Genomic DNA, 52,322 nt, shown 5'->3' with positions numbered 1-52,322 from the left:
GTTGTGGGCATTTGTCAAAATTTATGACCTAAATTTATGACCTAAATTTTGAGCCTTTGTCCCTTTGAGGATAAGGTAGTATAGGGGAAAATACAGTCCTGAAATGTTTATATTTTCGCTCTTGCTATATCTGTGAAATAAATGTTGTTGTTCAGTCATTTCTGTGTCTGATTCTTTGGGCCCCACTTGAGGTTTTCTTGATGTAAATAATGGAGTGATTTGCCATGTCCTTCTCAGTTCATTTTTTTGTTGAGAAACTGAGGCAAACAAGGTTAAGTGACTTGCCCAGGGTGACACAGCCAGTAAGTATCTCCAGGTAAGTAAGCCTCTGGTCAGTAAGCCTTAGGGCTGTATTTGAATTCATGAAGATGAGTTTCACTAGGTATTAAGCAGTTAAATAGAACTGGGGTGCTGGTTACTGGCTTCTAATAAATGAAGGGAATACAGCTTATAAGGGCTTCAAGCTCATGAGAGTAGAGAAATACCCTAACCCCTCAGGATGTCCCTCTAGAACTCTGAGGGGGGTGATTTAGCAGGCCTGGCCCTGAAAGAATAGTTCCGGAGTGTATGTGTTACAGTGGTATCAACATAAACATTAGTGTTTAACAGAATAAGGAGAAAAATCCCAGTTTCTCAGGTAATCATCTAAGGTGTCACTCATAGCAAAGATATGTCAACAGTGCATACAATAGACACAGCACAGTGTAAACTGTTGCTTGGCAGGCTGCTTCAGTGACTACAGGTCTAAATTACATACAGGATATATGGCATACACAGGTCATGGCAGTACACGCATATCCAAATAACGCAAGAAAATGAACACTACATCAATTCAGAAGTAAAGCAATAATAATATCAGTAAGCCTGTACAGAACAACAAAATATGCAAAAACAGCAAAGTATGCATAAACATGGCAGCTAGGTGGTATGGTGGATGGAGTGCCAGGCCTGGAATCAAGAAGACTCATCCTCATGAGTTTAAATCTGGCCTCAGACACTTACTAGCTATGTGACCCTGGGCAAGTCACTTAACCCTCTTTGCCTCAGTTTCCTCATCTGTAAAATGAGATGGAGAAACAAATGGCAAACCACTCTGGTATCTTTGCCAAGAAAACCCCAAGTGGGGTCATGAAATATAGGACATGATTGAAAAAACAACTGAACGAAAACACAAAAGAATACACATATAGGTGGCCAAATTATGCAGTCACAGTAATAGGCTAACACATCTGCGATACACAAAAGCAAATAAATATAATTTTCTAAAGAATGTTTCTATTTTTTTTAGGCAATTGGGGTTAAGTGACTTGCCCAGGGTCACACAGCTAGTAAGTGTCAAGTGTTTGGTCTGAGGCCGGATTTGAACTCAGGTCCTCCTGACTTCAGGGCCAGTGCTCTATCCACTGGGCCACCTAGCTGCTCCTCCTATTTCATGTTTGTACACAATTGTTTTCACGTTGTCTTCCACATTAGATGTGCACTCCTCAAGAGTAAGGACTGTCTTTTGCCTTTCTTTTTATCCTCAGCCTTTAGCTCAGTGACTGGCACATACTAGGTGTTTATTGTAGTAAAGTGTTTATTAATTGACTGACAATGCTTTATTTTCTCCAGGAGCACAGAGACTTCTCTGGAATTGGGGGCATAGAATAATGTGCTAAATTAACCCAAGTTAGTGGGTGTGACATGAAGGAAGAGCCAGCAAAGGAGGCAGAGATGGAGTAATCAGACAGGTAACTGAAAAAAAAAAAAACTAAGAGAGATCAAAGTCATGAAAACCTAGAGAGAAGAGAGTATTGGGGAGAAGAGGCTCATTGACAGTGCCAAAGATTGCAGAGAGGTCAAGATGGTGAAGAATTGAGAAAAGGCGATTAGGAGATCATTAGTAATTTAGTAAAATCTAATTGAGCAGATAAAAAAAGATCTTAATTTTCTTTGCATAAATCCGTTCTTGAGAATCAGTACTGCCTAACAGAATAATTCAGGGCACCTTGAATTCTTGGCAGAGAGTACTGGTCCACTTGTATCCTTTTGTTCCAAATCCAATGTTATACACACATATGTATGTTCTTCTTTGGTACCACTGCTACAGGTGATGTATGTGGGCTGTTAGACTTTGTGACGCTGCCATTGACTTGCAGATTCTTGAGGTGGTCTCTGAAGTCATCCATTGCAGCTGAAGGAATTTTCCTAAATCATTTCTGGAATTGTCAGAGTTCAGTGAGCTGGATCCTGTGGGTTGCTCCTCAGGCCCATCCCACATCCCACTCATGCAATGAAAACATGCTTACTTTCTTGCTGAGCTTTTGAATTAACAATTCCTTCCATTCTTTTGGTATTGGGGAGTCACCAAAGTAAAATTTCTTGGGATGAGGTCCTAGAACCAGTGCTATTACAATGTTCACTGCTACCATTTGCCTCTACCACATTAAATGGGAGGTCAAGGAATGAAGCTTGTTCATAGTATCTTCTGATATCTTGACCTAAAGCCCTTGTCCCATTTGGATATAAGGGGAAGTTGGACATGGGCAGCCAGGTTACTATCATAGCAGGGGACTACAATAGGCCCTCTATTGGGAGATCCCTCTTCCTATCAGTGGGAGCGGGGAGCAGTTTAGAGGGCAGATCACTGAGAGAAAGGGCATTTATCATCTGGCGAGAGTCTATACAAGTGAAGGCCTTTTTAGCAACATTTATTCCAGTTATTGTGGTTGGGACCAAATAGAAACCCTTGCAGCCATGCCATGTAGTTAATACTAAATAATATAGGGTAGTAGTGGTGGTGGTGGTGGTGGTGGTGATTATGTAGATGAAGGAGGCTGGAGTACTTTACCCTTATCACAACCCTCTATGGGTCATGAGAAAGTCAGATGACACTTGGTAGCTTTCAGTGGACTACAAGGAAGTGAACACAGTTATTATGCCCAACACTATAGCCTTTCTTGACTTCATTAATTTGGTGGACTAAGTAGTCTAGGCCTAGGGTAGGTGGTATAGGATTACCAACCTTGGAAATGCTTTTTTCTCAATGAAAAAAATTCTTTTTTCATTGTGGCTGAGACTAGTTAGGAACAATTTTCTTTTACCTGAGAAGGAATCCAGCATGCAATCATTATCTTTCCCCAGGGCTACCTAAACTCTTCGGCATACTACCACAATCTGGTGGGCAGAGACCTGAAAGAAGCTTCCCTTCTTGAGGGCACTGATATACAACACTGCATTTATGATATAATATTGACTGGCTGAATGCCTAGGCCATAGATCAGATGGTAGCCATATGAAGGACAAGTTCTGGGAAATCAACACTAAAAAAATCCAGGGTCCAGCTCTCTTGGCTCTGCTAACACAATGGACCCACACTTATGAGGACTTGGCTCCTGAGGGATGCCATATGGCTTATTTTACTGTTGGTTTTTCTTACTATCATAGAGGAATATGCAACTGGACTTTAGCAGTCGTGAACTGGGTAGCAGGAGATATCTGGAAGATAGGGCTCCTGTCAGATTCTCCCAGTGTGACATGTTTTATGCAAAAAAGGCTTCTGACATCTTAGCCACTTTACTGCAGTACGACCCTGATCTACGATGGGCATGTGACTACGGAAGAAATGTCATCATTGTGCTGTGGGCCTGATGGTCCTGGTACTGCGCCTATTCATCAATGCTGCCTTATATCAGAAGGTGCATTGTAGACTGCAAAAAGTTGGCATCACCCACCACAGGACCCAGAACTCTGAGACGCAGAAGTTGGTCCTGTGAAAAGGACACTCAAAGCCTGGAATTTCTAATCTTCCTTCTTGTCGTAGTAGTTTGCTTGCAAATTTTGAAAGCTTCACTTTTTCTCCTTTCTTTTTCCTCCAACATTGCCTATGCCAGACTCCTAGCATCTCTGAGATTATGGTTGGTCAGTAATGGGGAAGATCTCTAGAAGTGCAATATTATTTACCAGAATTCCCTGACACGGGGACAGGACTAGGTTTTCCTAAGATTTCATCTCATGCAAGTGAGATTAATTTCTCGGTCTTTGAGATTTGATTGCCCAAGGGATTAAGGCTTGGGCATGGAAATGGTTTCCTGGTTACCTAAGGGTATAAAAGAGGCCCGCCCATGTGGGTTTGAAACTCTTCAAACTTGGAGGATGTCCCAAGGCCACGTGAGTCACTATACTCTGTACTGAAGACCAGACATATTTTGGTATGGAGGTGGGGGGTGGGGTACATCTCTTTAAGCTAAGTATTATGTCCTTTCCATGCCGTGGCTAAATTAAGTAAGCACATTTTTGTAAACTATTAAATGACTTATGAGGGTTTCATTTCATTCTGGTAGTGGACTTAAGCTGCCAAATTGCCAATTCTAATCCAATTCATACACCCTTTTCCTATGTGGATTTTGACAGTTTTTTTTTAAAATTCAAATGCATTGGTAATTTATAGAACACAAAAGTAATGTATTCTTCTGTTCTTTTTCCACTATAAACTATTCTATAATCCCCCTTACTCTTCTACTGTGTGCTTGACTACTTTTGCAATATCCTTAGTTTCATAACCAAATATTTGTAGTCTCCTACACATTGGTGGAGCAGCATGGAATGCCAGACCTGGAGGCAGGAAGACTTGTTGTCCTCAGTTCAAATCTAGCCTCAGACATTTATTAGCTGTGTGACCCTGGACAAGTCACTTAACCCTGTCTGCCTCAGTTTCCTCATCTATAAAATGTGCTGGAGAAGCAAATGGCAAACCACTACAGTATCTTTGCCAGGAATACCCCAAAGGGGGTCACGAACAGTCAGAAACGAGTAAACAACAATAACCTGCGCATTAGCACCCGATGATCAATGATACATTTAAAATGCAACAGCCATATTTTCAAAATGTTGATCCATAATGACAATATTCAACTGATGACAATATGAAATTGAACTAGTCATGCAGTCTAATAATCAATTGGTATATACCAAGGAAGAATAAAATAAATATGAAAATATGGAGTAATAAAAATGGCATTCCATTTGCACATTGACAGGCAAGAAAATACGTGTTCCAGTTAGCACCATCAACTAAAGGTATTTATATGGAAATGTAACACAAGGTTACAAAAAGAGTGAGTGCAGTGGAGACAATTACATAGAGAGGAAAAAAATTTTTAAATGGAACCAAAACAAATGAAATTAATACATAGAAACCAGATTTAAAACATCCAGCTGGAAAACTTAAGTAAGAGAGAAAAAGAAAATAAAATATAATGCAAAGGAAATAAGAATATATGTCAAAGAAATGCACGTCAAAATTATAAACAAATGTTTCAAGTAATAGCAAAACCAATGAGTTAAATTGAATTCTAACTCAAAGAATTAAAAGAACAAAATGACAACGCAAAAAAGTTAAATAAAAACTTTTTCAAAATTAAAAAAATAGATATTTCTAAGGCTTGTCATAGTAATGCAGGGGGAAAATCTACTTGAAACAATAGAAAGAAAGAATTAAAGCAGAATTTAAATTCCCAAATAGAGAAAAAAAGATGAAAAATTTGTCCCCAAAAGAGCCTGCATCTGTTACAAACGTTAAGGTTGGAGGTGTTTAGTGTGGCAAGGTAACCGTTACTTCCTCTCTCTGGCCCCCATCCTTATTTAGCTGGAGCCACACTTTCCCAACTCTTCTCTTTAGGCATGAGTTTCTCTAGGGCCCACCCGCTCACCACTCCCCAGAGGAGCGTTTTCTTTAAATTTTCCTCTGGAATGAGACAATAGGAAGGAGATATGCCTGAGTGTACTGAGGTAAAGTGTCTCTGAGAGAAAGGACTATCTCTCTACTTACCAAGCCTCTTTTTTTGCTAATACTCTCTCATCTCATTCTTTGTTCAGGGCAATTCATGTATATCTGGATAAATTTTTAAGCTCTTTTAGGCAATTTAATAATGTACTTTCATTTTTAAACAATTAAAATAAATTATTTAGTTCTGCACATATTTATAATCTGTCTCTCTACAAAATCTTTCCCCTTACCCTCAAACAATGAAAAAACCTGGACAAACAAAAACCCTCATCATAAACAAGCATGGTTCAGCAAAATGAACTCCCACACTGGGCTTTCCCAAAAATGTATGCTTCTCTTTCACTCTCTCTTTCTTTCTCTCTATGTCTCCCCCCCCCCCTTCATTTTAACTTTTCCTCTCTGGCAGGAGTTGAGTGGCACATTTCATCTTTAGTCTTCTAGGATCATTGGTTATTACATTTATCAGAGTTCTAAACAGTTTCAATTTTTTTCTCTAAATAATGTTTTTGTCGTTGTATAAATTGTTCTCTTAGTTCTCTGTTCACTTTACTCTGCATCAGTTCATAAAGAACTTTCCAGTTTCCTTGGAACTATAATTTCTGTAATTTCTTATAACACAATAGTGTTTTATTACATTTATATGCCACAATTTGTTTAACTGTTCTCCAATAGGATACCCTCTTGGTTTTCTTTTCTTTTTTCTTTTTTGCTTGCTACAAAAAAAAGCTACTATAAATACTTTTGTATGTATAGATCCTTTTCTTCTGTCTTTGATCTTTTTGGAATATAGGCCTCCTTCCCTTCCTTTGTCCCTCCCCCATCATGGTAATAGAAACTGTGCCTGGTCCTAGGAGCTTTGCTCATTTTTAGCCCATGGTCAAGCTGTAGTTGAAGCCATTGGACATAGAAGCTCTATACAGTGTAAGGATGGGCAGTGGCAGCCTCCCTTGCCTCTACCCCCATGCCAATCCTGATTTCTCCCAATTGCACCATCCACTAATTCCCAGGGCTCCTTGTCAGCCTTACTTTTTTCTCCCTCTCTGACGTCATACCCTCCCAAAAGGTACCTCTTGCTCTCCTTGCTTAGGGAAGAAAGGGGCTGAGCTTCCAATGTCAAAACCATTGCTCTCCAAGGACACAAACTTTGCTGAGCCCTTGGTTATAGATACTTGCAAGTAAATAAAATGTCTATGTAACTATATATCTATCTACAAAATAAATTCAAGGTAGGAAAGGCATCATGTAGGAGGTAGTATCTAGACTGTACTTTCAAGGAAGCTAGAGATTCTAAGCAGCAGAATTTTGGAGACAGTACAATCCAGGCATGGGGGAACAGCTTATGAAAAGGCACCAAGTTGGGAAAGGGAACATTTTGTGTGAGGACCAAGTTTAAGAACATGTGTGTGAGGCCCATTTAAGAATGATGAGAATAAATCTGGAAAAGTGGCCTAGGACCAAACTATGTGGAGGACTTTAAAAGGCAGTCTATCTTCACTCATAGAGGAAATAGAGAGTCACTAGAGATTTGTGAGCAAAACATAATTTGGCCAAATTTGTGTGTTAGGGATATTACTTTGGCGGTTGTGTAAAGGAGAGACATTTGAAGTAGAACAATTAGGAATCTTTTGAAATAGTGGAGGAGACAGGTGGTAAGGGCCTGAATTAAGGGGGTGACTCTGTGAGTAGAGAAAAGGGGACATGTAAGAGAATTTTTCTGGAGGTAAAATCATCAGATCTTGGCAAATGATTAGATATGGTGGATAAGGGAGAATGAAAGGTCAAGAATGACTCTCTGATTATGAATGTGGCAGCCAGAAGAATGGTGGTATTCTCAACAGAATTTGGGAAGTTCAGAAACAGAGAGATTTGGGGAGGAAGGAGTAAGTGGTCTTTTGGACAGGTTGAATTTCAAGTGCCAATAGATCTTCCAGATGGAAATGTACAATAGCTGGTTGGCAATGAGGAAATGGATAGAGTTCAGAAGAGATTAAGGCTGGCTAGATAGGTTTGACAATTCTTTGCATAGAAATGATAATTGAATTCTTAGGAGCTGAAATGATCTCTGAGAGAGGTGTAGAAAAGAGAAGAAAAGGGATCCCAGGGTAGAACTTTGGGAGTACGTGTACATTCAGGGTCTGGGATGCGATGATGATCAAGTAAAGGAGACTAAGGAGAAGTCAGTTAGGAATAGAACCAAGAGAAAAGTAACATAGAAAGCCAGAGAGGAGAGAATATCCAGGAGGACAATGTCCAATGCAATAGAGAGGTATGAAGACTGAGAAAAGACCTTGAGATTTAGTGAGAGATTATTGGTTGTTTAAACCAGACTGCATTTATGTCTAGCTTCCTGACCCTCTGCATGGAATCCTTCAGCCTATAAGTGGACTTGGGGGCAGAAGTGGCTTTTCAAACCCCATAAAAGCTTTCTGTCAAGGAGATAAGAAGAAAGTTTCTGTTCTTCCCTCTATGACTCTCCTTAACTTATAACCGTGACTCCCTCACTCAAGGACCCACCACCATCTGTCAGGTCATGAAGCCAAGCCCTGGAGTCCCGCATGGATTTCCCTTGGAAGAAGCCCAGCTCCTGCAGTGGCCTCAGCAACAGCAGTCCCCACAAGAGGCTTAGAGCCTAAACATCCAATCCCAAGCAAGGGTTGGCCCTGTCCATATAAGTTAAAATAACACACTGACTGTTTATAAGAGAAAATACTCAGTAAAATCATTGGGATGATTCCCAATGGCAGCATATCTAATCTCCCTTGGCTGCCTTTCTGGGCCTTAGGCTTCTGGTCTATTTTTATCTCTCTCACATTGATTTATAAGCCATAAATCTAAAAGACCCTGTCCCCCAAACTCCCCCCCCCCCAATCCCTGCCACTTCCTCCAGTGCCCAGTCCTACCATCAGGCTAACTGTTCAGAATTAGCATCAGTCATGGTTGTCTAAATTGACAGGCAGGGAAACTGAGGCACAGCATGCCCTAGTGACTTGCCCAGCTTCCCACAGAGAAGCAAGCAATGCAGCTGTGAGTGAGTCCCAGGAATTGAGCCAGCATTTTAACCATTAGATTACATAGCTACAGCCAGGAGAAGTGGCCCCAACTTCCACAAATTTGAACTCTGCACTAAAAGGGCTACATATCCCTTAACTCTGAGCCAAACAGTGAGGAGGGGGTATTTAGGACCTGTTCCTGCATGGATATGATTCTTGTAAGAGGCTTTCTGAAGTGGTAATCTGTAGTCATAAAGTCTTCTTGCTTCTCATTCACCACCTTCTCCACATCCATGGCAGCTCTGGACTGAGTCTCTGGAGAAGTGTGGGAGGGGGATGAAATCGATGGGCTTTGTTCAGTCCAAGGCAGCTGAGGCGTTTGCCTAGCCAGAGACACTCCTATACCCATGCTCAGCTCAGCACGCAGCGTTTCTCTAGTCCCTGGACTACGTGCCTTGGAGACGGAAGTAGGGGAGGGAGGGATTGGGTTTGAGTTGCAAACCTTCACTTTCTAGGTGCCTCAAGGGACCTACATATTTCCTATGTAGAGTTCAGTCTGTTTGCAATTAAGCCTCTCTTCTTTGCTTATTTCCGGAGAGATTAAAAATAGCAAAATCAGCTTAATCTAGGGCTGTCTGAGATAAACAAGGCCACTGTTTCCAACAGAATGAGACTATCAAGCTGTCCCTCCCTCCTGGATGGTTCACACACTGTGTGGATGGGCCATTTAAGTTTTCCTTAATGAATGGATTGGAAGTTGCAATCAAATTCTTAGCTCTTAAGATGTTGCTTCTGGACTGGAAAAGGGCTTCTTCTCTTTTTCAGCTTCCAGTCAAGACGGTGTAGAGCCTGAAACCCCTTTTCCTACCTTCTAACAATTGCTGAAAACTCACCTCCTTCATGCAACTTTCCCAGACAACCCCGATGTGAATTCAGTCACATCACTCATCTTTGTTCATGTATAGCACAGGCAGAACTCACCAGCAGTAGAATATGTGCTTCCCGTTGTTTTTTTTTTCTCCAGTAGCATGAATATACTTCATTGTCGTCCATACTCTCTATCTCAGCTCCATTTGTGACTCAAAGCATCTGTCAACAGGATAGTCAGGTTCAGGAGTGTAATCTGCGACCGTGGCAGGGAGAAGAATGAGCTAGTGGCAAAGAAGTTGAATGAGACCTAGCAGAGCATCCTAGCCAAATAACCTAACCGTCTACAGATACCAAAATAGCTGATAATGCTATGGCACCCTACAGTTCATTAAGTTTCTTCCTCAAAATAATGTAAAGTAGGTGGTATAATTACTAACATCTCCATTTCCACAGAATCTCTGAGTTGAAAGGGGCTTCACAAGATGGTAGAATTCACTCTACAACATACCTAGTAGATGACCAACTAGCCTTTCCTTGAAGATATTCAGCAAGGAGGAATCGACTTCCAAGGTAGTCCATTCCGTTTCTGGAGAGCTCTATCATTATGAAGATTTCCCTTACATCAAGCCCAAATCAGTCTCATTAGAACATCATCTTATATTTGTCATTTTTCAACTTTCATCAGTTACTCCTAGTTGTGGCCAAGCAAAACAAGTCTAATCTTGCTTCCACGTGACAGCCCTTCAGAGACTTGAAGACATTATGCCCCACTAGGTCTTTTCTTCTCTGAGCCAAACATCCCCAGATTCTTCCATGGATCCCTATACAGCAAGATCTAAAGGCCTTTTAGTACCTTGGTTGCCTTCTTCTGAATGCTCTCCAACTTCTCAATGTCCTTCCTAAAATGTGATGCCCAGAACTGAACATAGTAATCTAAATATAGTCAGATGTGAGCTGAGTATAGTGGGACTGTCATTCTTCTGGTCCTAGGCATTATGTCTTTTATCAGTGTAGACTGAGTTCACATTAGTTGTTTTGGTGACAAAACACTGTTGACTCACATTGAGCTAACACATTTGTTAAATCTCCTAGATCTTTTTCAGATACATCTCTATCTAGTTATACTTCCCACATCTTGGACTTCTTAAGTTGATTTTTTAAAGCCATGTCTAACACTTCACATTTATCCCTGTTAAATTTCACCTTGCTAGATTTGACTTGTCCATATATCTTTGGATACTAACTTTGTCAACCAATGTGTTTGAAATCCTTTCTAGCTTTGTGTTATCTGCCAAAAAAAAAAAGCATATCACTTCTGGTTGTCATGAATGTTAAAAAGCACAAGCCAAACAGATTCTAGAGAAGTTCTAGACTTCCAAGATGACTCCAAATAATTAGTGACTATACTAGCCATTCAACCAATTCTAGATTCACCTAATTGTTCTATTGTCTAACTCACATCTCATGGTCCAGTCCAGGAGAAGAACATGAGAGACTGTCAAATGCTTTGTAAGCTATATCTATGGCAGAGGTTCCTGACGTTTTTTGTATCATGGAGACCTTTGGTAGTCTTGTGAAGCCTATGGACCCTTCCTCAGAATAATATCTGTTGCCTACATTCATAATGGGAGGAAATGTTGTATTTCAGTTAGACAGTAGTGAAAATGAAGATATAACTTTTTTATCCAAGTCCACAGACCCCCTGAAATCTATGCATGAACCACAGGTTAAGAAACCTTGATCTAATAACCTTACCAAAAAAAGGAAATTAAATTTAGACTGGTATGAGCTATTCTTGATGAGTGCATGTTGTAGTGGCAGTCTCGGGGACCACTTATTTTTCTAGTTGCTCATTAGAACACCCCTTCTAGTAATACAGTCTAGAATTCTTCCAGGTATTGGAGTCAAGCCCTTTTCAGGGCTGCTCATCTACCTTTGTTGTCCGCCTGGCACTCAGCTTGTACCTGGGGCTCCAAGAAGCTTTAGCATGTGCAGCAGCCACATCATCATAAAAGTATCTTAGTAGATGGGCTAAACCAGGTTGAGGGTAACCAACAGACACCTCAAAACTGTCAGTGAGTTAGAGGGGTGTCTACCCCAAACATGTGAAGACTTCTGCCTGCAGAATGGGTGAATGAGAACAGTTGGTTCCAATGGCCATGAAAGCAGCTGAAGCAGGTGCTGTGGAATGCTTAGAGCTTGGTCAGACATTGAAGACACCAAGGTCATCCCCTGCATCCCAGGCAGTGCTGTCAGTGGTCCTGACTTTTTTCTTACCACTGGACTTCGATGAGTCTGGAAGAGAGAGTAAGGCTGATGACTTTGTACAACTCTGCCTTACTTAACATGCAAATTCACATGCAAATCAAGATATCACCCTGGGATGTCATTGGTCCTCTTTGAAAGTGAAAGGCAAATAACACATCTCTACCATCTTTCAAAGATCATTAACGATAAGTCAGCAGTTATATCTGCCAATTCTTTCAGTACCATGGGATATAGCTCATCTGGACTTGGTGACAAACTCGTTAATGGCAGTGAAGTGCTCTCCTATTAATTCTCCTACTAACAGTTTACCTTAGGAGCTGTTTTTGATCAACCTATAACAGTCTAAAAGGGGGCCATCTCCAGTCATCCTGATCTACATCTTGCTACTGAACCCAGATGACTCCAGAGGAGAAAGTGAGGCTGGTGACCTGGCACAGCCCTCATTCACTTAGATGCAATTCAATTGCAAGTCATGGCATCATTTTCCTGATGTCATGGTCCTCTCTGAGAACGAAGGACTAACCACAACAGTCCAAAAAATAACTTTCTTTTATAGAAGCAAAATAAATGTTGAGCAGCTCTACCTTTTCTGCTTTCTGTTCTGGTAGTTGTTCATTATCTACCCCCATCTGCCCCCAAACAGTAAGCACATCCCTCCTATGATTCCCTTTGTTTCTTATAATCTAGTTTTTTTTTTGGGGGGGGGCTAGGCAATGGGGTTAAGTGACTTGCCCAGGGTCACACAGCTAGTAAGTGTTATGTGTCTGAGGCCAGGTTTGAACTCAGGTCCTCCTGAATCCAGAGCTGGTGCTCTATCCACTGCGCCACCTAGCTGCCCCTCATAATCTAGTTTTTAAAAACCAACCAACTGAAAAACCTTTTTTGTTGTTGTTACTTCTGTTTTTGACACCATTGATATTAACCTCTGGCTCTCTTGTTGAATGAAGAGAAATATATATCTCACAGGTATTATATACCTAATCTCACTGAATATCGTTTTAGCCCATACTTCAGTTTTATGCAAATCAGACTTGGGTGAAAAGAATAGCCTATATTTGAAACAACTAGAGTAATGGAGTATTTGGAGTATAGGTGGGCAAGTAATTTTCTCATTTAATTTGAGTGTTGGCATAAATATGATGCTGTGAAAGATACTGTATTAACTAAATAAAAACCAAAGTAAAAGTCTTTGCCTTTTAGGGGCTTACAAATCCATACTATGGTACTTGTTAGAGCAACTATCTATAATGGGTTCTTGATCTTTCTATAGACCACAATTCAAACCAGGGCATAGGGATTATAGGTCAGATAGCCTCAAAGGGAAGTCTGGGAGGGTATAGTGATTTAAGCATTACTCTATCACCCATGATGGTGATTTCAGTAGGCAGAGAATTTGAGTTAGACTAAGGAATGGTTAGATAATAAACTTGGTATAGTCAGTATGAGCTAATAAGAAACTTCTCCCAGGAATTGCCCTAAGGGCCAGGCTTTTCATTAATAATCATCTAGTCGGGAGAGACCTCCTGAGAAGAATATAAGGGTTACCCAACCTACCTCGAAGCTAGGTGGTGTGGTGGATAAAGTGCAGGGCCTGGAGTTGGGAAGACTCATCTTCCTGAGTTCAAATCTGGCCTCAGATGCATACTAGCTGTGTGACCCTGGGCAAGTCACTTAACCCTGTTTGCCTCAGTTTCCTTATCTGTAAAATGAGCTAGACGAGGAAATGGCAAAGCACTCCAGTAATCTCTGCCAAGAAAACCCCAAATGGGATCACAAAAAGTCAAACATAACTGAACAACAATGCACAATTTACTCCTCTCAGGCGTCTCAGACCTGGTAAAATTCCTAACTTCATTTAGGCTGCCTCAACTTGGGGTGACTGAGGAACACAGAGCCCATGCTGGCGGAGTGACAGGAATACTGGGATAGCAATGCTCTCCATGTCTTCTCATATCTCTTCTTCAGAACCATACCTTTTGCATATCAGGAAAGAAAGTTAGTTACTTGCATACCTATACTTCAAATACTCCATTACTCTAGGTATGATACTCACCTGAAAAAACGGACAGAGTAGGACAGGAGGTGGTGCAAATGCTTTGCATTTCAGAGAGGGAAGTAGTCAGGATGACAAGACGCCCCCCCCCACCCCAGGTGCTGAGATGGCCTGGTTCAGGTGCCTGGTGTCTAGATGAACAAGAAATTTGGGTTTGTGGATTAAATCCTATAAATGAAGACTAGCAAGGATGTCCCAGCCAAGGACGAGTGGAGGGAGGTGGAATGGGACACAGCACATATCCTAATGAATCTGTAAGGAGAGGGTCTAGAAGCCTACAAGAGGGAATGTCCTAAGGCTACTCCTTACAATAAGATGAGATAATATTTTAAAGATCTTTGTAAACCTTCAAAGCGCTACATAAATCCTAGCCATTATTATGGTTGTTGTTTATTGTTATTATTATGATGATGATGATGATAGAAACAAATAGCCAGGAAATGAAAGCAGAGAGGAAGAATGAGACAAACTCAGTCTGTTGTTAGGCTGAGAGGCTTCCCCCACAACTCCCCATGGAGTTAGGGCTATCAATGCTGAGCCTGAAGAACCATGACACTTTGATAATAAGGTGGACAGGCAGCACAGGGTAAGTGGGTAAAAGATGGAAGCAGGGCATCATGGAACACCCTCATAAGTACTGTGGTGAGGGAACTGGGTAGTCCAACTTTGGCAGGTTGGGTCTAGCCAGGTTGCTGTGTAACCCTTAGTTGCCATTACTAAGTTAACCAATAAGATAGGCACCAGACCAGGTATCAGAGTAGGGATAATAGCCACCAAGAAATTAGATCAGTTACAATTTAAATTCCCATGGCAGCCAGGTAAGAAGATTCTCCACTAGCTTCTTTGACCATTGTATGATGCTGCAAATCAGGTCAATCTAACTGAGAACAAGGTTAAGTGCCTGGAAAAACTAAGGATGGATTTGTTGCACTGGGTGATATAACTAATTACCTTAATGGGGCCCAACAGGGGGATCCTATTCTCTATCAGAGGGACTTTCCAGTGCTCTATTTACCATATCATAAAAGAAGTATCTTCAAGCAAAATGGACCCACTTCTTCAGAGAAGGTAAAATTCAACTCCAGAAGCCTCTGCATATAAATGGAAACAGATAACTTGGTTTGATGTCGAAATATTTTGCCAAAAAATTACTCAGACAAGCTAGAGTACTGAGAAAATCAGTTAGGAAAAAAAGTAATTGAAGAAATGTATTGTAACGTAATTGAACGTGTTGGAAACCAAGCTGTATACTCTCTCTTGCTGGACAGACTTCCTCCTACAACCAATGGCTCTACTGAATACTAGGGCCATTTCCCTCAGTGGGTGTTTCCTTCTCAATGAATGGTTCAGGGATGAGGATCTTCATGGAAGATTGATGCTTAATAGACACATGGTTAGATCACAGACATAGCAGCTAGTAGGAATCAATAAAGAGCATACACTAAAGAGATGACTTAAAGGCCTTTGGATACCTGATTATCCAATAGGGGGATATCTCCTGAGAAATATATAAGGGCTACCCTACCTACACCTCATTGTCTTCTCAGATCTGATAAAACCCCAAGATCCATGCAAGCTATCTCCATCTGAGATCATAAGGGTGAATAAGAAAATTGTGGGGAGCTGTGCTCTTGTCATGAATCTTTTAACTAAGCCAAGCCCTCCCTTCCCCCACTTTGTTCAACCATGCAGCCTACTGTGGTGAGCTAAGAGGGCAATCTCTTGAGCATGTGCCAGAGAGACCCTGGCAAGACCCTGGGCTGGTGGCTTTAGTAGAGTGCCACCTAGCAAGCAAGTTATATGCTCTGATGTTGTCTCTGGGCACTGATCCCTGATTGTCAGCTCTCCAGACCTGGCTTATTGCACTAGTCTTTGCCCTCTGCTCCAGAGCACTGTGGCTTTGGGGAGTGCTCGTCTTGAGCTTGCCTCCTCATCATCTGATTTCTGACCACCAGCAGATGGAGTCTCAGAAATCAACAGCCACTTGACCATATGCCAGGAAGGGAGCCACAGTCCACCTGCAGCAGCTTTTTGCTCCCTGCACCCCATATGGTGGAAGGGAAGTCTCTCTCAGGAGACTCTCCTCCCATGCTGTATCTTCCTGTACCAAAGCAGGCTCCCTCCTAGGCAAAACCCACCTCTTGCCTGGCTTCTTTCACTGCTGTTCCTTTGCATTCCCCTGAAATTCAGAGCAGGGGGGAAGGGCAGAGTGATTTTTCTTCAGGACCCCAAATTACCATCACCATGGGCGTTGGTGTAAATAATAATTTGAAGATAAGAGGACACAGTCTGAGCCCCGGGTACAAATGCAATATAGTGTAAAATATAAACAAGATAGAGCAGGCCATAGTTTCTTTTGGCAGTCAATGGGGTATCTTGGGAAGATGAAAGGTTGGACTGTTTTCTCCCTGCTGTATCTCTCTGTACTAGATTGGTTTCCATCTTTGGCAGAGGCCAAATCTACCCCCACCCCCAACTGCCCAGGAAGCCTCCTTTTGTCCTTCAGTTTTAGCATTTGGAATCAGTTAGGAAACCTTCTGAATTCTGTTTGGGTGTGAATGACTTTTCCATTAGTCTTTAGGGAGTGAGGGAAAGGTAAACAATACTACCTGTCCTTTGCTTATACAGAACAGGTATTGATCCATAACCCTTGGTGAGTGGAAGGTAAGCTATCATAGTACCTTCTAGAGGAGACATTAAAAGGAGAAGTGGAGGATAAAATCTCAGTAGAGAGGTGGCTAGGTGGCACAATGAATAGAGCACCGACTCTGGAGTCAGGAAGACCTGAGTTCAAATCCAGCCTCAGATACTTGACACTTCCTAGCTGTGTGACCCTGGGTAAGTCATTTAAACCTGATTGCCTCACCAAAAAAAAAAAATCTGAATAGAAGTCTTTGGCAATATTAACAAATAACAATATTAGCTACTTTCCATATTTAGCAATGCAAATAAGCAACAAGTATTTATGAAATGTCTGCTATGAGCAAGGCACAAAGAAAGATCTGACATAGACTCTATTCTTAAGGAGGATACAACTTTGAATTTAATGGGGTGCGGGGTGTGTGGTTATAGGTTGTGGAGAGATGATAAGAGTACCAAAGATGACAATTACCAAAAAAAACCCTAACACATAGGGGAGAGTGAGGTGTGTACCTATTCGAAGTCCAGGCAAAGTGAGAAGTTTGAGGGCAGAGAAATCAGTTGTACCTGGGAGGATCAAGAGAACGCAGTAACGTATTGTTATTTTAAGAGGCAGTGTGGCACAGTAGAAATGGAGGCAGGAGACCTGGATTTGAATCCTGGCTCTAACATTTGCAAGCTGTGTAACCATGGGCACCTCATTCAATTTTCCTGAAGGTCAGTTTTCATATTTTTAAAATGAGAATAATAATACTTATAGTGCCCACCCTATTAGGTGGTTATGAAGAATATTTTGCAAATGTTAAAGTACTAGGTAAATGTAAATTATTATTATTATTGCCATTAATAATATGGTAAGAAACCCAACTCCTCTGTTGGAGTAGGTTTCTTATTGATTATTCAGGACTCCCTTTAACTGTGATTATACATGGAAAATTCTTCAAGTGAATATAGCTACAATCCAGAAAAGTATCATCTTGAACTTGACTGGTCACTGTTTTAAGGAACATGAAGACAGTAAAACTTGCCCCTTTAGGACCCTTTGGTATGAGCCTTTATTCAGTGGATAGTGGGCAGGACTTACAATACTAGCCAGCTAATACTGACCGGCCTTATGTGAATAGTAAAATATAGGGATTGTCTTTTCCATTGAAATTTCTTGAGGGTCCAGCTGCATCAACAACATTTACTCTTTTATGCTTTTTCCTGCATAACAATGCCAAAAAATAGGTGTAACCCCATAAAGTGAATTAACTAGAATTGACCAGCATTTTGTTGACTGGTGCTTCTAAGCCCAAAATTTCCACTTTGAGGAATCCTTGCCTTTAGTAATCCTCTGAAGCGTTTTGTTTTTTTCAGAAAATTCGTAATTTTATTGATTTGTTCTGCTTTTATGCTTCATTTCTAAATATATCCCATCTCCCTCCCTTGCTCCAAAAAGTCATCCTTTGTAACAAAGGAAAACCATCTGACAATATGCAATATTTCATGCCCATAGTCTCTTACTTCTTCAAAGAAGGGAAAGAATTGTATTTTTCCATCTCTCCCAGGACAACCTTGGTCTTTATACTTACGTAACATTCAGTTTGGTTGTTATTTCCATTTATATTGTTGTAGCCATGGTGTTTATTGTGTTCCTGGTTCTGCTTATATCACTCTGCATCAGTTCATATGTTTTCCTAGTCTTCTCTGAATTCTCTGAAGCACATTTTTTTTTATAAAATGAGAAGAAGAATGTGAGGCAATTGAGGTATTACAAAAAGAATATTGGGTTAGAAGACACTATATATATGTGTATATCTATCTATCTATCTATCTATCTATCTATCTATCTATCTATCTATCTATCTATCTATCTAATCTATCTCCTAAGCACAGTTTGGAGAAGTGGGAACAGATCATAGGATCGTAGAGTTAAAGTGGTGTCCCATACCCTTACCTCCATAATGAGAGAGAGCCCAGAGTCTGCAGTGGAGACCCAACCAAAGGTGTGAACTGGGTGTGAACAAGGCCTAGGTAGCTCTAGTGAATCAGCCAACCAATGAATAGCATTTTTACTAGGTGTGAAAAAGTGCTTGGTCAATTTGGAAAGATAGGAGGCAGCTGGATAAATGAAATGACACTTCATAGGAAGTCTATTGGGATTGACTGAGGAAACTTAGTCACACCCTGTGGGTCTTGTATAAAATAGCAGACCCATTCAGAACCAAGGAGATTCCAGCATTGTGTGAAGAGATCTCATTTACTAAGATAAGGTCAAAATGGATACATGACCTATATATAAAGAAAGATTTTACAAGAAAATTAGAAGACCGTGGAACATATTACTTATCAGACTTATGGATAGGCAAATAATTTATGAATAAATAAGAGATAGAGAGCAAAATTAGGTGTAAAATAAATCATTTTGAATGCATTAAATTAAAAAGGTTTTGTACAAATAAAACCAATGTAGCCAAGATCAGAAGGAAACCTGAAAACTGGGGGAAAAAATTTGTAGACAGTTTACCAGATAAAGGTCTCATATCAAAAATATACAAAGAACTTTGTCAAATCTATAAGAATGCAAGTCATTCTCCAATTGATAAATGGTCCCTTCTGAGTTAATATGCTATCTCTTCTGCATGTGTAATGTAGGGACCTAGTTATTTTCTTTTTTTTTTTACCATTAGAATGTGAGTTCAATCTGCCCCCCATTCCCTAACTTTCCTGACTCTCTTTGTGTGTTGTCTCCTTCTTTAGATTGTAAATTTGTTGAGGGCAGGGACTTTTTTTTTATTCATTGTATCCACAATGCTTAGCACAGTGCTTATGATAGGTATTAAATAGATATTTAGTGGATTGGATTGAAGGCAAGGACTGTTTTTTGCCTTTGTTTGTATCCTCAGGCATTAGCAGTGTCTGACACATAATAATCACTTAATAATATTTGTGTCTAATGGTAGCCATCTCTGGGACAGGGAAGGGGAAAGGAAGAAAAAAAGGGGGTGGGAATTACATGATTAATTGTATATTTAACAGGAACAGCAAGTTGTGCATAATAGATTTGCAGTCTTGTGTGTAATCATCTCTTTTTTATTATATTATATTGTAGAAATGCTTGTTTTAGTCCATAAATTAAAAATGAGTTTTTTTTTAAAGAAGAAAAGAAAATAAGGGCAGGTGGGTGGTGCCAGGATAGTGGAAAGAGTCAGGAAGACTCATTTTCCTGAATTCAAATCTGAACTCAGATACTTACTATCTGTGTGATTCTGGGCAAGTCACTTAACCCTGTTTGCCTTAGTTTCTTTGTCTGTAAAATGAGTTGGAAAAGGAAATGACAAACCTTGCCAAGTATCTTTGCTGAGAAAACCCCAAATGGGGTCACAGAGAATAACACGAGACTGAAATAACTAAATGACAATCACAAAAGCACTTAATTAACACTCGATGACTGAGTACTAACGCACACTGTTTGGACAAATCACTTAATTTTTCAGTGCTCTGGGCAACTCCCTAAGATTCACATAAGACTATAAATTGTAGAGTAGGTGCCAATCTACATTGGTAGAGTGAGTTCCCTACATGGATAAAACCACAGAATCAGTCCAAAAAATGTGCAAAAAAGGGTCAAATTTGAGTGAGCCACCATTCCTTTCAGTCAGTAGGCATAAGTTCATGACGCAGCTGAATTGTGTCTATTTGTTGTGACCATTTGTTACATTTGAACATTGAGTGTTTAAATTTAAATTTAAACAGTTTTTATGTGGTTGTTTAAAATCCCGTAATATCTGCTATATATCTCAGCATCACTCATCTTGTTAAGTAAAATGTAATAATCTAGCTTCCAAAAAACTTCAGCTTTTAAAACATTGAAATAACTCGAGATATGTTATAATCATTTGAGATTTTCAATCATTAAGGTTACTTGTCTCAAATTGTTTATCTTCAAATCATATCCTTTCATGATGGATAAAATATATTACTGATTTGAAGAGAAAATTTACTGGAGCACTTAAAAATAGAATGAGCAAAGACAATAGACATAGTTTAAGGAGTAGAAATGAAGAAACACAAGGAAAAAGATCGAAAACCCAGAAAATATGGAGAGGAAAGAATATTGCTTACTTTTTATGAATACTTTAGCTACAGATAGAATTAAACCTAATCAACTGAAATTATACTTTGAAAGCACATATGCAGAATATTTTGGCAAGGAAACAGAATTTTCCCTGACAAAATTAGATGTTTTTAATAAGCAAAACAAAACTTTCTCTAAAAAATATGTTTATAACATTAAGAAGATTGCTTGCATCATGTAAGGTTGTTTACATAATTGCTAAGTATATAAAAAGCTTCATTTGATGAGGGAAAATGTATTGATATGATTAAAAAGTTGCTTGGTAGATCATATGAAAAACAACTCTGGAGGGTTCTTCTTGCAGATACAGTAATATATAAATATTACTTGGTTCACTTTGTGAACAGTCTCACCATTCTCTTTTTCACTGCGAGTTGAAAAATCGGCAGATGTAGTTAAAGATGCTTATTTGATTACATATATATGTGTGTTTTTGAAGGTGATGTTGGAGTAGGTCTGTCACTTTGCAATCCTGTTGATGGCCATGCTCCAACAAGAGAAATTTTCTATATAAATTGATGGATTTTTAAAATAAAAGTGATATAATTGGGGAGAATTGTGTTGGACTCTACAAGGACTCAACTCAGTCAGTGTTTGGATGAAATCTAGGTCTATAAGCCTTAGTTTAAATTTAAACATAGCCCTTTGTGCAATTTGGAAACACTGCATGCTTCACAATTACTTATATTGAAAAAAAAATTAGTGAGGAGCTACACACAGTTTTCCAGGTTGCTTTAAGCTTAAAAAAAAAAAGCAGCTCCTTCAAATAAAGTCTATTTGCAAAACTGTATGAAAATATAGAGGAAGGGAACAAAACATGGGCTTTCTTGTGCCAAAGAACTTTGAAGAGTGCTTGAACTAAATAAGAAATTACTGTTTCTCTTAATGATAATAATAAAGATAATGCAAATGCATTTTACAATAAAAATGTCTTCCCTAAATCTGGATGTTTTTGAAAAACCGAATACTCCAAATCAATGAAAGGTCCTCAAATGTACCTTTGGTCTAGAAAGATAATGTGTCTACCAAGATGAAAGTTAGAGAGAGTTATGTATAGTAAATTCACAAAATAATATTTTTTAATGATTCCCAATTTTAAAAAAACACCTGTCTGTAAGTGAAATGAAAAAAAACCCCCCAGGTCTGCTTATTAGTCATTTTATTTGTCTACAGAAACAAATTTTTTTAAAAGACCCAGATATGTCTAAATATCAACAAATAAGGAACTCGTTCACTGTGGACAGATACGATACATTTGCTCTTAGTCCATTGGAAAAGGAATGAATAATAGACATTAGTATATTTGTACATTGCAATAAACTTTGACCTTGAAAATCTTAATATAAAGAATAAGTAAAATAATTACATAAAGAGTTATATAAAGAATAAAGAATTCTCTGAGTTGTCAAACAAAATGGTGCAAATTTTATTGACATTAGTAATATATTGTTTGTGTAAATAGGATTTTCTATTCTAGCTGAAAGACAAAATATCAATTCTCATTAGTGTTTGAAAAAGAATTATTAGCGGCAATATCATCAATGATCTATATTCCAAGAAACTTTTCTTCCTCAGCCTACTCAACAGAATAATAATATCATTTGTATGTCTATTAATTTTATGAGGGCTTTTGGGGGACTAGACATACACATGATTCCTAAGGTATTCCTGGTGAGGAAACTCCTACTACCAGTACAGATGGTCCACACTTTATGGTGTTAGATTGCTGTCTAGGGCACCGAGAACTTAAATGACATACAGTCACACAGCCAACATATGTTGGAAGAGGGATTTTAACCCAAGTCTCTCTTGCTTTCTTTTTTTTTATATTGTAAACATAAAAAACTGTAAAAGATTTTTAACAATAAATATCTGCATATATATAGTGGTTTTATTGCATGTTTAAGATTTGTGTTGTTATAAAATGGTAATAAATTCTTAATTTTATTAGGATAAAATACTAGCCAATACAATTATTTGTATAGATTGTTTTATGAAGTGTGACATGGTGTGAGAATTTTTGAAGGGGAAAAAAAAGTATTGTCACCACCTAAAGTTTGGAAAACACTGCTTTAAGCCCTTCTTATGTTCACTATACCCAGGAAGCTTGGGAGGTACAAAGACCTTATACCTATATGGTATAAGGCCTATGCCTTGCTTTCAAGACGGTTATAAAATGAATTTGAAAGATCTCCCATTCCCCAAGTGCCTAGTAGAGTATTAGACAGGTAGGAGATGTTCATGCTTATGATTCATTGGTTGTTTTCTAATTCTCCTCATTCTTGAACCAGAGAAAGACAGGAATAAATTCCAAGGGTTTTTTATACATTGTCCTTCAATGAGTAACTGGTGAGCCTATGTTCTTTGACACCCTCTCCTTTTATGTATCTTTCAAGGTATAGAAATATTGATAGTAATTCACATTTCTACAACCTTTAAAGTTTACAAAGCATGTTCCTTGTAACTGCACTATAAGGCAAGCAGTGAAAGTATCATTACTCTCATTTGACAGATGAGGAAACAGTTCAAAGAATGAAAGGATTCAAATCCACATCTCCTCCCTCCAAGTCAAGTATTTTTTCTGCTCTAACAGGTACCACTATAAATCCTTGCAGCCAGGTGACCCCTTCTCCTTGTGAAACCACAGGTTGAACATGAAACATTCAACTGGAACCTATTGTATGTATTTGTCAATTATGATTATTCTTTACTGAATTTCCCAAGGGGCACCAGACTGAAGTTCCCAATTTCTATCCAGGAGCATGCCCATCTTGGTAGAGGGCTACAAGGTTAGGTACATAAAGTGGGAGGATGGAGGTTGAACTGGTTTACAATTGGTCTATTGCCAGTGTCCATTTGGCACCACCAGGAATCCATGGTTTAGATTCCTTGTAGATTGGAGTCTGCTTGGGGAAGAGGTTCTGGGCAAATGAGTTGGGAAATAACATTCAGGGAGTGTCTACCTAGCCAACATGCTAGTCTGGGGCCTCTTGCTAGGGGAAAGAGGACAAGTGGGTCTAGGGCTGCCTAGGTAATCTCTGGTCATCAGCTGGCTGGCTCCTCCTTCACCTCCTATGGGATTATAGACCTAGATATTTAAAGCTGTTGATTTTTCCTTCCTCACTCTTATCCTCCCCATTACTTCCTCCCTGCTTGTTCTCCTCCCTAACATTTTTTGTTCTTTATTTATATGACAGAAAAAAACATCTCTGAAAGTAAATGGCCGATATAAAAGATCTTGGCAAAGCACTGTTTTTATTTGCTTGGCTTAAAGTCAGGAACTGAAGATTTCAGCCTTGAGCTTCTTTTCTCTAGCATGACTCCTTTCCTCCCTAGCCCCCAGAGAGCTAAGAAATGAGATCTGAATGTAGATGGACCAAATGGGAACCCAGGAATCCCCTCCATCCCTTTGTGGGAGAGATTATTTTTCCAGTGAAACATTCCCCAGGAGAAAAAGCCTGTACTGTGTGTGTGTGTGTGTGTGTGTGTGTGTGCACACGCACGTAGGCACATGCCCACAACTGCTCTATATTGTTTATCCATCATCAGAGGGCTTCATAGGTCATTCATCCGACCCCTTCCACACCCTATCCCACCCCATCACTCTTATCCCTAGCCCAGGGGTGGGAAACCTGCAGCCTTGAGGCCACATGTGCCCCTCTGGGTCCTCAAGTGCAGCCCTTTGACTGAATCCAAACTTCACAGAACAACAAACCCCAAAGAATTTGTTCTATGAAATTTGGCTTCAGTGAAAGGGCCGCACTCGAGGACCTAGAGGGCCACACGTGTGGCCACTCCTGCTCTAGCCTGCTTCTAGTTCCAGGGCAAGGTCAGACAAGAGCAGTGGACTCTATGATGGCTTATGGAGAAGCAACAGTGCTCATCCTCTGCTGTTCCCTCCTCTTACTCCACTAATCCATTATCAGATCTGATCTACTTGCAAGGAAAGGGAACTTGGTCCTGAAGAATGGAGGAGGGAATGGGAAAAAGACTAGAACTCTCAATATACAGTGGGGCCTCTCAGTGTCTCTATTTTCCCATGTATAAAGTGGGGTTAAAGTTGCTTCATCTCCTGTGTCTTTACAGGGAGACTCATCAATTGTACACAAAAATGTGGTCAAAGTACATTGAGTTTTCAGATGAAAAAAATTATACAGTCAGAGAACTTTAGGGATAGAAGGAGCCTCAGAAATCAATTAGTTATGAAGTCCAGAGCCCAGCTCAGAAGTGGCAGAGCTAAGCCTTAAATCCAATTTTCTGATTTACTGGTAAGTCAAACCTAACATAATTACTGAAACAGACTGAATGATCATTGCCTATCACAGCTCTGAAGCTGTCTTCAGAGACAGGAGACAGGGATTTCCATGGAGCCTAAATGGAGGCATCAGGAAGTTAGAGAAGTCAAGACTACAGAGGGTCACTGAGTTCCAGCATACAGACTAGGCATCCTAGATTTGAGTCCCTACTCTATTGGAGTCCTTGGTGTGACTAGGCAATAGGAGTAGGAAGAGAAGGGTCCCTATTCTTCAGCTTCCCTATCTATAAAATGGGGAGAAGAATATCAATTAATATTTGTGGAGCACTTTCCCGCTTTTCCAAAATCTTTCACATTTTAAAACTTCTAGTCTCAGAACAACTCTGTGAGATAGGTATAGGGTGCATTCACTTATTCATTCATTTATCCAATAAACATTTATTAAGTGACTACTGTGTGTAAGGCACCCTGGTAGATTCTAGGTATGCAGAGACAAAAATGAAACAGATGCTACTAATGTATAATTGTCCCTATATATGAGAGGGGAATCAAGAGAACACCTGATTTGCTGGAATGAGGAAATCTCCCATGGAGCTAGGCTACAGGGAACAACTATGTAACTGAGGAAGAAACCAAGGAACAGAGAAGTGAAATGGTTTATTCAAGGCCACACAGTGTTAGAGGTGAAACTTAAGCTTGGGTCACCAGCTTTACCAAAATTAAGCAACACCAAAGTATTCTAAGATGTCCAGGCTGAAAGTATACTGAACATAAGAAACAATGTACTCAATTGTTCCTCAGCTACCATCATAAATCACTTTAGACCTAAGATTAAGTCCAGTCGGGTAAAGTGGGCATTCTCTCTTACAAAGCTTTGGGTCATGGTCTGGGTTGGGATGGATTTGGAATGCTGGCTTGGCTGTTCCCAACAACTGGCCTCTAATATCTGGCTCTGATTTCTTCCAGAAATAGGATATGGGAGATCATAGTGTAATGGGGACTGGCACATACCCAGGGTGCCTCTAACAGTGTCTCATCATGTGGAGAGCCTGGGGAGAATTGTATGATATGTAATGGAAGTGTCTTGGAAAGTCTTTGGAACATGTCATAAATGTTCTGTAACTGGTTCTGGTTGGCTAACCAGGAGAAGCATTTTTAGTTGGCTGCATAGTTGGAAACAGCGATACCTTCAAAAGGATTTAGTCGCTCCTTGGCTCATTCTCACCAATCATTTTTCTTTCCAGATACCTAGGCCATCTTCTTTTGCCTTCTCTGTTTTTGGTTTGGTGCCATCATTGATGGCATCCAGAAAGTGACAATGATATAAAGGGGAGAGGCCAACATGTGGACCTCTAGAAATACGCCTTTGTCTTTCTGCCTTGACATTATTTTTCACTGTAGATGAAGGGATTGGACATTCCAGCCTTATGAATTTCAAAAGGTCAAGAGAGCCTTATATTCTGGTGTCCACCTTTTGCAGCTGGCTTGGCATCAATGCCTCAAGGAGCAATGAGTAACCTTTGGGAATGACTTTTGGGGCTCAGCAGTAGCAAAGACAAAGATTCATCTGGTACTCATGCCCCATGTGGACTTTGAATTTGGCAGCACCAATACTATGTAGAAACTGTTGTGAGCCTACTCTTCCCAGAGACCAAGTTGGTATAGGGTAATTGGTATAGTTCCTTGAGGTGTGTGTGTGTGTGTGTGTGTGTGTGTGTGTGTGTCTGTGTCTGTGTTTGTGTGTGTGTATGAAAATGTTTACGTATTTGTTATATCTTCAAAGTAAATATCCTCTTTAAGAAGTTACTTGACATTAAATTGTTGAATGAAATTGGAGCACTACTCATTGGCATTTAACATGGAGGGAAACCTAGTTTGTTGGGGCTTGAGCTGCCAGCATCAGAGAGGAAACAGTTCAAATCCCTCAAGTACGCCTAGAACCTTGATGGGGGAGATGTAGCAGGATTGTCTTGGGCAACAGTGAACCACATTACATTTGCTACAATAGGATTCTAGATTTAGAGCTAGAAAGGACCTTAAAGAAACACGAGATAAAAGATCTCAACAGTTTTAAAGACCTGGCCAAGTCTAGACCCCTGGTCTTCCAGGGAATCATCTCAGGGACCCCATTCCTATCTTTTTCTTCCTTATTTTTGGCTTTGTGGGTGTTTGGGGGAGCACAATACAGAACTCCAGTTGTGTGCCAGCCAGGGGCTATAAAGGCTCCATTTCTCAGCAGTCCTGGCAGGCTCACATCTGAGTGGTGAGAGTGTAATTGGATTGACATTGCTGTGTCAGAAGGGACCCTGCACTGTACAAGAAGACTTCAGCCAGTATTAAATAAATCTGCCTATCTCTCTCTTTCCCCCTTGCCCTCTTCTCAAACTGTGCAGGTTTTCAATTTAGCTCACATCCTCAGATGCTGTTCCCACTATCAGATGGTGAAAAAGGAGAGTCACCTTGAAGAAAGAAAGGTGTTGGCTTCCATCTCTTGGTTCCCAAAGCTCTCTCCTCATTTTACTCTTCTACCCCTCCCCCATGTGTTCTTGAAACTTGGGGCCATTCCAAGTCCTGAATGTGCTGGAAAGCATATCCCTGGGCCAGCTGTGAACCTGCTCAGGCTGCCTTGGCAGAGGGTGAATCAGAAACCAACAGATAGCCAGGCAAACAATGTGGGTCTTGTTATGGCTTTGAGAGAGATCACCATCAGTAGAGCACTCTCTCTCTCTCTCTCTCTCTCTCTCTCTCTCTCTCTCTCTCTCTCTCCCTCCCTCTGTCTGTCTGTCTGTCTGTTTTTCTGTTTCTCTCTCCTCTCCTGTCTCTTTTTTCTCCCTCCTCTCTCTCTCTCTCCCTCTTTGTTTTTCTGTCTTTCTATCTCTCTCCTCTGTTGTCTCCTCTCTCCTCTCTCTGTCTCTCCTCTCCTCCCTCCTCCCTGCTCTCCTTCTATCTCTCAGACACACACACACACACACACACAGTGTGCACCATCCACTTCAAAGTTTTTGAGCAATATGAGGGGGAAGAGTGATATAACATGGCCTAGGTGCTCTCATCTAGTCAGTTAGGCTTGTCTAATTTCAAATCACTTCTCTCTTCAACATCCTATTGCTGGGTGGGTGGGTGGGGAGCAGTGGAATGAAGAGTGAAGGGTGTGTGTGTGTGTGTGTGTGTGTGTGTGTGTGTGTGTGTGTGGCAAATGGTGGTGGGGAGGTTGTCACATTTTCCATCAAACAGCCGGGACTCTGTATGGTTGGCACTTTGAGAGGTGAAGGAATCAGTGAGATCCACAACCAGAAAGCCTCCTTAGAATCCAAGAACTAGAAGCCTCCTGAAATGCTGGTTTATGGGAATCAAATGCCCTAAAAATCAACCTGCCAGATTGAAAAAACTAACCAAAATGAGCTTCCCATAGAGCATCGTTACATTTCACATGATTATGACCATTCACAATACTTTTTTATTTTAATTTACTCACATTCTTGCACTCATTTTCTGTGGGACTACAAAACACTTCATAGACCTTGCCCAATACATGTAGGTAAGTGAAGGTAGTGAATGTTATTTTTCTACAAATACTGTTATGTGTTTGTATGGCACTCTCTCATGAGTATCACATTTGATCCTTATACAGCTCTAGAAGGTTGGGCAGTAATTGTTAACCCCATCTTTTAGAAGAGGAAACTGAGGTTCAGAGAGGCTGTCCCGCATCAAGTTATATGACTAATAAATGGCAGAGCCAGTATTAGACTCCAGGTCTTCTGATTCCTAAACCAGTGTTTTCCAGCACCCCACCTTGCCTCTCTGATCTACCTCCTGTATTACAGATGGAGAAATCAAGGCACATAGCCTTGTGCATAGAAGGCTACACTTGGAGTCAGGAAGACCTGAGTTCAAATGCCACCTCGAACTAGCTGTATGGCCCTGAGCAAGTCACTTAAATTCTATCTGCCTCAGTTTTCTCCACTGTAATAGTAGCACTTACCTCCTAGGGTTGTTGCGAGCATAAAATGAGATAATAGTTGTAAAGTGCTTTGCAAACATTTAAAGTGCTATGTAAATAGTATTGTTATTTTATTTTTATAAAATAAGTCTCCTAACTTTCTCTTCCCACAACGAAAGTGTGGTTGTCCACCAAGGACACCTTTGTTCTTGGCTTTCTTTACTACCTCCCTTAGAGATTTCATATCCTCCCATGGCTTTAATTATTAGCTCTTTATGGATAACTCCCAAATTAATCTCTCTAACAATGATTTCTCTCTGTCCTCAAGAATGACATTTCTAAATGCCTGCTGGACATCTGGAGGTTACTCTGGAAACTCATCTTTAGAATTTTTTTTTTTAGGCGATTGGGATTAAGTGACTTCCCCAGGTCACACAGCTAGTAAGTGTCAAGTGTTTGGTCTGAGGTCGCATTTGAACTCAAGTCCTCTTGACTTCAGGGCCGGTGCTCTATCCACTGTGCCACCTAGATGCCCCCAATCTTTAGAATGTTCAAACTGGAATCTTTGAACTAAAACATGCTGCTACCTCAAAATTCCTTATTTCTAATGATGGCAACACTTCTCTCAGTTACGTGAGCTCAAAACCTCAGATATATTGAATTCTTCCCCTTTTCATCACTGCTCCCAGTCCACCATCCAAATCAGTAATTCTGTTGACCATTCCATGATAACATCTTTTGTACCTCTCTTCTCATTACCCACACCGCTGAGACCCTTTTTCAGAAACTCCTGGCCTTTTTCTTAGGAGAAACATTAACTTTGACAGTATTCTTACTGGTTCCTCTGCCATTAATCTCTTTCCTCTCAACTCCCTCCTTCATACAGTTGACAAATTAATCTTATTAATGTTTGACTATGGCATTCTTCTGCTCAAAAACCTGTAATGGCTCCTTATGTCTATAGGATGAAATGTAAACTCCCTTGTCTTGATAGTCAAGGTTCTCCATGATCTGGATCCAATATACCTTATCAATCTATTTCATATCATTCCCCTTGATACATTCTACCTTCAAGCCAATCTAGACTACTAGATCTTCATCCTAGACTACCTGATCTTCAACCTCCCGCCTCTGTATATTTTGTAGGGTTATCTTCCATGCACAGAACATCATATCTACCACATTTCTACTTGTTGGTTGAATTTCTTCTCTTCTTTCACAGACCAGCACAGATGTCACTTTCTACATGAAGCCTTTCCTCATCCCTCTGTCTGAGAGTAATCTACCCCAAATCAAATTTTTCTTATAGCACTTTGCATCTTTCCTTTGTCCCTGTCACATTAGATTCTGAATCATATCTGCTAGAATATCAGTTACATTTTGGGATAGAGATTCTCTGAAACACTTATGGAAAGAAATAGATAAGAATCTCACCTGATGAAAAGATATAGATGAGTTGTGACCTGTACAGGTGAAAAGTATAGTAACATTGGTGACATCATCAACCCATTGAAATATCAGCAAAACATCTCCAACTCCTAGCATAAGACTATATATAGGTATGTAAATGTATGTGTGTATATATGTATGTATATATACACATACATGTATATATTACACATATATAGTATATGTTATGTGTGTGTATACATACATATACATATATATGTATATGTATTTGTTGTTGTCTTTTCAATCATGTCTGACTTATTGTGACCCCATTTGAGGTTTTCTTGGCAAAGATACTGGAGTGGTTTGCCATTTTCCATTTATGATCTGAGTTCAAATCCGACTTCAAACACGTTCTAGCTGTGTGACCCTGGGTAAGTCACTTAACCCTCTTTGCCTCTTTATAGCTGGAGAAGGAAATGGCAAACCTCAGTATCTTTGTCAAGAAAACTCCAAATGATGTCATGAAAACGTGGACATGACTAAAATGATTGAACAACAATGACAAATCAATCAGTCAATCAATCTTAACTCATGCTTATTTAATGGAAGTAGATACTGATCAAACGTACTAAAAGGAAAGAAATATATGTATATGCAATTCAGAACCTGCAAAGTCTATACATGGAAAAAACCAATGTAGGAGCCAAACCACAAGGGTGAAGCAACTAAATCATGGGATCATAGATTTAGCAATGGAAGGGATGTTAGCAGTGGTCCAGTTCAACTGCTTCATTTTGCAGTTTAGGAACCGAGTTACAGAGAGATTAAGAGACTTAAAATCACATAGGCAATAAATGACAGACCTAGAACCTGAACCCAGGTCCTCTGACTCCAAAGCCAGCACGTATTTGATGCTTCTAACTAGGTACAGGAACATAGGGGGAAGGATAATCAGGTAGGTTCCTCTCATATACTCAACAAGATTCTATACTGAAGTATAAAAATTGGAGAACACCAGTTGTTATAAGTTACAATCGCTTATTTGTGTTAATGCGGGGTTTATGGGTGTCTTGTATTAAGCATTTCTTTTGTGTGGAGGAAATGAATAACTGTCCCATTCTTGATTTATGCTAGTTATAACAATAAAAACAGGGTGCAGGGGGTGCTTGCTTTCTCCTTCTCTGCTAAGAGACTCCTCTTAGTCCTAGATTTGAACAGGTGGATCAGGTTCAATCCTAGTTTAGTCTTGCTCCTAAAGAGAAGGGTTAAGCTCTTCTAAGAACCTTCTGGCTCTTTATTCCCACTCAGAGTCCTAGGAGAAAATAACTTAAAAGCCTAGATTTGGCTCATATCTAGGATCTCTCCGATAGCAGAAGTAGTCAATGTAAATCAGATATAGGATAGATATTTTTAATCCACAGAAAAGAAAGGCTAAACACAAGAACCTCATGGGCATGCATTAACAAAGACTTAAACAAGCAGCAGTAATTTATAACTAGTAGTATATTCTAGTAGGAGGTTGAGACTTGAACCCATCAATACATGAAACAGTTTGTAGAGCCACTGAATTATCGTTTTACCTTCACTTTGGTTCTGCACTGTTTAAATGAAATCTTCTCTCTCTGTCCTTCCTTCTCCTCCCTCTCCCTCTCCCCATCCCTCCCCCCAAGCCTGAAGTTTGGATTATTCTTCTGCTAGTGATTATCTTCTCCAAGAAACACGAGAACAGTGCTCCTTCAGGTTTCCTACTGAAGTATGGCCAGAACCAACTGAAAACCCAAGATCTCCCAACCTCTTGAACTTAAAAAGTTTGCTCCAAAGCCAGAAATGTTCATCTCAGGATTACTACCCAGTCACTTACACTTAGGAAAGATATAAAAAGCAGAAGAGGCAGCTAGGGTTTTGAGATCCAGTCTCAGGCTGGTCTAAGGCAAGATATGTGCTGAAGCTGCCATATAGTCATGGCCACCATACTGCCGGAGTGAGGGAAGGAAGAGGCTAGAACAGTTTTAACACTCAGCAAATGAGAGAGAGAGAGAGAGAGAGAGAGAGAGAGAGAGAGAGAGAGAGAGAGAGAGAGAGAGAGTAATTTCATTCATTTTAAGATTCACTGAGTGGGCTGTTCCTCTTGGCTTAGTGCCCAATCTTCTCTGATTTAGCTTTGATGGGGCCTCTTCTGCTACTTTCAACCACCATGAGGTGAGGAACCAAGAGACTATCTGGGTCCTAGATTCTAGGGTTTGCTAATCATCTCAAAGTGAAAAACCTTTCATCATTGAATCATGTTTCTCCAGAAATGGCCAGGGCTCAGCAGTCCATGAGATGTGCTCTGGCCAGAGAATCCCAACTTTCTGTTTACCAGCTCCCTCCCTCCCCCACCTGCCCCATTAAGCAAGTATGGTGGACAACTTGTGCAAATACATAGAGAAGGAAGCTGTAGCATTGTGTGTAAGGAAAAGTAAGAACACCATTGGGAAATGATATACAATAAGCCTGGGAAAATAGGCTACAGTCAGGTTGTGAAAAGCTTTGAATACCAAGTGTATTTATTTATTGATTATTTATAAATATATTATCTTTTAATCCTACAAGCAATAGGGAACCATTGAACCTTTTTGAGCAGGGAAGAAGTATGGTCAGACCTATCACTTTGGCAGCTGTGAGAAGGATGGTTTGGAGAAGGGACAAACTTGAGACAAGAAGACCATTTGAGAGGCCATGGTGAAAGTAGAGAAGAGAGGTGATGGGGGCGAGAACTTGGGTGGTGGTCCTGGGAATGGAAAGAGGGATCAGATATGAGAGGTGTTGAAAAGGTAAAGTTGACAAGACTCAGCAACTGGATATGTATGTGTGTGTGTGTGTGTGTGTGTGTGTGTGTGTGTGTGTGTGTGTTGCGGGAGGGAGAATGAGGAATAGAGTATAACACCAAGGTTGTAAACTAGAAGTGTGACTAGAAAAATGATTGTGCCCTTGTCAGAAAGCGTAAAGATAATGAATTAGGTATTGGATATACTGACTTTGATAGTCCTACAGGACATCCATTTGGAAATGTCCATTGACTCTGCAAAACTTGAACTTGGGAGAAAGACCTGAGCTGTATATAGAGATCTGGAAGTCATCTTTGTAGACACAACTGAACCCATAAGAGTCAATTTAATTTCCAAGTAAAAGAGCATAGAGAAAGCAGAGGGGCCTAAGCAGAGACTTGAAGTACACTCAGGGATGTGTTGCAATTATTTAACAACTGGGTCTTCAGGGGAAAAAAAGTAGGCTTGACACACTTGTAAGTTTAATCTATATTATTAACATTTTCTCAATCACTTTCTTAAGTCTAGACCAGGGTTTGTCAAACCCATGGGTCAAATCCAGCTTAACCACTCGTTTTTGTATTGCAGTGAGCAATGTTTTTGTCATTTTAAATAAAGCTGTATTTTAAAATGTAAAGAATATTCTTAGCTCAGGGTCTTATAAAAACAGGCAATGGGCCAGACTTGGCCAGAGGCAGTTGTTTGCTGAACACTGTTGTAGACAAAAAACGATAAATTAAACCCTGATTTGTAGAACATTGAAAATTTAATAATCAGCTTTCACAAGCTGGTAAGAGCTGGCTCCAGCACACCCTGGATATACCTATAGTTAGGGGGTGGGATATAGATGATATTCTAGCTAAGGGAACTGAGGAGCAGTCAGACAGGTCTTGAAGATTCAAGGAGAGAAGAGTATCATGAAAATCCAGATAAGAGAGAGAATGGGGATGATTTCTGGCTTAATCTGCTAGAGGAAATAGGAGATATGGGATTAAAGGTACAAGTAGAGGGATTGATCTTGGTAAGGAGAAGGGTTGCTTCTTCAGAGACTGCATATATAAAAGAAATGGGAGCAGATTTCAATGTATACAGAGGACAGCAGTAAAAATGATTAGAGGTTTGGAAAACAGGATCAATGAGAAATGGCAAAAAAGAATTGGAAACTACTTAAACTTAAACTCAGTCAGAAAGCTGACTGAGATAGAACCCAATAGCTTTTCCCTAATAAATAGGAAATAAATGGCTAATTTATGGGTTAAAATAAATGGTTAAATAAATATTTATCACAAGGGAGGGAAATGACCAGCTGCTCATCTTTGGTAAGGCACAGAAAGAAGAAACAGGGAGAGATTTAGCTTAAATTACTGAAGGAACTTTCCGACAGGGCATTTATCATAGGAATAAGTGTCAGAAAGCTTGAGAAAAGGATTTTTAGGAATAGAAGGGATATACACTTGCCAAAAATGAGTGAAGCTTGGGTGAGATAACATAGAGAAATGAGATATGGAAAATAGCACTGTATTTGGAGTCATCAGACCTGTGTTCAATGCCAGGTCTTATTTCTAATTACCTTCGTGACCTTGGGTAAGTCACTCTTTACCTCTTAGGGTCTCAGTTTCCTCATCTGTAAAATAATTGATTTGAACAAAATTATCTCTAAGGTCCTTTTGAGCTCGAAAGTTTATGGATCCTATGATCCATTTGACCTTTGGATATTTCTAATCATTTGTTTCACAAATTCTAATGAAATATTTGCTGGAAATATAATGGGGTAAACTTCCTCTACCCCTAAGTACAAGGTCCTGAAATGAGCAGGCTGGGATCCCATGAACCAGTCCTATAACCATGAGAGGAAGGGGGAGGCCTAAGTTCTTTCCAAATTGTTCACTTGCTTCCCTGATTTCCACTCTCAAATAATGTGAAAGCCATTCCTATCACCGAGTACTTTCCTTTGAACTAGGAGAAAAGAAAGTAGAGGGGAGCTTGGAGAGAGAGGGGGAAGGAGGTGGAAGGCAGTAAAAAATAGGTGAGAAAGAAGGAGAAAAGAAAGCAAGAGAGGGAAAAAAACAGGAGGCTGGAAAGCCATAAGGAAAATGTCGTGGCTGGATGGCGAGACCTGAGCATCTGGAAAACAGACTTGGGGGTTATATTTAGCCTGCAATGACTTGCAATAATCTGTGTGAGGGAGGGGAAGAAAAAGAGTGAAATATGGAGTTGGCATCACTTCGGGGAGGGAATGAGTTATAAGAAAGGAACGGCTTGATAGGGAGAAGTAACAAATGAAAAAAAAAACCAAAACCAACAGCTCTTGCCCTGTTCTTTTAAGGGAGTCTGGACAGAAAGCTGAACAGAACAAATTGAGATATTTACAAAGAAGTCAAAGATAATGTTCTGTTCCATATACACTCTGGGAACCTTCCCTCAAAGAATGTCAGCATCATTCCTGGACATGCCAGTTGGGGCCTTGACAGTGACTCCACGTGTGTTTCCTGGATGATCTGAGAAAATCTCACAGTAGAAGAAGCCTAACAGCGGGGATTCTGGGCAGGGATACTGACCTAGGCTAGCAATGCTCTGTAAAATTTTAAAGTATGTATACATTGCTGTATCCTTTCTCCAGCTAGGTTAAAAATAGAAGATTAGTTCAAAGGGAGTCAACTTTTTGAAAGGACACTGCCAAACAAAGACTGAAAAGCAAACACAGTAAAACCTCCTTAAGCTTATGTTGGTTTTATTCAAAATAGCATGTAATTCAAAGCAACTGTGATTCCCCAGACTAGATGCCCTTTTGTCCTTTAATAAAAACACTAGATAGTCCAAGTACATCCATAGTGAAGTCTCGACAATCTGGAACCTTCAGGGAATGAGTTGTTCTGGGCAGCTGAGTTTTCCAGATAGTTGAGGGTCTTGAGACCCTCAACTAATTGAGACTAAGCAGTAAACTCTTTTTTTTAAGTATGCCCATTTTGGGTGGAAATCTTTCTTTCCCTTTGAAACTATCCCCAATTTATCCTAGTTGTTTATGCATTCTCTTCTCCAGTAGAACACGAACTCTTTGAAGGCAGGTACCATGTTTTTGCATTTCTTTTGAATTACCAGGGCTAAGCACTGGCACATAGTAGGCACCTTAATATCTAATAGTAATAGTTATGCTTGTCACCAGACAAATATATTACATACTTATTTTCATTCTTAAGAATAATCAAAACCTTTTCTTGATTACTCCATATTATTAGGATAAACATCAGTTATTGTACCCCAAAGTTCACATAGTTCTGTTTCCCCTCTACTAAGTGGCCTCAGCTTCCTGGGCTTTTTGAGTTCTTGTGTCTGCTTTTTATAGTTTTTCTATCTCCTCACTTGATGTCATGCTGTCTGTCTGTTTTGATTATCATCAATGTGTTTGACTCTAGCAGCACTTTTCCCATTTCCAGTTCTCTATAGGCTTGAAATCAGATCATCAAGCTTTTTAGAGATTAAAATTGGCTCCAAATGAGAACCAAAGGGGCTCTTCCATAAATATAGCATTTGAGATTTAGTGAATAGAGTTTGTGACCACTAGTTTGCATCCTTCCAGATTTTTTCTATGTTTTGTGTTCCTAAGAGGATAATTTAATTTGAAGTCTATGTCTTCAGGCTTCTGTATTTTTTTTATTCACGTTGTGGTGTAAATTAGATAGAGTGAGATGGTTTGCCAATTCAGGTCACAAGTGTTGTTTTGTACACTGAAATAAGATGGTATTGTCCAGAGAGCAGACTGAATATGGGGAAAGAAATCCAGAAGTATCAAAGCAGATATGAGAAAGGTATTAGTTCAAGAAGTCATTAAGAAACTGGCCATTGCAACTTAGAGACTCAGGGTGTCTGGTTCAGGGATGCAACTGATAATAATAATTGATCACATTTCTGTGGTGTTTTAAGGTTTACAAAATCTTTTATGTATATTATTTGTTTATACTATTTCCATATATTTATTTATTATTAACATGTACATTATTTACATATGTCTTATTTGCCTAACGATATCTAACATTGATGTAGTGCTTTAAGATTTGTAAAAGACTTTATGTATTATTTCATTTGATCCTCCCAACAGCCTGCAAGGTAGATTATCCTTACAGATAAGGAAACTGAGTTTGAAAGAGTTTAAGTGATGGTGCCCAGGGTCACACAGCTAAGTGTCTAAGGTAGGATTTGAATTCAGATCTCCCTAACTCCAAGTCTAGAGCTCTCTCTACTGTTTCATCCAGCTGCCTAAGCTATTTCCTATAACCCTAAGGCTTAGATGCTTTCGTTATTTCCATCCTTTAAGTAACAGAGAGCTGGTCATATAGCTAATAAGTGAGGTGGGACTTGAACCTGTCTTCCTGATTGCAAGTATAATGCTCAAATGTACCCAGAAAATGGCCATCTGGGATTTTTAATTAATCGTCCAAGCTGAACAGCTATAGTTTGAAGACTTTGCTGTGATTTTTGTATCTTCAATCTGAAATGAAACACTCTTCTGGTTAATTAGACATGTATAATATTTTCACTTAGCAAATGACCACAAAGAAAGCCAGTCTTTCACTTGATTAATGGGGGGAAATCAGGTTAGAGTGAAGCAGTGCCCACTTCCTCTCCTCCTTTTTTCTCATAAATCTCCCTTCCCTCCTTTCCTCTTTCCCTCTCCCCTTTCTCTCTGTCACTCCCTCCCTCCCTTTCCCTTTCTCTCTCTCCCTCTCTCTCTCCCTGTCTCTCCCTTTCTCTCTGTCTCTTTCCTCTCTCTCTCTGTCTCTGCCTCTCCCTCCTTCTCCCTTTCTCTGTCTGTCTGTCTCTCTCTCTGTCTCTCTCTCTCTGTCTCTCTCTGTCTCTCTCTCTCTCTCTCTCTGTCTCTCTCTCTCTCTCTCTCTCTCAGTGTAGATGTAATTTCATTGGTATATGGAACTGCCACTGAGGAAATGCCCTTTATTCATGCAGATCATCAATTGTCCTGAAGCTTTGAGAGCTGCCCTGGGGGTCTTGGAAGTTAACCAACTTGTCCAAAATCACAGGGTCTGAACTTAGGCTGTTCTGACTCCAAGTATCAACTACTCCAAGCCGACTCTTGAAAAAGTTTCATATACTAATACAATATTAAGTCTGGAAGTGACCTCCAGAAGTAATTTACTCCAGCTTCAAAGACTGCACTTTGCCTTCAGTCATTTGTCAACAACTCCAACCCTGGAAAGATCTTCCTTATTTTTAAACCCAAATTCCTTTTGCTTATTTTGTTCTTATTCTGTTCTTGATGTCGGTGAAATTCACTTTGTACTCGGTAAAATAAAATCTCAATGAATGGGAGGTTATTAGGACTTTCAATGTTTTGTCTGTAGTCTAAAGAATAATGATTTGTCATAAAGGATGAGAAAAAACATCTCTTTCTCTTCATTGTGAAAGTGGGAGACTATGGTGTGGAATATGTAAAAGACTGTTGATGTGTTTCTTAGGTTCACTAAACATTCCCCCCCCCCCCATATTTGTTACAAGGAGTAGGGAAAGGGGAAGGCTATATTCAGAAATGAAGGTAATCTAAAAACAAAAGATACAGTTTTTAAAAAATCCCTTATAAAATCAGGATGGATGACCCCCAAAGATTCCTTTTAACTTTAACATTTTATGATCTAGTCCAAGAGTGGGGAACCTGTGGCCTTGAGGCCCCCTGTGGCCCTCTAGGTCCTCAAGTGCGGCCCTTTGAATCCAAACTTCACAGAACAAATCCCCTTAATAAAAGGATTTGTTCTGTAAAACTGGACTCAGTCAAAAGGCCACACCCAAGGACCTAGAAGGCCACATGTAGCCTCAAGGCCTCAGGTTCCTCACCCCTGATCTAGTCTATGATCCAAGACCTATTTTCCATTCTTTTAATTAAGTCAACAAGTCAAGTCAGCAAGCATTTATTAAATACATACTGTGTGCCAGGCCTTGTATAAAGAAAGGAAAATCTCCTTCGTGCCACCCTGCCAAAAAAAAAAATCCAGTCCCTGTTCTCAAAGAGATTACTGTCATTGTTCTCCTCTGTCACCTGTCCCTTTATTGCACAGATTTCTGTATTCAAGTGTACTCAATTAGCCAGTGTTGATCTTGATCCTTCTATTTTAGTAATGGTCTTCTGGAGTTCCTGTGGCAAAAGGATTCATCACTCCATAGCCAACCTGGTGATGAGTCCTTCTACTTTACCTAGTTGGCTTTTAAATAATAATCACATGGCTCCATCTATTATTGGAGCCTATACCAAAGTCTTTCTAGCTTCATAGACTCAGTCCATCAGACAACTAGCATTTAGGTGTCTACTGTGTGCTTATTGTATGCCAGAAAGACAATGCTTCAAAGACATACCCTTTTGAGAATGCAGGGTCAATGCTCTGATGATGTTATCAGAATTTGACTTTAGTGGAGATCCCTCTTCAAGATTTCCACATTCTTCCTGCTCTGGACCTTAATTGATCCTAGGAGTCAATAGTCAATAAACATTTATTAAGTACCTACTATGTGCCAGTCACTGTGCTAAGTGCTGGGGATACAAATACAAAAAAGGAGCTTACAACTTAATGAGGGAAGACAACACACAAAAGAAAGCTGAAAAGTGGGGAGTAGAAGAAGAGAAGGCCTTTAGTGCAGAAGCATGGTAGAGAAGCCAAAGAAGTCCAAAATGAGCGTAGCTGAATGGAAAATAAGGAGATATCAGTCTTATTCCCCTATTTAAATGGAGGAGTTTATGGCTTCACCCTCTAATCAGAGGAGCAGAGGCTAGTGATGGGGTGTAAGTAACAAGGTTGATTGGATTTTGCAAGATAATGAGATTTCCCAAAGTAGGATATCTACTCATTATACATTTGCTTATAAATACTAACACAGAATCAATATTTCAGAATCAAATGGAACTCAGAAGCCATCTAGTCTAATTCATACCTGACCAAGAATTCTCTCAACGACATCTTCCTCAAGTAGTCATCCAGCCTTCACTTGAAGACATGAAGGGAGGAAGATCCTACCTCCTTCTAAGGTAAATGTATTTGATTTGTGGCCCCAGTCCCAAAACCCATTGGAATGGAACTCTCTCCTTATTAGTGGAGATGAATGCCCTGTACTGCAAGAGGGGCAGGGTTGAGTTAGAGAGAGAGAGAGAGACAGAGAGAGAGACAGAGAGACAGAGACAGAGAGACAGAGACAGAGAGACAGAGAAAGAGAGAGAAAGAGAAGAGAGAGAAAAAGAGAGAGAAAGAGAAAGAGAAAGAAAGAGAGAGAAAGAGAGAGGAGAGAGAAAGAGAGACAGAGAGAGAGAGAGAGAAGAGAGAGAAGAGAGAGAGAGAAGAGAGAGAGAGAGAGAAGGAGAGAGAGAGAGAAAGAGAGAGAGAAAGAGAAAGAGAGAGAGAGAGAAGAGAGAGCAAGAGAGAGAAGAGAGAAAGAAAGAGAGAGAAGAGAGAGAGAAAGAGAGAAGAGAGAGAGAAGAGAGAGAGAAAGAGAGAGAGAGAAGAGAGAGCGAGAGAGAGAGGAGAGAGAGAAGAAAGAGAGAAAAAGAGAGAGAGTGAAGAGAGAGAGAAAGAGAAAGAGAAAGAGAGAAAGAGAGAGAGAAGAGAGACAGAGAGAGAGAGAGAGACAGAGAGAGAGAGAGAGACAGAGAGAGAGACAGAGAGAGAGAGAGAGAGAGAGAGAGAGAGAGAGAGAGAGAGAGGTCTTTAAACTTTGGGATTCCTCAAAATTTAATTCTTCAGATTCTTCAAGCATCAAGTCACTTCAGGCAGCTCCCAGTTTCAAGAAGGAAGATGGAAGAGACCAACTCTACATATTGTTGAAGGAAAAGACTCTGGGAAGATATGAGAACAGCCAGCGGTCTCTATCATGTCACTATTTCAGCTAACTCCAGTAGAGATTTCAGCAGTTTCCCTTTGAGTGAGGTCTGTAACATTTTCTTGGTTGAGCTGAGTTATCTCTCTCTCAATGGGAGGGCTTCTTCACTCAACATTGTCTGGTATATATTCTCCTAGGCATGCCTTTTCTGATTCCTGTTTTATTACAATTTGGATAAATTTGAATAAATGCATATTCACTATGTGTTTTCCTTGTGGAAGCGATATTTGTGGGAAAGAGGTCAAGCCTTAGATATAAAGCTTAAGGTCCTCTTTCCCCCCAATAATGATACAGTTATCAGAAGTTATTGAATATCTAAAAGAGCACATACATATAATTGTGGCCTGGTACTCCCTCTCTCTGAGGATAGCTAGATAGTAACCTCCAGCTCCAAACTCCTACTTTCCCTCCTGGCAGGAATGAAAGTCTCCCTTGGAGAAAAGTTGGGGGATAAGAGGCTAGAGGTGTCTATTCTGCCTTTTTTTGTGCCAAACAACGACACCTCATCTCCTGCCATGCTACAGGCGTGAGAGAGAGAGAGAGAGAGAGAGACAGAGAGAGACAGAGAAAGAGACAGATTCTGCCTCTCTGCTATGTCTATCCTTTGCTTCTCATTCTGTTCTCTGGGGTTAAGTAGAACCATAGCAAAAGTGCTTCCCTATGAAAACTCAAAACACTTGAAGATCACCTTTAATTTGTCTCTTCTTCAGAATGAGCATCCCCATTTCCTCCAACCAGTTCCTATGTTATCTAATCTTGAGGTCCTTCACCATCCTGGTTGCCCTCCTCAGCAGGCTCTTCAGCTTATCAATCTTCTTTCTAAAAAGGGACACCCAGAGTTGAAATATTTTCAGTGTAGTCTGACCAGGACTGAGTGTAGTAGAGCCATCATCTCCTTCATCCTGGACACCACGCCTTTCAAAGAAACATAAATGACATTAGTTTTTTTGGCATCCCAGTAACAATGTTGACTCATATTGAGATTGTAGTCCCTTAATAGTCCCAAATCTTTTAAAGAAGAACTACTGTCTAGTGACTTCTCTCTCATTTTCTAATGAGGAAGTTCATTTATTGAACACAAGTAAAAATGTTATGTTTATCCTAATTATGTTTAATATGTACCCTGACTTTGTCATGTAATGTGGTAGCTATAAAGCCTAGTTTTGTGTCATCCACAAAACTGATAAACATGCTTTTATGCAAGTGATTCATAAAATTCTTAAATAACATAGACCCTTTGGACAGAGACTCCTTTAAATGTTTACATCAACCCATTAATGATTACTTTGGGGGTCTGGTCATTCAACTAGTTCTGTATCCAGCTAACTGTACCATTGTCTAGCCCAGCTCTCTTTATTTTGAGCACAAGGGTAGTATGGGGAACTTTGTCTATTAGCATGAGAGACTCTATTGCCTAAGGACTTCATAATTTTATATGAAGAAATAGCAATCACATTTAAGGTACAATTAGGGATAGCGCTTAGAACTAATCAAATATACATATGCATAGAGGAAATTTATCTTATCTTGGAGGTAACAATTTTAAAGCCACTCAAAGATCTTCTTTCCTTCCTTCCTTCCTTCCATCCATCCTTTCAGACTTCCTTCCTTCCTTCATCCTTCCTTTATTCGTTCCATCCTTGCTTCCTTCCCTCCTTCTCTTAAAGCACTAGATAAATGTTATCTATTATTGTTGCTATGTAAATAGAATATAGATAAAGTTGGAAGGGACCTTGTATGTCACCTAGTCTAATTCCTCATTTTATAGAGGAGGAAACTAAGGACTGAGAGAGTAAATGACTTGTCCACAGTTCCATAACTAGTAAATTTCAGAGCTTGGATTTGACTCCAGATCTTTGATTACAGGTTGATTCCTTTCCCCACTGCATCACTGCCTCCTTGGTTCCTTTAGAACCTCAATTCCTAAGATTTACAGAGTCCTGCAAATCTAAGCTTAACTATAAATGAAAAAAGATTGGTGTTCAATAGGCATTTAATAAATGCTTTGTGAATTGAATAATTAATCTTAGTGGTGGCAAAAGGGCATGGGGGAAAAAAGTGAGAATACTAGTGAAGAATTCCCAAAGAAGAGGGAGCAAAAAAGAACCATTTTCTAAACCCTGTTAGCCTAACCAGAATTCTTCCTCAAGACTTTCAGTGTCCAGTCATCTTCAATGCAATTCTCTAGTAATAGGGACAAACAGAAATGATTGTGTCATCCCAGTAAGGCTCTTGTCCTTCATCACAGAGGTATGACTCATGGCCAACTCCATATGAAATGGCCTTTAATGACAAAAATCCATACCTTGTAATTTCATCAAATGAGTTGGGTACATTCCATTGATCGGGCTTTGCAAACCCTCACCAATCCCTTGTGATATATTATTGGGTGTTATCCCCATTTTTGAAGATGAGGAAAATGAGGCCCAGAGAAATTGAGACTTGTTTATGGTTATACTACAAGTATATATCTCAGAGATGGGATTTGAATCCAAATCTTCCTGGCTCCAAGTCTAATGAGTAGCTCCTGCTCTTCTCCCTTCATGAGGATAAGAGTGTGAAATATTCACAACTGGCTCATTCATTCCCCATTTCCCAAAGTGCTCGGAGGATTTGTTCCATTATTATCTCTCCTTCCCACCTTGTTCATCCCTTTTAAACTGAAGGCCTAACTATTGCACAGGGTCTGGGATGGCTGGAAAATAGCTGGCCCCAAAGTTAAGTTTGAGATACCAGTCATTCAAAAATAAGGATTTACTAAGTACCCATTTTGTGCCAGGCACTGTGAATATGCTGGAGCAACACATACAATACATTAAACAGATGGAAACTGCTAGGTCACACGACCAACAAGATGGGGGACTAGACATTTTCTCTGATCCTTGTGATCTATCAAACTTCTCCAAAGCAGAAATTATGCATCAATAATAAAGCAACATTAGCTGTCTCCATGGTCTAGAATGTCAGGAAACCAAAAGAAGGTTAAAAAAAACACTCAATGAATTAACACCTAATTAATGCTAAATAAATCCCCTCCCCTACTACTCATAACACTCCCATCTGACCCATGGACTTGCACCAAAAAAGAATCCCACACCCTCATCCCCCCTCCTTTCAGTGCCATGAGATCCAAGCTCCAAACAAAATAAATCAGTCCAGGATGTAATAGTACCAGCTTGGCAATATCCTATACTGCTGAGTCAGAGAACTGAGAAAAAGAGAGAATGAGATAAGATACTATGTGATGGGCTATGTAGTAACCTACTAAACCTGAAGGAAAGAGTCCAGCATCTAGTTAAGGCCAATTCTATCTCCTTCCCAAAAGTCACTTGGGACCTTAGCTGATGAACTGAATTGTCCGGTGTGGGAGCAGTCTGAAATGTTTTAAGATCCAAAATCCAGGGAAACCACCATTAGAGGAGAGGGAGTAAAAAAATGAGCACTAGGGGGAAATAAAAGAGAAAAAAAGAATGAAATTATTGAAGATTTCACGAGGAAGAAAATTCAAAGACTTGGAGCATAAGCAGATAAATTAATAGGGAAATATTAACAGCAGAAGGAAATATGACCTCCAGGTCTGATAAACAAATCCAGGCATCTATGAATGAATCGAGCAAAACAAAGGAAAGCAATTCCTGAAACATGTGATGTTTCAGAATACTCTGTGGCTTTAGAAGAGAACAGGAAACTACAACATATTGTTCCTGAGTTGTTTAAAAGATAGATGAGAATTGTGAGGGCAGGACTTATGGCCTGCACTGCAGAAATAATAGGTCCTTCAGAAGGATATAATAAGTAAAAAAATCTGGACACTATAATGCAAGAAATAATATAAGAAAACCTCCCAGAACTTCTGAACATGGAAAATAACAAGCCAGTTAAAAGAATGTCATTTTGACTATCATAAATACCTAAATTCAACTACAAAGAATATGAAAGAAGATGCTAGCTGCATGAAAAGAAAGAACTGATAAATAGAAGTATGTATAGAAAGATTTTACATATCTATCTATCTATCTATCTATCTATCTATCTATCTATCTATCTATTTGTGTCTAATGGTAGCCATTTCTAGGGTGGAGGAGGAGGAGAGAGGGATGAAAAAAAGAAATTTACATGATGATTTTATTATATATTTAAAAAGAATAGTAAGTTGTACATAATAGATTTGTGGTTTCATGTGCAATCATAGTTTTAAAATTATACTATGTTGTGGAAATACTTGTTTTATTCCATCAATTAAAAAAAAACAACAAGTTTACTGGTGGTCATTAGTTATTTGCAGTCATATGTCAATTTTGTTTGCTTGCCTCCTTACCTGCCAATATCAGCTGAAAGAAAAATAAAAACAATGCCTTGAACAGGAGAAAGAAAGAAAGGATGAAAGAAAAAGAAGGAAGGAAGGAAGGAAGGATCTATAAATTGCTTTGGGGTGTGGGGGAGAGGGGAGGAAACAACCCAAGGCTGCAAACTCCAACAAACATAGTGGTTAAATTTAAGAATTCAAGTAAGAAACAATAATCAACCAGGAAAAAAGACCTTCAAAAACAAAGGAAAGAGAATTTGAATAACACAAGACTATTCTGTATCCACCAGAAAACACAGGAGGGAATGGAATAATGTGTTCCAAATGCCAATGGAATCTGCCTACAAATGGGAGCATAAAAATGAAAAAAAGATGGACATCTAATACTAAAGAGGTGTTTGAAACATTCTTGAAAGAAAATCAGACTGAAATGATCATTTGGTTTTGAACACCATACACAATAGAAATGCAGGAGAGGTAAACAAGTGCAGAAGCCAAGGACGATAACAGACAACAACAACAATAACAACAGAATAATAGCGTGAGATTTGTTTCTAAATATATGCAAGGAGAGAGAAGTGAAGGCAGAAATCAGGTAGAGATGATGGTGGAGAGGCAGGCCTGGGGTATTATGGACTAAATCCTGCAACATCCCACCTTACAGGAGAATCAATGTTTTTTGAAGGACTAAATAGAAAATGACAGAGTACATGGAGGACAGAAAAATAAGTGGAGAGTAGAGAGGAGTGTATGATGTGCCCTGGTCAAGTTGAGAGCTAAAAATGAGGGAAGGTGGTTTTGTGGTTTCTCAGGAAGAAAAGAGCCCTTCAGGGGAGTGATTGAAGAGTGAGGGGAAGTACTGAAGAAGGAAGAAAAGAGGGAGGTCTTGTTTTGGTGGTGGGAGAGAGTTCCACTATTGAATGCTCTTATAAGTGAAGAGAGATGTTCTCTGAAGGATCTTGTACTGGGTGTTGTCTGTGGTGATTTGGTGCCTGAAAAGATCACTTGTCCTGGGGAGAATTATTACCTGGGGAGTTGGAAGGCATGGAGCCAGGAGGAGATTTTGAAGCAAATGGGGAAAGAAAGTGACCAGCAGGAGGGTATAGGTTAGTGATAGGCTGCATAATTGGGAATATGGTGGGATGAGTCCTGCCATGGGACATTCTCTTCTTCATCACCTGCAGGAATTGGTATTTTTCTGTTAGGGAGGCATAATGGAAAAGGAGAATCTACAGGGAAAGCTCTACCATGCAATGGCAGAAACTGTTTAGAGGGAAGAACCCAGAACGAGTACCTTGGAATATCTGATTTCCTGAAGAATACAGAGAATATAGAGAGACTAAATAAGTATAGAGGCCATGAAACAGAGAATGAAGGTCTAGAGTAGACAGAAAGGGAGAGTGTGTGAGAGAGAAATCCTCTCTGGAGAGGAGTACAAGAGAATGAAGTCTAAAAAATCAATGAACAGAACTAATTGAAAGGAAGGGGTGGGGGGAATCTACTTGATTGTGAGGGGTAAAAGAGGGAACAAGAAGAAAGAAAAATGAACTGATAAGCAGAACTCCAAAGGGAAAGATATAACAAATGGGGAGGGGGATCAGGGGTGAGGAGAGGATAGGTAGTGGGAGTAGGGTCACCTTAAAGAAATATTAGGGGCAGCTAGGTGGGGCAGTGGATAGAGTGCCCATCCTGGAGTCAGGAAGATGAGTCTTCTGAGTTCAAATCTGGCCTCAGACACTTACTAGCTGTGTGACCCTAGCCAAGTCACTTAACCCTGTTTGCCTTATTTTCTCATCTCTAAAATGAGCTGGAAAAGGAAATAGCAAAGCATTTTAATATCTTTGGCAAGAAAACCCCAAATGGGATCATGAAGAGTTAGACATGACTTAAAAATGACTAAACAACAACTACAAAAGAAGATTGAGCTGAAGAAATATAGTACTACTTTTACAGTGGAAGAGGGAAAAAAAATCACAATTCGAAAAACACCCTCAATATTAAAGAAAATAAAGGAAAATATAAGCCTAATTCTCATAACTTCATTTTTAAATACAATTTTATTTTCAGTTCTAAATTTGCTCCCTTCCCTCCTCTTCCCCAATTTATTTAAAAGGCAAGAAATACAAAACTCATTACAAATGTGAAGTCACACAAAACAAATTTCTGCATTATCTGTGTTCTTAAAAAATGGAAAGAAGAAAAAGAGAAAAAATTCTTCAATCTGCTCTCTGAGTCCACTAGTTCCCTATCTGGAAGTGAATAAGATTTTTCATAAAGAGTCCTTTGGATTTATGGTGAAATAGTGTGTTGATTAGAATTACTAAATCTTTCAGTTTATTATCTTTACAATATTGCTGTTACTTTGTAAAATGTTCCCCTGGCTCATTTCACTTTGCATCAGTTCATATAAGTCTTCCCAGGTCTATCTGAAACATTTTTTATTCTCATAGTTTTAACTGTGAATGGATCAAACAATCCAATAAAATGAAAAAGGGTGATAGTTTGCATAAGAAAACAAAAACCTATAATCAGTTGCTTACAAGAAAAATATTTAAAAAATAAAGATACACAGAATAAATTTAGAGAATAGAAAAAATTTTACCATGTATTAAATAAATCCCCAAAAGCAGGAGTTGTAATCATGCTGTCTGGAAGACAACATTCAAGAAGTGAAAAGGGAGAAGCAAGGAAACAATATTATGATGAAGGGAACAACAAATCAACATCAGTAACAAACTTATATAACCTAAAATCCTTCCAGGATTTTATATTTGAGCTAATGGGCCAATCTATTTCTGGCTTGGGTCAAGTGGATTGTTTTATTGCTTGGGATTCTCGCCAGACTCATCTGCTACTGCGTACAACAGGCTACTACTGATTAAAAGTTCTGGCCCTCTGATGGATCTTCTGACCTTTTGAAGCTCACAGGGTCATAACCCGGTCAGTCTCATCTTTGTCTGAGCCCTGATTCACAGTCACCCATTGCATAAGTTAGATATGAGTTTACATATGCATTAAATATTCATTATATATTTTATATATATATGTGAAAATATAATGCTCACGCATAGAAAACTAAGTAGTCAAACTTAAGGTAGTTTGGGAGGAAGGTCACTATCAAATGATCAAAATAAAAGGATCGATAAAGGCTTCATGTACAAGGAGGTACTTGATTTACATCTTGAAGGGAGATAGGGATTCTATAGGGCACAGATGGGGAGAAAAGGGCATTCTGGGCAGGCGAGAACACCAGGACAAAGGACAAAGAGATGAGAGATGGAATGTCATGTGTGAGGAAGAGAGAGGAGGCCAGTTTGTCTGGATTGAAGAGTGTGGAAGGGGGAATAATGCACAACTGGACTAGAAAGATAAATGGAGGCAAAATTATTGGGGACAGATGATATACACAGAGGAATTTATATTTGATCTGAGCAGCAATAGAAAGTCATTGGAGTTGGTTGAGGACACTGAGACCCAGGGATGTTAATCAAGATCATACCAGCCAGGATTTGAATTCAGGTTCAAGCTTTGACTGCAGAGCCAGCACAATCTCCATTCCACCCTGAACTGGCAAAGTGTTTTACCCAATATCATGTGAATGGATGGGAGCAAATGGCTTCTTTTCACTTTCCTCTTCTGAACTCTTCTTTCACAACTGGTCCCCTCCCTTCTTCACAAGACAATATTGGGGCTAGCTTTGACTTCTTTGTCCCCTTTAACATTCCCCTCAAACAAACCCTGTTCTCTTAAAAAATCTTCCCATCCCCTTGGCTTCTGGGTCTTTTCTACTATCAGAGGAACAGAGGTTACTGTCACAGTAGGGAGGAAACTTGAAGACTATCTAGGTCAGCTCCTTTATTTTACAGATGGGGAAAATGAGAACTATAGAGAGGTCAGGCAACAGCCATTTATTAAATGAGTATTATGTTTGGGGCAGTGTGCTAAGCAAAGGGGAGAAAGAAAGAGAGAAAAAGAAGGAAGGAAGGAAGGAAGGAGGGAAGGAAGGAAGGAGGCAAGGAGGGAAGGAAGGAGGGAAGGAGGGAAGGAAGGAGGGAAGGAGGGAAGGAAGGAAGGAAGGAGGGAAGAAAGACAAAATACAATCTTTGCCCTCAAAGTACTCAGGTTGGAATAGAGATTTCCATAAATGGATAAGCTTTAAACTGCATTAATTTCCCTCTCTGCCACCCCCTCCCTCCCCCCAGCCATTTAACATTCACCAAGTGAGACAGACCAATAATGAATGCAAAGATTGAGTATTTTTTGAATGGAGAGTACAATCCAGGTACAATTTGTTCTGTATGACACCAGAAACATTCTGAGCGAGTAACAAAATGCTAAAACAAGCAAGCAAACAAACAAACAAAAAAAACCCTCCTACTTCTCTACACCTTTATCAAGCATTGGTTCTCCATTTCTGCCTCTGAGATACTTTTTTACGTCTTGCATCCTGTCTTGCCTCCCCAGTTGGCCTCTTTCTTCACTCTCTCATATCTCTCCTCACTCATCAATCCAAAGGTGGCTGACAGAATAATCTACCCACCTTTGGGCTGTCACCACATTTCTTCACTTTTCAAGTCCCCACCCTGTCTCCCCTATGCTGTGAGAATCGAAACTACATTTGTCTTCACTTTCAAATACCGCCATCCCTCTACCTATAGTCTTAAACCCTTTGTTTTCCTCTCTCCCACTGGTCTCTTTCTACTGGCACACCTACTGATCATTCCCCAATTCCGACTCTGTTTAAGCCATCTTCCTTGAACTGTTTCTCCTGTGGCCAGAGCTATAACTCATAATTTTGGCTCCTGGGACAAACTTCAGAAAATGCACCAGGGGCAAGCATTGTGAAAAGGATCCTTAGATTTACTTTTATAAAAGAAGTTCAATTGTTTGGGGAGGGAAGGGATAGGAGTTGGGGAGCTCACCTAGGTTATAGGTATGGGAAGGAAATGTATATTATTTGGCAGTTTCCTCTTTTAACTAATTATTCTTACTGACGATGTGCTAAGCTCTGGTGTTTCCACATTGCTTAAAGGACTGTAGGAGCATGCTCTAAATTTCAGCATGCTGTGGAAAAGTCTATCTCATCTGTCCTAGGGTAATTCTACCTACTTCCATTCTTATTATGGTGTGACTGGAATAATTCCTTAGCTCCTCTTTGCATCACCCCTATATCTCTTGGAAGAGGCACTCATCTCTGTTCTCAAGGTTAGGAGGGTTAAAAAACCAAAAACATCCTTAAAAAGCTGCTGTTTGATTCAACTATTCCCTTTAGCTATTGCTTGCTATTTCTCCTCCTCTTCTCAGCTAACCCCCTTGAGAAAACTGTCTGTACATAATATGTCCAATTTCTCTTCTCTCGCTTCTAAGCCCCCTCTAGTGTCTTGCTTCTAATACCATCATTTAACACAAACTATCCTCTCCAAAGTTACCAATTATTTATCAGTTGCCAAATCTAATGGCTTTTTCTGACTCCTTATCCTTGATTTCTATGGAGTAGCCTTTGATACTACTGGTCACCATTTCCTCCTGGATACTTTATACTCTCTCACTTTTTAAAATACTGCTCCCTCCTGGTTTTCTTCCTACCTTTCTACCTTCTGTATACCTACCTGTTCCTTCTCAGTCTCCCTTTGCTGGATCTTCATTCAGGTCAAGAGTGAAAAGACTCAGAGTTGGGAGATAGAATGTCATGCATAAAGAACAGCTAGAAGGTCAGCGTTTCTAGATTATCAATATATAGAGGGGAGTGAAGTGTGAGAAGACTGGAAAGGTAAGCAGCAGCCAGTTTGCAAAAAGCTTTAAAAGTCAAACAGGATTTTACGTTTGATGCTGAGGTAAATGGGAATCTCTTTAGTAATAAGGGAAGGTGTTATTATGGTCAGACCTGGGTTTGAGGGAAATCATTTTAGTAGCAGAATGGAAGATGACTTGGAAGCTGGAGTGATTTGAGAATAATTAGAAAGCTATTGCAATAGTCCAGGTATGAAAGGATGAGGACCTGTACTGGGGTGGTGACTGTGTGAGTAGAGAGGTTCAGACATATATGAGCAATGATGTGAAAACAGAAATGTCAACATTTGACAATAGTTGGACATGTGGGGTAAGTGAGAATGAGAAGTCTAAGACGGCACAAAGTTTTGAGTCTGGGTGACTGGGAAGACAGTAGTACTTTTGACAGTAACAGAAAAATTGGGAAGAGGGGAGGGTTTGGGTAAGAAGAGAATGAGTTCCATTTTGCACATGTTGAGTTTGAGATTCTTTGATAAACTTGAATCCCTTCACAGGAGAACCAAGAGAGAAGAATGAAAACCTAGAGAGGATAGAGTATCCAAGAGCAGATGGTGACCCATATACTCTCCAATCTAGCTAGCTACTCCAGCCTCCTTGCTGTTCTTTACACACAATACTCTACTTACTAGATGCCATGACTTTGTACCAAGCAGCTGTCCACCATGCCTGGAATATTCTCTTTTCTCACCTTTTTCTATTAGCTTCTCTAGCTTCCTTCAAAACTCAGCTCACTTTTTGGCTTTTCCTGGTCTCTTTCCCTCTTTACCCCTCTCTCACACTATACCCCACTGCTAGTGCCTTCCATCTGAGATTCCTTCATCTGCTCTGCATATACCTTGTATGTACACAGATATTTAACATGCCTCCCCTATGTGAGGTCCTTGAGGAAAATGACTGTGTTTTTGCTTTTCTCAGCATAGTGCCTAACAAGGTAACCCATTTATTAAATACTTTTTGATTGACAAATACTCAGATGAATGAATTTATTATTTTATAATAAAGACATATTATTATAATATAGCACAATAATACATGTATGTTGAGTACCTCCCATGTACAATGCACTCTGCTGATATGAAGAAATTAAGAGAGACAGAATAGTACCGATATAACTCAGAGTTCAAGCCTGATCATTTGCATATTGGTGATTACTTGCCATTCTCTCCACCAATGAAAAGATTCTAATTTTTTATAAAATTTCATTTCTGCAACTTCTTTAAACTCCTTCGCCATATAACCATAGGACCATAGATTT

The 52,322-nt window shown here is 39.7% G+C and overlaps 1 long non-coding RNA gene across 1 annotated transcript; it reads left to right on the top strand.

Moving 5' to 3' along the window:
* The first annotated feature begins 4,125 nt into the window (after window positions 1-4,125).
* Window positions 4,126-41,175, top strand: LOC144456367 (uncharacterized). The gene is made up of 3 exons (XR_013485470.1): window positions 4,126-4,190; window positions 39,993-40,126; window positions 40,836-41,175. It is a non-coding gene; the product is annotated as an uncharacterized LOC144456367 (long non-coding RNA).
* The last annotated feature ends 11,147 nt before the right edge of the window (window positions 41,176-52,322 follow it).

The sequence above is a fragment of the Phascolarctos cinereus genome, unplaced genomic scaffold (assembly GCF_003287225.1).
Source record: "Phascolarctos cinereus isolate Bilbo 61053 unplaced genomic scaffold, phaCin_HiC Scaffold_3;HRSCAF=262, whole genome shotgun sequence".
NCBI lineage: Eukaryota > Metazoa > Chordata > Mammalia > Diprotodontia > Phascolarctidae > Phascolarctos > Phascolarctos cinereus.
The sequence above is the reverse complement of the archived record's forward strand: the minus strand, read 5'-3'. Positions and strand labels throughout refer to the sequence as shown.